Source organism: Xiphophorus hellerii, chromosome 15 (genome assembly GCF_003331165.1).
Source record: "Xiphophorus hellerii strain 12219 chromosome 15, Xiphophorus_hellerii-4.1, whole genome shotgun sequence".
Classification (NCBI taxonomy): domain Eukaryota; kingdom Metazoa; phylum Chordata; class Actinopteri; order Cyprinodontiformes; family Poeciliidae; genus Xiphophorus; species Xiphophorus hellerii.
This window is the reverse complement of record NC_045686.1, coordinates 16,117,764-16,188,624: the sequence shown is the minus strand read 5'-3', so window position 1 is coordinate 16,188,624 and position 70,861 is coordinate 16,117,764. Positions and strand designations below refer to the sequence as shown.

The window sequence follows — 70,861 nt, the reverse complement described above, 5'->3', positions numbered from 1 at the left end:
TGTGCATTTCTGGGTGACTATGGTGACTTTTAAATATAAATAAGTCACCCAATTACTTAGAGATGAATGTGTTGCTTAAACTTCCTGTCAATGATGTGATGAATTTCAAGTCTTCTGAAAAGTTCAGAGTCTTTGTCATGCTGAGCTGGACCTAACTCAGGGTCTACTATGATCGTCCATGAAGATTATCTTTGCGCTGTAACCTCTGGAATGTTTGACGTGTGAGACTGGTAGCTGAATTGCTTCGATTACAGTAGTACACGTATTAAATATGCTTTACATTTAAAAAGATGCTAAATATGCAGTAGCTTAAATTGGATTTATCCAGCGTACAAACATTTATGTCACAAATCAAATTGAAATATTTAGCTTTTGCAATCACAAGGTAGAAGTTAGGACTCATTGTGCTGGAGAACCCTGAACCCTCACACAATGTTGGATTGTCCACTATTGCTTAAGAGAAACACAATGCAAAAGTGAAGCTTTAATTTTTCCCATTATGAGGAACTGTCCAGGCTGTGGTGTGTGTGGATTTGCGGGGGCGTGTGTATGCGTGTGTGTATTTGGGAGGGAAGGAGGGGGGTTCTCTTGAACAGGATGTAGCTGTGCAAACGCCTAAAAGCTTCTTTTACTTGTGTTTGCACAACAGATGAAACAGTGAAAACCTGCATATCCTTTACTGTAAGCCTCAGGTCCGCAGTCCACCTGTGGCTGGGACTTTTACCCTGCCTGTCATCACACTGTTGACCTATCAATCGAACGAAATTAAAATAGACACACAAATCTCAGTTCAGGATCTACTTTCTCGTATCTCAGACTTTTAGAAAAAAAAAACAAAAAGCTAAATTGCAAAATATTTCACAAATGGTTATCCAGCTGAAAGGATAACTTTCCACCAGCACACTTGAATGCAAATTATATGCAAACATGCAAATATAATGCAAATAGTGAGTCGGTGATATGATGGTAAATTCCTGTTTGTCTCAGTCACCACTGTGAATAAGACGTGTAAAATCTCAAATCTTTTATTGAGCCATATCTTTTTCAGCAATTCATTGGAAATCAGATTTGTTTAATCGCCTTCCTGGAGTTGATTTACAAGCAGTGAGTACTGGCATTACATTTTTAAAACTATATATATATATACACATATAGTTCAAATATTTTCCACCATTTAGAACTAATTGTTAAGACAAAGACAAAAAAAAATCTATTAAAGAGGAAAATGAAAATTATAAGCGTTTCTAATTATTCCCTTTCGATACAAAACCGAAAGGGAATTCGGCACGTGTATTTGCACCAAATACACGTGCACCAAAAAGCCTTCAAAAGCCACTGAAGTAGTATTTCAGCAGAAATTACCAAATACTTTCAGCAGGATTTCTGCTTTTTGTATTTCCGCAGAAATTCTCAGGTAACAGGATCAAGTGACTAGTGAATCACTCCACAAATTATACCTTTATAATGAAAGCACATTAATCGTTAAAGCATTAATTGGCGAAGTTTTGATCCCACTTGGTTTTTCAGAAACTTAAACAACTTAACAGCGGTGTGGCCCACTCATATTTAGACAAGATACAGAATTAATAACTCTCTTCTATGAAAAAGTTTATACACGTGCATCCCCCCTTGACACACACTAAGATACAACAAGATAAAACATAATTGAGAAATATTCAGCTGCATAAAATGCTTCGGTCCATCCGTGGTGTTGAATATTGTACTTCAGCCGCTGAAACTAAGCACAAAAAAGGTCAATATGTGCAAAGCCGGCAGAGGTGCTACCCAAAGACTTGCAGCTGTTATTGGACTCAAAGGTGGTTTTCACAAATGTTCATAGAAGAGGGCTGAAAACAAATGCACACCACACTTTTAAGATTTCTTATTTGTAAAAGAATAAAATAAAATGTTGCATCTCCACATCTCCACCTGTCAGCAGATGACACCAGTTTGCTTCGTTTCTAAGACACATAGAGAAAACCGTGGTAACCCCGGGGTTAATACGCATCATGTGCACACAGTACTAATCGATTCACCTACTTATTAAGTGTTAGCTTAAGATCAAACAGTTGCGTCTGAGTTTATTTCAGCCGGACCGTCTAGCCAAACGGGCTCAGCAAGCAGCTGGTGAAGTGAACAGTAGCAAACAAATAACTGCTCCTTTGTGCATCTATTATTACTCAGGGAAACAATGGTGTAATTTATTATATTGTATGCAAAATTGATGTGAGAAATTAATTATCCATTTGTTTTTTCAGAAAATTCTCACCATCTTTCCTCACAAAGTGTTTTTTGAAAGATTTACAAAAATAAAAATCCCCAAACATAGTGCACTTGTAGTATAGACTTCTTTTTTTAGTTTCTTATTTATGTACTTACTTACTTATGCACAAACAGAGGCATTGGCAGTCATTCCTGCTTATTCTATTTGATCAATGGTAGATACATATTTTCAACCCCTGTTTCATATTGTTCTCTTATTCTCGTCTATTTTATTTGGTTTTGGATGAGGGTCGATGGGTATAACAAGAGAAGGTTTTAATGAATGTCTCATCTTCAGAACTATTTCCACATTATTTCTTTAATGGTAATATTTCTCAGTACTCGTGTCTATTCCCAGAGACCCATACAAAAAAAAAAAAAAACGATTCCTTTTAGCAGGAATTTAGTTATCAATACTAAACAGAGAGCATCTTTAAAAGGGTGTTTCATTGTTTTACTGTGCAGGCTTTAGCTAATCTATGACTTCACAAGGAGAATCTCTGAAAATGAGTCAGCGACGCCGATTCTTTTGAACATTTTCTAAACAATATCAAGTTCAGGCGAGGCTGTGTCTGAGTCTGTCCTGAGATGAACTTGTCATACAATAAAAACAATAGCAGAAAAGCCCATATTAAGGCGCAGACTGTCAGGTGACTGAATCTAACTTTAAGCCTTGGGTACTTAATTTACTGTACTAGGTAAAAGATAGAAGATGACAATGTAGTTAATTATGGGAGTAGTCATTTTTGATGTTTTATTCAGATACAGCCATAGGATTTGGAGTTTTTAAAAAATCTTAATATGCGTATTTGTGGACTGTAAGTAGTATGTAATTGAGTTTTATATATCTACCTTTGGCTGATAAAAATTACAAAGAGCATTTAGTCAAAACAGTATTAATAATACAAAAAATATTATCAACTAATATTTCAAGTAAAAATATCTCGAGAAAAAGAAAACAGCTGAATGTTTTCAGCTGCTTTTTAAATGAATTAAAGATTAAATGAATGAATATATTTTACTGATCCCAGGGGGAAATTCACAAATGAGTCCAGAATCTGAAGACAAGATAAAAACGAAGGTAATTCGTTCCACAGTTAAGGTGCAACAATCTCCAGAGAGCGATAGCCTTAGATTTTTTTTTTTACCTGGTTCAAGTAGAATTAGGTTTAAGAACCCAAAGGTTCGAGCTAGAGTGTGTGACTTTAAAACTTCAGTAACATGGGAAGGAGCTGGATTATGCATCATTTAACTTTATAAAAAGTTAAATTCAAGATTTTAAAATGGATCCTAAAATGAAAACAGGAGTGGTGTGAGCTTCTCTGTTGATTTCCAGTTATACTGTAGGTCCTTCTGCATCATTTTGGATCATCTGAAGGTGATCAAGGGTTTATTTGTTGACGCGTGTGAAAAGAGCATAAAAACTGTCTAGACGAGAGGAAATAAAAGCATAAATAATTACCTCAAGTTCCTGTTTTGACACCAACCTTCTTATTCTAGAAGGTTGGTGTCATTTTTCAAATGATAAAAAACAGCTTCAGACAAGGCTACCCTGAGTGATCTTTATCAGACAATGGTTGGTTGAAAACAATACCTGAATTACTAAGTATCGGCTTGATGGTCAAGTTCAAAAGTCCAATCTGTTGCCTGATCAGAGGAACCATGTTCTCCACACTTTGAGGAGTTTAGTTGGAGGGAGTTTTTTCTTTAGCCAGTTTGTAATTTCTTGAAGCCACTCAAGTCATTCAGGGAGTTTTAAAGCTGGTGTAAAAAGAAGTGGGGGCAAAACTGAGACTTTAGGTGGCTCACATGCTACAGTAGCAGAATGGTCCATGATTAAATTTAAAAGGGTCCATTTCAATCAACTATCTTTTTGAACAGAGTTAGTTTAGATATTAGAGATTGATTATTGGTAATTAATCAATTACCAATTGATTACCTCTAAGATTTAGAGCTACGAATTAGCTCTAAATCTTGTTATACTGTGTAGAAAACACTTGATTTTGAAGTGTGCAGCTGCAAAATTAAAAACAACACTGCTTTGGTTGTCCTGCAGGCAGGTCAAAGGCTAGATACAGTTTGGGACCTTGCTTGGGGGTGTGGGGGTGGAGGATCTCAAATGAGCAGGTGCTCTTCACCTTCACCTTGAAGTCTTTCTTTTTTCTTTTTCTCTTACCTGCCTTTCTGAAATGGTTCACACAATGAGCGCAGAGATTAAACCTGCAGCACATACGCCTTTACTTAGCTCGTAATTGTTCCACGTGTGTTCCTTAAAAGAGCAGGAAGAAATGGTGAATGAAAAGCAATCCCTTCACATCCAGCTGATAAAAGAGCAAGAACCGGTCTGACGACTATGACTAAATGATTTCGACACAGTCGTCGATGGATGGATGCAGGCGGTGGGAGAAAGAAAGGAAGAAAAGACGAGAAAGAAAGGGAGCAGCATCACAGGCGGTTCCAAGTACATGACATGACAGACGAGAAGTGCCACACCCCCTCCTTTCCAGTGCACAAACGTGTGTGTGTGTGTAAACAAGTGGAAAAGGATAAACAAGAACAAGAGGATCAGGCCAGATATGTTATCCTTTTTAGTCACTCTCACTTACATCCAAATAAAACCAATAGGTGTCGGTTGCTTGTCTCTAAGCTGAACATAACTCCCCAGACAGTTATGAAAACTTTGCGGTCCAGAGCTGGCCAGCTGATGCCTATCTAGTGGTTTTCTCATGAATTTCACATTTAATCCATGTGGGTGTCCGCCTGCAGATTTCTGAATGGTGTTTCAGACCCCCAGCCATTCCAACTAGGAAAAAAAAAACCCAAAAAAACCCTCAATTCTATTTTCCCCCCTGCAACTTCATGTAGTTTCTATCTATATATATTTCACCTTGCTAAGTTCTCTTCCCCCACCTTTTACCTGGACCGAAAAACGCCTGGGGTTTTTCTCGTGGGAAAGTCTGGGAGAGGTATGCTGCTCCGTGAGCAAGCAATGAGAGAGGAATCCCGTTTTTCCGGGTCCAGTCTCACTCCCCCGTTTCTTGTTCCTAACCGGGACTCGCCGTCACGACTGGTATCGTGTTCGGACTCGCAGCCTGAGTTGGGATACTCTCGCCTGTTCCTGCTCAGCCGGATCCAGTAGTTTTGGTTGTGTCTACAAAGCTGAGGCTTTATTTCACTTTGACTTTATTTTTCCTTCATTCATGTTTTTTGGGCCAACTTTGAATGATATACTATGTTTTGTTTCTTTTTCTTATAGTTATGCTCACATTAGGGAATTTTAGTCCAAACTGCACCAATAAAAACAAAATTTTATGATGAATGCAGATTAAATCACAAAATTTATATAAATCCTGGGTTTCTTTTTAGGCTCTGTCTTGTAGAAATAACACACATTCACGACGAAAAGATTCACTTCACACCTGTTGTTGGATCCGATGACAGTCCGCATTTGAAGAACTCCCCGTTCAGGTCTGGTGAATGACTTTTGAAGAAGTCACATGATTTTCAATAAGTGCCTTGTTGAGGAAGAAGGGATTGGTGGAGAGGTTAGTTTAAATTATTGTTTTTCCCAGCTCCAACATGAATATGGATGCTTTGAAACTAATTTATGTTGGTCATGATTGAAAAGGTTGATCATTTTTTGAAGGCTTTGGACAGACATTTTTGCATAATAGTTTTAAGTTGAAGGGTTTTCAAGCCTGCTTAAACTTACATCACACCATCTCATTTGGACCTATGTCCACACTTTGACTAGACGTGTTTCCGGTGTGTTTTGGAGCATTGTTCTGCTGCAAAATTCAAGTGTGTCTCAGCATAGGAACTATAAGTTTCATTTACAACAAGATCTTGTCCAGGACCTGAAGAAAAACAGCAGCACTGGGCGAACACAGTATCACTTACAAGTTTGACTGTCAGTGTGATGTTCCTTTTATGAAATTCTGTGTTAGTTTTACACCAAATGCAGCAATAGCTTCAGGCCTGCAGAGATTTAAATATCATTATGGGTCCTGGACGTCCTGGGTGACTTGCCAATAAACTCTGAATAATTTCTGCAGGTCGACCACCACTGCTCCATGTTCTATCCATTTGTACATAAAAGTTCTTACTGGAGTCGCAAAGTCTAAGGCCTGACCTGTATGGGGACATTTTTCAACATCAGAAAATTTTTGTGCCCTGCTTCCATATTTCTTAGGGGACCCTAAGCTTCCCCCCCCCCCCGATTCCAGGTTGAAAGTGTTTTTGAAAGCATCTCTTTTGTAAAAACGCTGATGTATTAGTAAGAATCTGGAACTATAACCCCAAGTGCATCAGAGCTATACATAATAACAACAACGGCGAATGACGTGTTCATCTTGTAGTTTATTAGCCTTAGAATCCAATAAGACACGAAGAAGAAGCTCAATTTTGTCATCACTCCACAGAAAAGACTGCACTCACACTTTGTTGTTCTCCATTCTCGTTTACTCCACATTTAGCGCCACTTACAGGTATGAGGAAGTAAAAATAGACAACCTGTTGTAGAAAAAAATGTTTTCATGTGGATGGGGCCATAAAAATTGCTTTTTTAAAAAAATTCTTTCCTGACTGATAGAGGCAATACCTTTTTCTTCACATATAGCACAATATCTTGCCATTTGTGATCTCTTAGCCTACTTTGTGTTGTCAAACAGGTTCTTGTATTCTTGATTCTACATGCCTGGTATTTGTCAGGCCTTTGTCAGGTGTAGCGAGTAAAATTGAACCAGAAGATTTTAGGTAATCACAGAAAATGTATTATTTGAGAAGAGAAGAGAATATATTTTCACACAGGGATTTTCCAGTGAAAATTATGTGATTATCTAAAACATTTAAGAGTGAACCTCAAAAAAAAAAAAAGGGTTGTAGAAAGAAATCCATTAGGGGGCTATAAAGTTTTACATACCACCGTACAGGGAATTGCATGTAGACCAAACAGCAACTAAGTAGTATTTCTAACCCTTTAGTATGGATTTATTTGCCTCCATTCTTTTCAGACAAGATGTTGCATCTTAAGTAATAATATTTGGTGCTTTGAATTATAATGATCGTTTTACATTTGTTTACACATGTATTAATGAGAAAAAAAATCAGTTTCTGAACAAAAGAAAGAGTTAGACATTACTTTTCTTGAATAAAAGTGTAAAATGTAACATATTTGAGATATATATATACTGTATATACTGTATATACAAGGACTTTCAATTGGACAGTTGTGATTCTCATTTCTAAGACAATGAAAATGAAACATAACACGCTTGGAAAACAGGAAGAATCCTTATCAAACACCCACGCATAATGTGTTCATTATGATCCACTTTCTATTACATTATCTGCACACCCTTTACCATGACAAATAAGTCCTACATGAGTCATATTATTTGATCCATATTTCCAGCATTAACAGGCTGTACTTGTAAAATTCGATAACTGGCAGCTGAAAATTAGCCGTAAGCAGAAGTAAGCAGGTTCTTCCAGATTGTCTGTTTTTCAGAGCGAAACATGCCTTCAGAGAGGTAGAAAAATATCACATCCTTATCTTGCTTCCTAAATTAAGTAGTACACCTTACATATTGTGTAGTCTAAAATCAACCATGCCGGCCGGCATGTGAAGAGAGAGCTAGAATGACAAGCGCGCGGAGAGGTGTGGTGTCCAAACTTCTGGGCATTTGAAGCAAGAGAATGAGTAAAGCAGACTGCAGAGCACTCACACTGAGCTGACAGAACAGCCACCGTCCTTCCTCGGTTGCACAGACAATCTCTGAACGGACACAAAAGAAGACAGCAGGAAGTGAGTTTTATTAGAGAGTAATATTAGTGAACTTACCAGCAAATCATCCATGCTAGCTGAATCAACGCGCATTCGAGGACTAAAGCAAATGACGATGCAAGTGACGCCCTTGTGATCTAACTCTATTTGTAAGTCATTTTTCTTATAGTTGTAATTTTGCACATTTTTAAAGGACTTGTCATGGCATCCACAGTGGAATATGTTATCTTATCACCGATTTAAGTAAGGAAGATCAGCAAAGGTCATGCTTGGACTTCAGGAAGTATAAAACAATCAAGTGATTTACTCTCACTGGGAAGCAGTTTCAATCTTTATTACACGCTTTAACAACATCCCGGAGAACTTCTCTTGAGGAAGTCTGATTCAGGAGGAACAACGGCAAACGTAAATATGAAGCCATGTTTATGTGCATCGTTTGTGTGTAGAGTGGCAGGTGTATCCCAGTGTGTGCAACACGCAGCCGTCCTCTGAAGAAGTGCACACAGAAACACCCACAACACATTCACAGAAGAAAAAAAAAAAAAAAAAAGAGGAAACTCTCCTTCAATGAGGTGAACAATACTCGGCATATCTTGTCATATTTTTACTACACGCTTCCTCTCGATGTGACAACTTCCCCACAGTTTTCACTACTATACTACGGGGCTGCATATGAATGAAGGGAGATGCACAACACCGAGACAAACACACACGCGGAAGCAGAGGCAACGACAAGAAGGGCTGTTTTGCAACTAGAAAGAGGAAGGTACATGTGTCACACATGCTCTTGTGATGCAATGTGAACACTCTCGCACACTTTCACACACAGTCTTATCCAATCTCACATGCAAAATATCACGCTTATCTGCAGCATAAATTTACAACACACACAAAAAAAAAGCTAATGTCAGACATGAGACAAGGAGGGATTTGATCCTGAAAGCATCTCCGTCCCCCTGTCTCTCCCCCACTGCGCTCGGTTTACCCCTAAAACACACACGCACATCCATGTTTGAACTGACCGACCCTCCTGTGTACACCGTGTCTCCCAACTCTTTGTGGGTCCTCCTCTCCAGCACAGTAGATTTGCATTGGATTTGCCTGTCAAATAAGATGCATGAGAAAACAGGAGCGGATCTTTGGAGAACAAACTCCTTCAGAATTCCCCTACCCTGGTAGACTCCCGAATCCCATCCAACAATAAAAAAAAAAAAGAAACAAAAAGCCAAGCAGGATAAGGGCTGATAAAATAGTTGGACATTAATCTCCTTTTATTCATACATCGGTTGTTCACACAAAGTCTTTAACTATGGTGGATGCGGTTAATGAAAGTAGCAGATTCAAATTGGCACAAAGGGAGATTCCTGGATTCCCCAAATGTTGTTTTTTTTTGTTACTGTCTTTTGGTCACCTTGGATTTTATTCTGTTAAATATTGAGTGCTGGCTGCCACAGATTATGCCATTCTCATAGACATTAAACTATCACCGACTGAGGTCACAGCATTATCATTCAACTCATTTATTTTGTACAGTTGTTTGCTACATTAATTACAATTATTTCACTGAGCTTTTTCCCCCTTTCTTCATTAAGCAGTTCAAAATCAGTCAGGTTATGGACAACAACAGAGACCATTATTTCTCAAGCCTTGCCACAGATTCTCAATTGAATGAGGGCCATGTTATTTTTCCTGCCACACTTCATTTTGCATTGTAAAAGGAAAGGGGGAAAAAAAAAGTTACTTTCCGTTCTCGTCTGACTAGAACACCTTCTTCCACATGCTTTATGTGCCTCCTACATGACTTGCAGCAAAATATTAATTGGGACTTTCTTCTTGCCACTCTCCTATTCGAGCCAATGTTGTGGAGAGCATGACTAGTAATTATCTTGTCGACATATTCTCCCACCTGATTTGTGGATCTTTGAATCTCCTCCAGAGCATAGCCCTCTTGGCTGCTTCTGTGTCTATCAAATAAAATCCTACTAAAACATGTAAATGACAAATGTACATTTACACAGCAAATTATAAAATAGTATATTAGTAGTATTAATGACATTGGAATGTACTATAATACACTTACTTAATTCTTGCAGGTTTGTGATGGGGTTTCCCATGTTCAGTGGTCAATGGGTGAAAGGTGGGGTATATACACTACAGACAGGTCACCACTCCATCATAGGGTAACACAAAGACACACAAGATAAACATCTATGCATGCACACATTTACATGTAAAGAAGGCAAGAGGCAAGTTACATAACGAAGCCAACAAATAAACATGCTTAGACTTGCTTAAATTAATCTTAGCATATTTTACTGCTGTTCTGGTATGCTGAATTTGAGTTCTTAAGCAGGAGTTTCAAATCTGAGAAGGGAATTCTTATAAATCCAACAGTGATAGCTTGGTAAATAAAAAGAGGGAGTCGCTAAACTTCTGCCAGTTTCTCCCTTAATATATTACTGACACAAACAAAACAAATTAGATGAAACAGTGGCATTTGCTAAAAGCTTTCTTTTATTTCTTTCTCTTTTTTTTGTCAGATTTTTTTAAATAGCAAACTGTCATTGGCAAGGTCATGGAATGGACCAAACGGATAAGGTCTTTAGAAGTAGCAGAACTTTTCGAAAATAAATTTGATAGCTTTTCAAAAAGCTATCAAATTAGCTATCTTTTAAAAATCTTGACACAAAATGTCAAGATAATACTCAAAAAACAGTGAAATTGAATGAGTCAACACGACACTTCAGGCATGTTTTTGATGAGGAAATAATATTATAAAATTATATAAAGCTGAAATTTTACATAATATTCTCCTTTAATGTATTTTACTTCAGTGCTACATTGCTAGCTAAGGCAGTGGCTAACTGCACTGAGTTTTTTTGTTAGTTGAGCAACTTTATTCTAGTTTTTGACAACATTTATGCTGCTATGTAACAAGTTGAGATAACTTTGTTACTTCAAACCAATCAATTTTTGTTACTACATTTAAAATTAAGCACAAAGGAGCTTTGTGTAGTCACTGTGCAGTCTTTTTTTAAATAAATCTTTTCTTCATGGTCTACTTGGAATTCAATACCATTAAAGGTAACCTTTTTGTGTGTCCTCTGTTAAGTTCCTGCTGTTGTGTTTATCTGGGGTTTCCTTTCAGATGAAAAGATAATCTATGATCTATTTCTAGCAGCACACAAAACATTTGTTGCTGGTTTTTTTATTTATATATATATATATTCATTACTTTTGTGCAAACAGCTCTCTGCTAAAACACATAGCATCTCTAGTGTGACCTGAAAAAAAGTGATTTTTTTTTTTAGTATTCAGGTGGTTAGAGGTTCACAAACCGCAAAAAAGAATCCCACCATAAAACCCTGGCATGCAAACCACAAACAAACATTACACATGCCCCCCAAATCTGGACAAAATAAACACAGTCACACATGGATAAGTCTACACCTAAAACGTGTGTTTACAGGAGCAACAATATGACTGTATCCGTGTAATGGTGATAGCAATATGATTTTGACTAGTGATGCTGAGCTGGAGGAACAGGCCAAGCAGGTTGAGCTGCACTTGATACAACAAGAAAGCACATGATTTACAGGAAGCTACTCGTGTTTCCTCAGTGAACCAGGGAGGGAATACTGAGTAGAAATGGAAAAACACTAAAGAGAAGTCCATAACAATGTTTGCAGAAATAAACTTTAAATAACAAAAGAACATACTATTTGAGCTCACTAGTAGGACCACTTTTCCAATTAGCTTTTTGAAGGTATTTACTTTTAATATTAAAAGAAATGAACAAGTGATTGCAAAAGGTGCACCAAAGGACTTCTTTGTGTAGTTGCAGGTTATACTGCAAAGGTCCAAAGTTCAAACCATGGGATAGATCTGATCAGAACACGTCAGAAATCGACAGGAAACCATAACATCCTACCTAAACCATTACGTTTTTGTAACACAAATCAGAAAGAAACTTTCACTGTGTACAGACTTCAGCAGCAGCTTCGGTGACAAAAAAACAAAAAACATGACCTCTGTTAGGTATTAATTTACCAAACAAAGGTTAATATGTGCCATCTATCTTGCTCTCATCTGCCCACAAACTCTTGCACATATTTTGGAAGATGCAAATTGTCAGAAGCAGTCAGCAAATCCGTCTGTAAGCATATGCTTGCACCAAATTAAAATGAAAATAACTGTAGTTGCATGAGACGTATACAGCACTCTACTGGCCATGATTCCCACACACTGAAGGTGAACAGATGAACTCTGGCAGGTGTGTCTCTACAGGGCAGATCTCTATGTTGTTTATCATCCCATAAGCAGCAACAAAAAACAAAACATCACATTAGGGCCACAAAATATTGTTTCCTCCCATCCCCCCCTTTTTTTTCCGGAATCACTTTATTAATAATGTACATATTTAGTAATGTACATAATGTGAACTTCTACACTTGATGTGTGGGTGTTGATGTTGAAGATCTTAATACTGCATGAGAAATTAACCCTTTCCTCCCCCTACGCGCACACTTTAATCATTTGATGATACGACCAATGTGCTGCATGGAAACCACCTTCTGCAAAGATGCTCAAAAAGAAGAGATGCTTTTTTAAGAAGTAATCAGGATTAGAGCATGCTTTAGTTACTGTGAGCATGAATCACATACACAGCCGCAAGATTAGCATTAGCATCTACCCTTTTGTGTTTTATGCGCTCTTCCCCTGTCAAACCAGATTTTTACATACACTGTCTAAAAAGATTTGGCCAGAAGAAATATGACTGTGTTTTTCCTGATTTGAGTCAGTCAGGATTAGCAGAATTATTTCCATCTCCTTAATGACAAAATAACAAGAGTGAATATTTTTACAGATTTGCTTTAATATGATGAAAGAAAAAGTAAGTTAAGAAGAAGTTTACAGAGATTTACAGAAACTTGTCAGAACTGGTGTAACCGAGTCAGGCTTGTAGGCCGCATTGTGCACACAGCCTTTTTAGTTGGTTTCATAAATTGAGCACCGATTTGTAATGGCCACAGAAAAACATTGACTTTGTTGTCCACAAGCTTTAATTTCCCAGCTTCGTCATTGAGCTGATGTTCCTTTTCCCTCACTCACTTAAATTGTAGTTTATTTGATCATTTGCATGCTAGTGGATTTACAAATTGAAACCTTTAACTCTAATGTTGTCAGTTAACAAGTCAGAATCTTAAAAAGCCATGTCGTTATCATCATCGCCGAGTTCCCAAATTGTTTAAAGGTACAGCAATCTTAGTGTATGTAAACTTCTGAATTTCATTAAAGCATTGAACAAATCCACAAAAGACTGTCTCAAATTCTACTTGACTATTTATGCATAAACTGACAAATATTTATAAAGGAAATCGAGGTAGGGAGCTGTGTGCCACCAATGGTCTTCCTGTTTGAAACACATACTGAGAAGAAAACAAAAGGTGTTTTCATAAAACCAATGCAGTGCAAAAATATATAAAACATTCTTTATTTAAATTAACAATTTAAATAAACATTTTTCTTTTTTTTTGCACCACTCTTCATGCTGTGTACTCAGTATGTAGGAAGGCCATTGGTGGTGCACTAACTTCTACTTATGTTTCCTGTGTAAATTTTCACACCATGCAAAGTATGTCATTAAAGGCTGTAAAGGCTCATAATACAGCTTTGCCTAAACTGCTATGACTTGTTTTCGGACAGTTACAAGTTCTTGGGTCTTGGCCTCTCTCTGACAAGCTTTTGAATTTAGAAATTAGATTAGTTTCTTCAGTGGCTTTTTGTCTTGAGAAATGGCTTGGGCACATTTTCATAGCAGAAATAAATGGTGGCTCTAATGCACAATAATTTGTCCAGAGCTGAAATATTTCTACAGTTTTGATGGCCTGTCAGGGATATTAAGGTAAACAGAAAGCTCGACAATGGCGCTCATAAGAGTTGCATGAAGTTGGTTTGGGGAAAACAGGCTCATTAATTTGGTCCACAAATTGATATGAAAACTTTATCCCATTCTGTAATTTCTTATTTCTGTTAAACTAAGAGCTACTGGCAGATGAGCAAACACTGTTCTAGCAGCTGTTGCCATGGTGTTGATAACTGAATTAAGATCCCACTAAATCTTAGTTATTCAAAGCAGGAGATTAAGTGCCAGACAATGGAAAGACAAAGGGCAAAACAAAAAATACAGAAAAGAGGATGCTGACTAACAAGAGGAGATTAACCCTTTCGGTGCACAGCACAGAAGCCAGACATGTGAACTGAGAAAGAAGCCGTACATCATTGCCACAAGTTTCATTTTTCACTTTCTGCACATAGCCCTCTTTATCTTTGAGCTGCAGGGCCAAGACAGATTACAGTTGACATTTCTTTCTTCTTTTTTTTTTTAGGTTTAAAAATGTACATCTATAAAGTCGGGTGTGAATCCCACGTCTCGCAGCTATAGATGAGGGGTTACATTCGGAGGTAGATGTTTATCTGTGCAGTGGTCTGATAGCGCGCGTGTTTTTACCAAGGGAGCGTTTAAATGAGTGTAATTTAAGGGGCTAAAGAGGGGGCTTTGTTTGCAGTGTCAATATTTATAGTGACACATGCTGGATGAATGCTGACTGACTCTACTTAAATTGTATGGGCGTGTGTTTGTGTGTGTGTGGTTGGGGGGTGAGTGGGAGTGGAACACGGAGCATGAATAGGCACCTGATGACATGCCCCAGTGAGACAACTAAGGTCATATCCATAACTGTGGTATCTTAAAATCAATAAAAAATGTAAGTTATATTGCCTAAAGTCCTTGCGGTTGCAAGTAACTGTTTGTCTCTTGTCATGAGTGATACATTTTCTTTGATACATTTTCCCAGAGAACAGAGAAAGTCTTGTTTTAGCATCTAATACAGGCTTCTGGTTGAAACTCTGAACAAGATAAAGTTTAGAAAAGTCAGCCACCACTGTGTAATGTGATTTATTAGCAGACCCCACATCTTACACAATCTACAAGCCTGATTTGCATTGCAAATCAATGGCATGCAAATGAGGGAAACACAGGCTAGCTGCAACACTTATCTGCAAAGAACACCACCCTACATTCTTTCGCTTGTGTATAAAAAAAAGTAGCTTCACTCTTGCTCTTTATTTAAGAGACACTTATGTTTATCAGAAGGTTTTACCAGAGAAGTTCAGTTTTTATTAGCGGTCAGAGAGTATCTTAATTTCTAGAGTCAACATTGTGACTCATTCATCCTCATCCTCTCTTTTGTTTGACCTGTAAACTACAACCGATCACAACTTTGCCTCCAAAGTTTCTTGTTGACACATAAACTTTACAGCCCCAAGCTACCGTTACATCAGAGAAATCATCACTTTGATTCATACGTGACCTAACTATTTATACTATAAACACGGCCCTGTGGAGAGCCCCCGCCTCTCCCCCTTTCCATACGGGATGGTGGGTCTCCCTTTTACATAGGCCTCTTACACACCAGAATTGCTTTGTTGCCATCTAGTGGTCATTTGAATGTAGCAACTTCCTCCTTTTAAAACTTTTGATGGTAAACACAAACAAGTCCATACAAATCTTAATTACCTCAAAAACAAAAAAACTTTATTGTTTTATTCACAGTGCCCAAAAGTATACAGAGACATCAGGTGAGCCACCCTGACATATTTTTACAGTCATTTTTGACACCAAGGGCTTCTATTGAAAGATTACACGCTGCACAAAATGTTAGTCCAGAAAGTAGACACTTGAAATCCTAAAAAATGAAACCGATCAATGTCCTTCTACTGCAGATATCCCAAGGTTTATAAAAACGTTTAAAACTTTGTATGTTTTTAACATGAAAACAGTCGAAAAAATGAAGAAAATCAAACTTTGAATTGCATTATTTAAAGAATTAGGTCAACGTCTTACAAATTAACAGTGTATAAAATGCACAGTGCCTTGCAACAGTATTCATACCCTTTGAATTTCTCATTTTGTCACATTGCAACCACAAATTTCAATATATTTTATTGGGATTCTATGTGACTGGTGAAGAGTAGTGAATAAAACTGAAGTGGAAGGGAGGGAAACTATGGTTTTTAACTATATATAAAAATGGTGTGCAATTGTAATCAGCCCCCTTAAATCTGATACCCTTAGAGATAATCCAGTGCAACCAACTGGCCTTCAGAGGACACCTACCTAATACTAAAGAGCGGGAAGCAGAAGGCCACTGTTGAAAGCACAATTTCCTGTTTGAAGTCTGCTCAACACCATGGGGGAGACAGCATAAATATGGAAGAAGGTGCTCTGGTTAGATAAGACCAAATTAGATTTTTAACTAAACATTGCAAATACCTCTGCACACACCATTCCTATGATGGTGGCAGCATGATTTTGTGGGAAAGCTTCAGCAGTCACAGGAAAACTAGTAGGGGTTGATGAGAAGCTGAATGGAGATAAATACACTGCAATCCTCGAATAAAGCTTGTGATTGGCATGTGATTATGATCCTATTTCACGAGGATAATCATCATAAACATACAACCAGAGCTACAATGGAATCATTTAAATCGAAACATTTCCAGGTGTTAAAATGACCCAGTCAAAGTTTTAAACCCCAAATCCAGTTAAGAACGTATGGAAAGACTTGGAAACAATGCTTGCAAAATCTGAACTTGAGCTATTTTGCAAATAATGAGCAAGCATTTCAGTCTCCAGTTGTGCACAGCTGGTACAGTTATCATAAGGGTAATAACTAGATACATTTCTGTTTATAAAAATATTGGCTGATGGGGCCAAATACACCACAATTTTCAAATCTGTATTTGTAAAAAACATTAAAGAAAACATCATTTCATCTTCACCTCACTCACAATCACTTTGAGGTTTGTGCTGATTTATAACAAAAAACCCCAATTAAGTATATTAAAGTTAGTAGTTGTAGCATTACACTATGTTTAAGTTTAGGACATATGGATACTTTTGCAAAGCCTTTTTGTTCTTTTGGAGAGAGTGAAATACAAGAACTTAACAGAAATAGATGTATCTGAATATCTCATGGTACCAAATTACAAATTGTTACAGCTTCACACTAAACTTGCACATTTTACTGGTATACATTAAGATGCTGATTTTAGTAAAGCTGATATTACTCCTGTATGCAAACATACAGTACATGTTAGTCCTGCTGAATATAACCAGTATGGCTCAGTTACCCTGTAACAGTGTTCATTCTGAGAGGTATTCAAAAACAAGGCAGCCTGAAGCTTGTTGCCTGGACCAGGTCTGCACTGACAGTAAATATATGACTCATAGCGAATAATCTGGAGCACTTGCTAGGTAGCATATTCAGAAACTGATGTGTCACTTTGTTCCCGGTTCATAGCTGCTTTCAGGTTTGGAAGCTGTAAAAATCAAAACAGGACTGAAACAGTGTTTCGGGTCACCTTCTGCTGCTCAAAGAGGCAACTGCGCTCTTTGATCAACTTAACCCCGCCAAGTGTTTACAGAGGCCTTTTTGTCTGTGCTTCCCCGTTGCACCAGTGCTGCTCGAACAAAGTGGAAATCTTAGCACAGCAAGCAGAGTGCCATTGTAAAGACATATATAGTTATATAACCGACATAAGTATACAAGCCAGAACTATACACAGGAGTTTAACGTTATTGCACTGCACCTCTTAACTGGGGCAGATATTGCAGCTTGTATAACTTTAACCAAACATTTCTCGTCAAGCTCATAATTTTATACCATATTCTGCTGGCAACAAATCTTAAATTCAACAACCTCTGGTATACAATATTTAAAGCAGGGAGGCAAACATACATATATTCTATACTTGTATTTACAAATACTGGATGACCTGCTATCAAAAGCCTTATCTTCACATGGCTCAGTGCATCCATGGACGTTAGATATATATTACCCATAAATATCTTTTTAGCCAATGTTTATAGTAACAGGTAGCATATACTTTAACATTAAGTGAAGCAAATAAATACAGTTGCACATAGGAATTGGCTAGTGGCCAGATCTAGATGATATTTAGCTTGAACAGTGATAGACTTCTGGAAACTCAACAGTCTGATAGCTTCCCAGTCAGTGAACAGACCAAAGCTATTGCTGTCTGATTTATCCCATAGGTTTGAAATAAGATGACAAAATAATGTCTAACTATACTTGAATATTTTAGCTGCATGTCTGAAAACCAGTGGGATTTGCAATTTTTTTTGCAGAGCCAATTACTAGAAGCAATACTTTCCAATAACAACACATTTATATTTTTATGCTTTCAGACATTAAAGGTAACAAGTTTACAAATAGAGGTTACACATCTCTATGTATATCACTAATATACAGCTTATATTAGCGATATGAGTGATGGTAGATACCAACCATCAGAAATACTAAAAATAGTGTGTCCCAACAACTTCAACTGTTTTTTTTATGCAAAAGAGCTTTATTTGAATTTTTAGCTCGATAACTTTAAAGAAATCTCTGATTTTCCAAGTTGGAATTCAAACTTCAGGTGGTGTTATTGTTGTATTTCCAATCAGGACCGTGGAAAATATGACTTTGGAGTATAAACAGAATAATAACACAGCACAAACACTATTGTGTTTGGATTCACAATTTGGTGTGGAATATGTTACTTATTAAAAAAAGAGTGATAGTTAGCTATGTACAGTAACACTGAGATGTACCAAACAATATCAGAGAAAGCACAAAAGGCATAGGAAGCATTAAAACATGACTTTTTGTTTTCTGTAGGGAGAAGTCTGCAAACAGGGATTGTTTGGGCAGAAGGGAAGAAGATATTACAGAAAAGTTGAACATGCTTAAATGTTGGCAGCCCTTTGTAAATATCAGAGTGCAAATAATGGGCTACATTGTTCTCTAGAGCAATGGTTCTCAAACTGGAGCTAAAGTACCTCTGGTGATCATGTTCCCTTTTCCTCTGGAGTCAAGATGTAAATCTGAGAATGACATTAAACCCAACAGACATGTTCCAGTTCCAAGTAGGGATCACCTATTATCATTTAATTTATTGTTAGTGGGGGAAAAATATTGCAGTATGAAATGTGATTTATGAACTGGTGCTGTCTGCAAACACTCCCAACCCAATCCCAACATGATAGGGATTGCTATTCTTAAACTATTAGGGAATCAGTGAATATCAGTATTTTAAAATATGAATTATTATGATTCTTGCACGCTGTTTAGTGGTCCTGCTTAATGTAGATGGTGTAGCTAGTGAAAGGCCTTTAACGTTGTTGCAATAAATATGACAAAATATGGTGATGCAATTAAGCCCATATTGCTTAAAATAATAATATGTCAATCTAATCACATATTGCAATGGACAATTAGACCATATTGCCCATACTGGTTTTCAAAACTTCACCACTTTGAGTTTTGAAAACCAATGGGATTTTCTAAGTACTATGATATAAATATCAAGTAGTCAAGGTATTATTACTAATAGAAACTAATAACCACATTTTGGAGGTGAAAATAAACAGTTTTTACAGCATCTAAGAACATGATGTATGTGCAAGACAACCATAGTGGATTCTGAAGTCAAGGTATGTGAGAAACTCCAAACTTCAATGGTCATTTTTGTTAATTTTCTCCAAGCATAAAGCTTGGAAATTTCACCTGTTTTGCATTGTATTATTTGCCAGAGGGAGGTTATTAATCCTTTTTTGTTTAACACAACAAACTTAAAAAGTCCAACTACATCTCGATAAAGATGGAGGTACTTGGAAAACGTAACATTTACTGAGGAGTTAAAGTTTGAGAAGCACTGCTCTAGGTCTTTCACAGCTATGAATGCTAACTATTCTAGCTGCTAATATAGGGTACTAAAAACAGCTTAATATTTGAACTCCATATAATTTCTTTTTGCCCTAAAATAAAGGTAAACCCTGTTTAATAATAACTCATGCTTTTTACACAAGGATAAAAGGCTAAAAAAAATATTTAGAATACTTTTAGATTCTAATTAAATGAAAAACGGAAACTAGCTAAAAGCAGAATGGTGTACAGCACCAGCTATGTCAGAGCTGTACAAAAACAAAAATTGGAATTTGGACACAAAACCTAATTCAGTACATCCCTCGCTAATGTATATTTTAAGTAAAGACATCAGTGTTTCTTCATCAACCTAAGAAATACAGCACACAGGACCTGCTCAAAGTGTAGTAAGATGGAAGCATTTTTCAAACAAAAGCCTTACATAGCAGAGCTAATGTGTTATAAAAGTACACCAACACCTTGACAATACTTCACAGTTCTGAGATGCCAAATCTGACCCTGATACTGAGTGAAAAACCAACCAGGAACAAGATGCTACAGTACAGAGCCGGTGTTTCAGTGCTGATATGGCTGAAGAACAAGAGGCATAAACTTTAATATGAAACATATTGATCAGAAAACCCTTTTTTTTTACTGACAGACCAAGCGGCTGTTAAGGCTTTGTTGTGTATGAGCTTGTAAAGTGAGGCTGTGATTAAATCCAGTTGGCTTTTAGAGAAAAGTGAGAAGAGTTACATTTTCAAGTGACTTACAGAGTACAGAGATAAAAAGGTTTTGGCATGTGAAGTGTTCAGGTTATCCATCACAGTATATACAGTTTATACAACTTATAATATGAAGATAAACCTTTTTTTTTTTATTTGGCTCTTCAAGTTGGTGATTCAGCTCAACAATGAAACATCAAGCCGGCAACACTGACCTAAGCCACTTTTAGTGTGAGTCATTATTTAAATTGATGATCTGAGTCAGTCTTACGCCGAGAACATGCTGGATGTTAAAGTGTACAGTACCTCGACATAACGACTCAAAGCTAAGAGTTAAAAACGCACTTCAGTGAAAGGTAGACAAGTGAGATAAAGACATGAAAAAACATTGTACAAGAGTGCAAGCATTTTTAAATTTTAAAAACAATAAAGGATGTGAGGAGATTGTTATTCTGTCATATTTTTTCAGCAAAGTCCAGCTGGCTTTTATATACGTCTCATTTTTATTGTTCTTATCACTATTATGCCAACTAAACCCATGTTAAAATTCACATCTGAACCCTCAGTTAACACATGTTAACTAGTTAACCTTTTAGATCTATTTGAGCGCAAAGTTACAAACAAAAGCATGTCCACATTTGTTTTTCTTACTAAGATCGTTCTGCTCCTCAGTAAATCCACTTCCATTTCTGTTTCTCCTGCAATGCTACATTCAACCACAGCTCCACCAGGGGGAGCTATACTTCTTGTTTCCTGGCCACACTGCCTTCCAGTGCTCTCACTGTAAGGGCAACCAGCTGTGGAAACAAACGTGCTGGAGAATAAACATGGATTTGGATTAAAACGTCTCCCCTCCATGTATGCTGGAGATTAAAAACCATCAGAGCAACAAGAGAGACATTATGGGATGTCCTCTGCCTCCTCTTGTCCTCCTTCAGGCTCAGGCTCTTCGACATGGAGGTGAGTTTTTGTTTCTGCAAGTGTGTGTACGTATCTGAGTCGGCTCCAGCAAGCCTTGTTCTTGTGCAGGTGCCCCATCATTATTTGGCTGAGCATGCTGGGCTCAGTGAAGCGCTGCCACTCCTCAAACAGAGGCTCCACGATGTAGGAGATAAAACCTGAAAGATGTGAAACTCCTTAATAAGGGCTATTTAATGAGACTGTCTTGATAATTAAACAGGATTTACCAATCTGGATGGCTGACACAGAGTCTGTCTGTTGGTCACACAAAGGACTGATCTCCAAGTCAAATTTCCTTTCCAGGTCACCTTCCAGGTCAACAAAGACAAAATTGATAAAAACAGTTGCAACAAGAACAAACAGTGAAATAAAGTGCATAGAGTTGGCATTTTAAAATGCACATCTTCTTCAGCACACCATAATACTAACTCTAGTTTGAAATCTGATATGTGAAAGTTTACTCACCTTGCCTATAAAATTCCTCACACACCCTCTCACTCCATTGCCTGCTCAGCTCCCACTCCCGACATGGGTTGCACACATCAGCACATTTCAGGGCAATCTAGAAGAAAATAAGAGAAATTAATACAAACATGTCACAACAATATGGAGGTCTACTACTAAAGCTGTGTGAGAAAATTATCATTTGGATACCATACAGTTGAATCTACATGCTTACACAAACTGTATAAAATTACACACAACCTTTTTCTTCACTGTGACACAAAGAAAAAAATCAGACTAAATGTTTCCCATTTATATGAGCATGGAAATTATTTCAACTCGTTAAATATTGGCATATCAAGAGAATTTTATTTTTAATTTCTCTAAGTTTAGAACTTTACATATATTTCCTTAGTATTTAACAGAACTACATTTAAAGCTTCATGACTTGGGTTGAAGGTTTTAGGTATCCTTATCATTACTCTGTAGATGATAACACTCCCATGGAAACACATTCATCTCAGGTACACAGAACCAAACTCTCTTTCCTGAACAGCATACTGGGCGGACATTTCCATGATGGTTATGCTTGCTTATAATTACTTCAGGCATCTTAGAGTGTCTCATGTGTCTTTTTATCTGCAAATATCTAGTTTCAAACAGTACATTTGAAGAGGAAAAGGCAGTGTACCTGAAGTATGAAATGCCTGTGTGTGGCCAGCTGAAGGTCCATATCCTGGTTGTCCAGATGCTCTCGGAGAGTTATCAGGAATTCGTTTTGTCTGTTGATGTCTGTAGCCAAGATGAGAGAACCCAGCTGCTGCTCTATGTCCTGCCTGTACAGTTAAGGAAGACAAACCAATGAGCTCTACTTCACCTGCTACAAGTTTCATACACCATGCCTTCCCTTTAACAGCCAAATTATCTTATTTTTCCTGGTCAAAGACATTCATGTGAAGACTAAAAGTAAAGCCACATGAAAACCTTTTATTACTTTATCCAGTGAAAATTGCTATTGAGTTCTAATTTCATGCTAAACTTATTTATATGAAAAGAAAACCTACAGCTACAACGAAAATAATAAGAAAAATCCAACCTTTAAATTTAGTGTTATTTCAGTGAGAGAGAATAAATACTTATCAGATAGTAAGAGGAAAAGCACTCCCTCACACTAAAACTTCCCAAAAGGGTTCACCTTGACTTCATGGGTGTCCAAGGTTTTTAGTGTACTGTGTTCGTTGAAATTAGATTTGCAATGTGCAAAACAGTAACATATTCCAAACATTAATGCGTAAACTTTAAGTAATTGCAGTGCTTTTAGGACATACAATCTAGTAAAACGGTGGTGGGAGATATGCATGGTTTTTGTAGATAACAAGATATCCTTCTAAATAAGGTAGAAAACTTGCCCAAAAGATCAGATTCTAAAAGTATATAAAAACAGTAAACCTAAAAAGAAGATTTCTAAAACCAAATCATAAAATATTCTGATTAAAAATCAGATGAAGTAAGGTGAGTGTTCTTACGACATGTCAGCCGGCAGGTGGCTCAGCAGACCAGACTCTCGGAGCATGCCCACGGTGGATCTCCAGTGGTGGCTCTCCAGCACCGAGGTGTTCTGTACAGCAGGAATATCATTCAGTCTCTGCTCCCCTGACACTAAACACACCACAGCTAAACCCAGATGCTGACACCCATCCACCTGCTTGTGTTTACCTGGTAGAGGGATGCCAGGTGGTGTCTGGTTTTAATGAGAAAAGGCTGGTTGACTCCAGGGTGATCCACGTCATGAGCTGCTGCTGCCATCAGACCCAGGAACACATCCAGAGGAGTCAGCTGCTCCGCCAGCTGCAAAACACAAATGATCTGAGAATCTCCAAGCGAGATCCTTGTGAAAAATCTAATTGAGAAATCATTGCTAATCTTAATTTTTAGTGTCTATTTTGTCAAACGTTCAATTTATGGTTAATGTAAAGTTTATTTAAGTTGTCAAATAACCCAAAGTATGTGAGCAAAACCTTTAAATAAAACATGTCAAATTTGAAAGATACTAAAAACAAGATTTTTTTGACAATTAGGAAGCAAGATTAGATTGGGTCCTTGTCCCACCTTGTTTGCCACAGTTACAGTAACAATAAGACTTTCATAACTGCTCTGACTCTACATTTGGGTAAGTTTAGGTAAGAAGCAAGGGTAACACTTTATTTGATGGGTTGTGAAAAAGGCTGTCATGACACTGACATAAACATGACGTAACACCTGTCACGAACATGAGTAAGTCTTCATGAATACTTATGACTGTTGTCATAAAGTGTCACTCAGTAAATTATTCAAAATGTCTTTGTTATGACAACTTGTCATTAACCAAGAAATCATGATCTGACATAAATTTGTTATAAAAGTATTACTGATTAAACTTTAAAAATTATGTAGTTTTATATTATTAACGCTAAAGTTTAATCAGTAATACTTTTATAACAAATTTATGTCAGATCATGATTTCTTGGTTAATGTCAAGCTGTCATAACGAAGACATTTTGAATAATCTCAACTTTGTATTAAAAGTGTCATGATTTACCGAATGACACTTTATGACAACAGTCATAAATATTCATGAAGACTTACTCATGTTCATGACAGGTGTTATGTCATGTTTATGACGGTGTCATGACAGCCTTTTTCACAACCCGGCAAATAAAATGTTACCGAAGCAAGTATGTTTCTTGACAAGTGAAAATCAACTAACACCTGCCAATAGTTCAATGTCCAATTTTCTTGAATTTCCCATTTTGAGGAATGGCTAAGAGAAATGGGATCGTTAGTCATGTCTTATCTAAATTTGGTTTACTTCCAAATTTATCTCAAAAAAACAAAGCTGACGTCATTACAGGTGGCCAAAGATCCAGCCTCATTATGCATCATAGCATGAAGTATTGATTAGTGAAAATGCAGACTTGCTTTTTCTCAGAGAGTGTTTGTTATCTTCAACATACAGGTTAGCGTGCCGTATTGAATTTCATTTAGTGCTTTTAACAAAATAGATTAATCACAAAGTGCCTCTTGGAGCAACAAAAGCAATTACTGAATAAGGGGAAAGATGCAGAGACGCTTAATCTGGTCAGAGGGCTTCAGAAAAATCTCTGAGCTCTAGATGGATGTGTCACTGAGTACAAGTGAGCGGGAGACGTCCCTTTGGGAGCACAGCTAATAGATTATGTCAAGGAGAAGCTCAGGCCAGCTGAAGCTTTGCAGTATGGGCATGACAGGAAAAGAGTGTGTTTACCTTGGTCTCTTTTATGTAGCAGTACATGGCTTGAGTAACATCAGCAGCATGAACAGCATTATGATACGGATTGTGGGAATGGTAATCTTCCTGCACCATTCCTGCAAAACATTGTAAATTATCAATAAGCACTGATTGTAATACAACGAATCTACAAGGTCTCTGTTTATTCCGGTTAGTTGAAACACATGATAATGCAGGCATTATTCTCATAGAATTATATTGGGAAATACGTTAAGTATTTGGTATAAAAAAAAATACCCACACTAAAAACACCAAAAATATAGCAACTCTTTCAGAGAATTTTAAAAGGGTCACATTATTACCAAAACGGTTCAGTAAAAAAAAAAGCAAGAATTTGGTCATAAGTCCTTTTTATGTTAGATATTTACAGCTCCACTTCTGGTTTATTTATCACAATTATTTTTTATTAATTCTAATTGTTATTTATATGCTTATGTTTTATTGGTTGTTATAATCAATATTTCACTGAATAAATTTTGGTTGATTTTATATTTAGTGAAGCACTTCGGCCAGCTATTTAAATGTGCTATAAATACAGTCTCACTGTGAATGAGTCTAATAGACTCTATATAAACAGTTTTAAAGCTGTCAACTAGCAGTCATGTCAATTTAAACGTCAACTAATGTAAACTAGGAAGAAGAAAAGATAAAGACATTATTTTAGCTGTCATTGCTAGAAGAGCAAACAAACATAGCAGCAAAAGTCTTCTGCTAGCTTACCAAGAAACCTGTGTAGTTTAACCATGTCCAGCTGGAAGTGGTGAATCAATCCACAAACATTGAAGAGATGGCACATCAGAGTCACAAGACTGTTACCTACACAGATAAATTGTAAACAATAATTGTATCTTTCAATCCATCGGACTATACAAACATAATTATCCCCAAACATAAAAAAGGCATATAGACTTGGATCATGGTAAAATACATAATAGAACATAGATTTAGCTGGTGAAGGACATTGTTAAACTGATGGACGAGCAGTCATGTCAGATTAAAATAATCTCACCATTTGTAAGACGATCGAAGAGGAAAATGTCAAAGTTCCATGTGTCTACTTTTAAGAGCATGTGCTGTGAAGACAGACATTTATAAGAGTTGATTTGTTATTCGCAAAAGATCTTAGAAATTATATGTGTATCTTTGTTTGCGTGGTAATGCGTTTTTGTGCCCTCACAGCTGCCTGTCCCAAGTAGTCATCATCCAGCAAGTGCAGGGACCCGGGAGTGTGAGGCATTAATCCCCTCAACAACCTGGAGGCATGGCAGTATCTCTGGAAGCTTAACAGACGCTTCAGCTTTCTCCTTGTGCCGGACTCGACCTCCCCTGGCCGTGAATTTGCTAAATTTAAAAAAATTAATAAATAAAAATTGCATTTAAAAAATTGTAAAAGTCAAACCATCTTCATTGATGCATCACAATGTCCTTCATCTATCTATACATCTATCTATAAAATAATAAATATTTAAATAGTAAACAGTTTAAACCATGGTCTCATGCACGTGAACATAAAATATATGAGTCAATTAGGAATCGTACTTTTCAGGATCCGCAGATCGATCGGCGGGTAAGAACCTCGTCTCTCAGCCAGCAACACACCAGCATGACCGGCGTTCAGCCTGCCATCAGCTATCAGAAAGAAAGAGAAGAGCCAGATTAAAAAAAAACAGCAAGAATAAATAAAAAGATAAAATGGTAACACAATAAGTGAAGTGTCAGTGGTGTTTTAAAAGGATAATATTGCTGCATGTATATATATAAAATATGATTTCATAAATCTTCATGCAGCAATCAATATTTTCTAAGCAAGAAGTCTAATTAGTCAAAAAGGTATGCAAGTACCTGACAGTCGTTTTTTGATAAAACAACACAATGCGTACATAGATGTGACCCTAAATTATATCATGTTTAAATAGTGTTAGAAATTATTGATTTTTTTAATTATTCAAAAATATCTCCAGGCCTTTACTTGCTGGGGAAGCTCTAGATTTTGGAACAAACAACAACAAATAACAGAGAATCCTGAAGAAAATATGAGCAATTCACACACCCAGAGGCCAGCGACAAACAAGATAAGACAGAATGATGTCTCAAATCATGGTACACACACACACACACACACACACAAAATCTTCACTTGAACAGTCTGAAAACTATGGGGATAATGAATAATTTATAGATCAGCAGTTAGGAACTGGAGCGTAGTTTATCCCTAAGGTTGCCAGTTCACATCACCTCAGTGACTGCCGTTAAAAGCAGCTGGCAATGGCTTTGCTGTCACTGTGGCAACTGCCGGGACGTGCCAGATCCCGCCTTCAAAGTGCAGCCTCAGAAATCATTCAGCATGGAAGAAGTAAGGCATCACTTTTGTCAACTTTGGAGAAAACTGGTACAACTTCCTACTTTGGCATGCACAGCAGCATGAACAAATACACAGAAAAGTGACTCATCGTTGTCAAATGGCCTACTTTGGGCAACAAAAGAAGCAAACGGGGAAGAACAGTTTTTTGTTTAATCCAGAGCGTTGGCAGAGAAGACGAGGACAAAATACATCTTCTGGTAAACAGGCCAGAAACACATCACACCTCCAGATTACAGACAACCACATTCATTCACACAATCAGCCTCCTCCAGCTCTCTGTAGCACTTGATTCTTCTCCTTTCTCTGCTCCATTTTCCCCCAATTCTTCTTTTAGTTCTGGTTCCTGTGTTTACATCCTCCTCCTTCCATCTGATCCAATGCTTCCGTCTCGCCAGCCGCCTCTCTCCTCTGTCCCTTTCTCTTCCCTTAGCTTGGCAGTAACTAGGTCATTGTTTTCATGCGGCACAGAACTGGGTCATTTACGATACAAATGCGAGTCAATCAGAAAGTGTGCTTAAGGAAGCGCCAACATGCTCAAACATTAACACTCATTTGGTATGTGTACACACACTTACAAATGAGGTTAAATCCCAGTTTGAGAAGCAAAAACATGAGTGTACATTTGGCACACATACTGACACATGGAGCTGATCGAAATATGCAGGCTTCCCTGTGTCTGTGGGTGTTAGTGGCACAAACTGTGGTTTGGTGTTGTTTTTACTTTTTTAAATGATGCCATACTGAGCGATGCTAAAACTCAAATCTACCTGCTGTGAATACACAGAGGCAGATGATCTTTCCTTCTGCCTGCAGCTGTTGCTCCTTTATTTACATGCATGTTATGCATCTATACAGCTATATGTTAATAATAAACTATAAAAACTATTGTGTAAACTATAGCTGAGTCTGAGATTAATACACAATCAATAAGAAGACGCAGAACTTCTCATTTTCTTACTTTGACATTAAATCAGATATAAACGTTCTTAAATCTTCTAAAGGTCAGTGAAGGTGGACAAATTATTTTCCTGGAATATTAAGTTGTTTCTCCACCATTAGCACATTGAGCAACATTGACTGGCAGCACTAAGATCCTTCTCCTGGCTCTGATTGGTTGTGTTCGTTATGGTCACATTTGAAGTGATCGTTTTTAAAAACTTTGGTCTATTTTTCAGTCCATGGCTATCGTACTATGATATAGCTTGTGCATATCATCCTACAAATCTGGATTTTCCCAAATAATTAGTGTTTACCTTCTACAATTACTGTTTTGGCTGCTGCAGCCTCCAGTCCATATTTGAATCGTGAGTTCAGCTGAAACACTATCATTAAATCACAGGTGATTTGAAGGAAATCGCTAGGCATGAAGCAGAACAACTTTTGCTTCACGTTTTGTCCAAACACAACCAACTGCAACAAAACATGTTGAGAAAATAATTTGTCAATGCTTCATATCAAAACAGACAGTAAACATGCCAGTGTTAGCCTAGCAGATCACCAAACTGCTTCACATGAAAATATCGTCAACTGATCAAAATGTGAGTTCATAGAAGATTCCAGCTTTATGTGTAAAATCAGATATTAAAAAAATTGTAGAGTATCCATCTGAAACTTGCTGTTGCTGTCAAGAAAACAACTGCAGACTCACAGAATGCTAATGACGACCAGGTGATCCTGATAAAATGTAGTCTAAAAGATGGATAATAAAATTGTCTGGGTTAATTTTTTTGATGACTTGTTTAAAGAAAAATCACTCCAAATTTAAATCTAAGAAGTTACATGAATAAGTTTTCTTACATGTAAAAAAGAGACAAAAAATAATTTTTCTGTTGATTTTTTTTCTCCAAAACCTGAACTTTGAGTCTTCTTAGTCATTTATTATCCTGACAACATTAAATGTCTCAGTGACCATCACTGCATATCTGATTAAATCTCACAGTACCTAGAAACAATAGGCCTACAATATCAAAAGCCTTTCACCCCTTTAAAAGACATGATCACATGAGGTTATTACAGTTCAAGGGAAAAGTCTGTAGAAAATTCTCCATCCTCCACCTTATGAGTCACTGCAGGGAATGTCCCACAGAATTAATCATAATTTCAGCATAAAATTTCCTGTGATTGACAGATTACTTACAATACTGCCAGCAGAGCCTGTAAGTGTCAAGTCTAATGTGTCTAAGTTTACCATTTTCCTTTTTAAAACCTATATTCTTGACTGAATCTACGTCAGTGTCATGGGGACAACTGCAGCTTAGCAGATGGTACCACAGCTTCATTTATTGGAAACTCCGGCTCTAACCGCCCCAAATCCCTCGTTTCTCTGTCTCATCTACTCAGCTGTCTTAACGCCTCCAAGCGTCCACCTACGTCATTCATAAACATACGGCCAGAGGCATGCTTGTCAGAGTTAATCTGTCACACACGCACCTATGGACTTGTCAAATCTGCAAATATGAACACAATCAGGACAAAAGAGGGAGATCTAATTTTAAGTTCTGCGAGAAGCCAAACAAAAAACTGGAGATTAAATTGTGAATCTTAAAAATGAGCTGCACAAATGTCCTTAAATTGCTTTTTAAGACCAAAACCGTCACACTGTTAAGAATTTTAATAGGTCACAAATCTTAAGTTATTATTGTCTTGTCTGAGGCAGCATGAACTGCTGCTTGATTAAACTTAATCAGACACATTATGAATTTATCAGATGTGTCTTCCACAAGCTTAACTCTGTTATGAATTGTTATGGATTCTTTACCTTCCACATGTGTATTGCTGTTTTCTGTGACCTGCTTGATCTCTTTGAACTCCTCCTGTTCTTCTTCCACCCAACTCCTGCCTTCACTTCTCTCCGGCCCCCGAGGGTCTCCTCTGCGAGTTCTCCAGGCTGCCCTGAGCTGACGGATCAGAGTGGGAAGTTCCAGGGCCAGCGACAGGCCAGCACAAGTAACAGGAGGAGTCCACACTCGTGAGCCAGGAGGCTCGTCGGGACAGACCCCGACACCGAGACCAGAGTCCTGCATCCTGAGATCTGGACCCCAGAGCCTCTCCAGTACTGGCATTGTAATACCACAAAGAAATTAATGGTGCAGAGACGAGAAGATGACGGTGACAAGGAAACATTGAAGAAGGAACAGCCCACCATCAGTTTAGAATGACAGATAATACGGGGGGCTAACTAAGACTGAAAAAACTCTGGAATCAGCATATCAAAGACCCCCTGGAGAGATGGGATCAATAGCATGGGGACAGATTTAAAGGAAGTAAAGCAATCCAAAACAAAAGAGTAGAGGAGGAAAGTCCAAAAAGCAAGAGAATAATCCGTCGGTATCCTTTTCTCTCTCTCTCAGAGTCCAGAACTGATATTCTGCTCCCTCTTTCTGACGCATACTTACTCATCTCCATGGTCCCTCTCAGTCTGCGCTGTTGAGTCTAAAAGCCCCTCCTTTCTCAGCTCAGAGCTCATTTCACATTCTCACTCAACCAATACACTGCTACCCAAACATGCTGCCAGCCCGACTAGTACCATGCAAACAAATTAATGCTTTCCCCACACATTTGCCTTTCTAGCAATAATTTATATAACATCAATCAGACAATTAAAATTGAACAAGAGATTAAGTCCACCTTTTTACAAAAATATTTGATCTAAAATATAGAAATGCAAACACCAGGATGTGCATTAAAATGTAAATATCACCCCCTCCCCAAACCGGTTTTGCTAAACTCAAATTGAAAAAAATATATATATTCAGTTCATTGTTTAAAATAAAAGGACATACTGTTACTTCAGATAGACTTAAATATATAATTCAATTTAAAGTTGCCATTTGATTTTACTAAAAATTGTGCACTGACAGCAAGAACACATTGGGCATTGAAGAGTGAATTTCAATTGCAGGGTTCCACTAAATATAAGGGAATTAAACTGCACAGAAGTACAAAGCTGACCCTGTTTCAAATGTATTTGGGTTGATGACATCACAAAAGGCACATAAGTTGAGGGGATCAGCAGAAGTAAGCACACACTGTTGACTTCTGAAAGGTTATAGAAGAGATTCTGAAGGATTTGAGTTATAAGGGGTTCAACCCGACTGGTTAAGGCAGGCTTACTTCAAACATTTCTCTCCTTCTGTGTGTTTTATAGCTAGCCACATTTTTCTGAAGTACAGATATGGCTTATACATATTGCCTCAGAAAGAGAGATGTGTTCAAAGAAAGGAAAATGAGAATACAGATTAAAAGTAACAACATATGAACCTGCTCAAAAGAACTCTAATCAGTTGTTTTATGCTTTATGTGATGAGGGTATGTTTCATCTTGATTAAATTACAAATGACATCAAAATCAAAATAACTAGAAAAAACTGACAATTACATGATGTTCAACTGTAAACAATATTTAAAGTTAGTAAGTTAAACACTCAGCAGATGATTAAATGGAATAAATGGAGTGAAATTCATGAATGAAAAAAAATCCAACCATAATCTTCAGCAAGATTGTTAAAATTGCATGAAAATAGATCAGCAGACCTGCTCCACAGTATGGACCACAGTGCAAATGACGGTCAAGTGCAGACAAATGTACTGGCACACTCACTGACGTACACACTCAGCCATCCACATGGCCTTGAACATCACATATCAGATGCAAAAAGTTAGCAACAAGAAATTATTCTAGTAAAAGCTGTAAGACTAAGAAACAGCCTGGGAAAAATGGAAAAGGGAGCAGGGAGATCATATAAAACACAACTATATGACAACATATAGTTGTTTGTAATTGATTGCTCACAACTCTTAAGAGTAAAATATGGAATTTGTTGCTTTCTGTGCAGTTTATGGGAATAGTCAAACAACTAATGAAGTAATCTAGTTAAACAAGATTCTCCATATCACCCCTGTAACTTGATGTTTTTGTCCACGCACATATTTTAACTCAGTGTTTAAATAATAATGTTCAAGATGATTAAAGACAGACACATAAAAATATACAATAGATTTCACATCTATTTGGCAAAGTAAAGAACATATATTGTCCATTAGCAGCATAAATTCAATGTAGTTGAAAAATGCTAACTCCAAAGAAAGAAAGCAGATAACGAGGTCGGTGGAAGTCTTGTTTAATAAACTCAGGCGGGGAGAGGACTGCTGGCTCCAAAGCTATTTTTGCAAATCCTTCCTTCAAAGACTAAACATGACTGTAATAGTTGCTAAAGACAGAGAAGCTTACACAAATGGGACAGTGTGTTGATTCATTTGTTTTTGGTCCACGTTTAAACCTGAATTGGTCACACTTTTTGACAGGTCAGGGCAACAAATTCAGCCTTTAAAAACTATGTTAATGTGCTCTTGCAAGAATGTGCACATTTTAAAACTCAGGTCATATACAGGTTTTATGTTGCAGTATTTAGGGCTTTACATCAATAACATTCTTAACCCACACTTTAGATATTGGTTAAAAACTTAAAAACTCATGTCTGTTAATGCAGATTACATATTTAGGAGTTTGCTGAATGAATTAAGCCTTCAGGAACCAAACTCTACATTTCAAATGGAAAACTGTCCTCATCACTTTCTGTCCTCCAGAATGGTTCGGACAGTTCTGGGCCTTGAGGGGCCAGTGTCCTGCATGTTTTAGATGTTGCTCAGCTAAACCCTCATAATTTAAATAAACGTCTACAGCAGGCCCTTGCTGAACTTGGTGACATGCCAAAGAGATAATTCAACTGTCTGATTCTGGTGTGGTGGAGCAGAAACACAGCCAAACTAAAGCTGTGAGATACTGAAAGAGCTTTTGCTGGAGCTTTTTTGTCATGAGTTTTTACTGGATTCATTTGATCTTTATTTTTCAACTCTCCTCCTTTAAAATACTTTGTAAGCCACTAATACAGGAGTTTTTCTGCTTCATAAATGTTCCCTTCTGTCAGTGTAACACCACAGGAAGATATGTGAAGATATATATTTGTCATGTGCACGATCTCTATTGGTAGAGGATATATCAGTGAGTGATGTCACCCAATTTGGCTATTTAATGGATTGAATGAACTTTAAAATAATTAGTTACAATTTGCGACAAAAGCTATATAAATTTTCAAAACAAAATTGCTTATTTTTAAAAATATCTGCAATAGCAACTTTCCTCAGATTATGGAATAAGAGAAAAACAATCTCATTTGGTTTAAGGTTTTAAAATAAAGAAAATCAAAACTTTTACATAGTTTTGTTTGCACAAATCATACAGTTTGTGTTTGTAATGCAAAAAATCTGGAAAAGGCCTTCAAAGTCTGATCTCTCTTGCCCATTAATTTAAAGATTTATTAAAAATTTTGCTCACTAAGATCCATGTCTGTGGTTTGGAGTCACAGCTACCGTATTAGTCTACTGACCTAAGTTCTGACACATTGCAAAATGTACTGAAAGACAAAGTACATGCAAAACAAGTACAATTAGGTCAATTAGGTCAAAGCTCATATGGGCATTATATGAGCATATACAGTGATTGCAAGTGTATGTTTCTATGTTTCACTTAGATATTATGCTGGATCAAAGGTAAGTGAATCCACACCAAACTACAGTGTGTTGCACGCAGTGTGTCTCTCACTTTTGCACAGACCTGTTCCAGAGCATCAAAAGTTCTTACCCAGCATGCGAACCTGTATGACATTCTGCTCCAACCATTTAAATGCGATACCTCCACACCTCTGTGGCAAAGAGAAAGATGGAAGAAGACAGAAAAAAAAAAGAGGCCTATGTTAGTATTGCTTTTGATAAATGCCTTCAGAGACCAACAGTGACCCTATGAACAAATAAACGGTGTGTTAAAAGTCACGAGAGAGCCTTCTTGACCTCATTTGATGCCTGGAAAGCAGGGACAACTTAACCCACAAGCTGTTATATTTATTCTGCTATTAATTTAAACCAAATTATTAATGTGTAAAACATAAATAATTTTAGTTGTTTAACCAACTTTTACTTATGACTTTCTTCAATTAGGTCAAAATTTACATTTTTACTGCAGTAAGATCCAATTCTGAGTGTACACAATCAAATGTAATATTTTAAATTACTAATCTAATTAACTTAATTTAAAATATCCATATCATTCGTCATGACCACAGGAATTACTAAAAACTGAGTGATGAGCTGCACTTAGTGACCCTGGCATCTACGGCTTCTGTATCAACACGCCTGTGTTTGGACCAATGACACTGGAAAAAGTGGGTCAAGCGGCACAGTGCCACACACTGCCAATGATCTGCACATTAATCACATGCTTCCACATGACTCAGCCTCTTGGACAGTGGGCTTATTTTAGTGATTCAAAGGTGTGTTTGTAATCAATTCAGGTCACAAGATAATTATGGTTTTATACTTCCTGTAGCAAATTCTAATAACAGAATACAGAAAACAGGACACAGGTTACAACATCCTTATTCAGTTCACTACAAGACAATATACTGTATGAATATCTGAAATGATCAACACTATTATAGAAAAAGACTGTGAATCAAAGTGACGTTTTCTCCAAAATATGTTTTGAATTCAAGCTTTGAATTCAAGCTTACGTTTGGCCAGTCTTATAACAAAGTCTATTGAATTGCGACCTTGATTTTATAAACCTTCAACAGCTGAAACTAGAACTTCATGATGCTGCTCTTTGACAGAAAATGTGCAAAGTCTTGTAGAATAGAGAAATGCTTATTTCTTGTGAACAATGGTTTGTTTGTCTTTGAGTTATGATGTTGCTCACTGTATGATGATTAAGATCAGGCTATTATGGATCAAGTTCTGTCTTGCACTACAAGGAGACTTGGCTTATAAAAGTAGCCATTCTCCTTCAACTTTTCCATTTTATGTCCCTCTGCAATCTCAAAATAAAATCTTCTTATTCACAAACAAACTTTAAATAATGTGTGTTTTTTCACTTATTATACCCTTTACACTAAAACCCTAAAAGAGAATCGAGTTCAATCAATAGGCTTCAAAAGTCACCTTGTTAGTTAATACAGGAGAGCATTCATCTGAAAAGCAGCCAAGAGGCCCATGGTAACTCTGGGGATACTGCAGAAAGCCACAGTTCAAGTGGGTGAATCTGCTGGATGGAAAATTATTATGATAGTTGTTGCTTCCACATAACTAGATGTTATGGGAGAGTGGTGAGAAGAAACCGTTAACACTAGAAACCAAAAAGAAATCCAATTTGCATTTTGACACAATCTATATAGGAGACATAGCTAGTATGTGGCAAAATGTGTTCTGGTTAGATGACACTAAATTGGTAATTTCATATGCAAAGCACTATGTAAGGCTGCAAACAAACACTGCACATGACCCTGAGCACAATACCCCCACCATGCAATGTGGTGGTGGCAGTAGCATGTACTGGAAAGCTGCAGAGATGATGAGAAAATTGGTGGCGCTAAATACAGGGCAGTCATCTTCCAGAAACACAATAAATAATGCAGCCAATTGAGGATCAGTGACTTGAAAACTGATGTTCACAGATGCTCCCCATCTAAAACTGACTGAGCTAAAGCTGCCTTGCAAAGTAGGATTTCAGTTTGTCGATGAGTGAAGCTAGTAGATGCCCCTCAATAAGTTGGTTCTAAACACTGTCTTGGGGGACCAGAACACAAATGCATGCCATAGTTTATGGACTTTTTATTGTAAAATGTTTTTACACACCATCAGAGGCATTCCCCCCACTCTAAGAGCTCATCAATAACACCCTTAATATTATATTGTAATGCATCTGGCGGTGTGCAACAGGGGAAGCTATTGTGAGGACCAGTGAAAAATTTCAATTCATCATAGGTCATGTATAATAATGGCTGCCATAACTAAAACATTTTGTGTATGTGAATAGTGGATGAAGGTGAAAGAGGACTAAGTGCACTGAGCTGTGGTATTTTAGCCACATGAGGGCAGACATGCGCACATTGGTATTTTGACTGTAGTCTGATAAACTCACTGGGCCAATGAACATCCAACAAATCATCCGTTATCCGCTAGTGTTCAGTCTCAGCCCTCCAGAGGAAGACCCGTGTACCTTGAGCAAGAGGATTTACATGTGAGCTAGCACACACTGTTTACTGGCAGGCAGGAAGTGGGTGGATGGAGGAAACCCAGACGCAGTGACTGATCACTCATCCTCCCCACGTGGTTATGGCATGTTTACAGGACAGCAGCCTGGGTTTTTTCCTCTCTATTCGGATGCAATGTTATTCATATCAACCTACCACCAGAACTCTCTACCCCCTCTTTTGTGTGCTTATGTTATACAGAGTCATTCAAACTAAAGCTATGTTCACAAAAATGTTCATGAGACATGTTCTCATGCAAAATATGAAGCTCTACACAATCACTTTACCTTCATAAGTCTAAATTATCCTACTAATATTGCACCTTTATACTTTTAGATTAATATAAGAAGAACAGATTATTTCATAAGTGAACGTTTTTGACATAACTCTGATTCCTTTAATGTCTCACTAGCTGTTAAGGCATAGTAAAATCTGTTACTTCTGCACCTTTGGTCAGCCGGCTAATAAAAAAAAGCTACAACTTTTGCTTTTGCTTTTCACGCACTTCAAATTAAGAAATTTGGTTGTTTGAAATATTCATCAGAGTTTTAAACTACAGTTTGCAAGCTACAAGCTGCCTGGTGAGCTTTTCAAATAAAACTACACATATTTATGTTAGATCTTTGTGATTATAGTGGAATCATAATAGTTTCATGCAAGAATATTATGACAATCTGATAGACAGTTGTTTAATGAAAAATTATATAAAATGATGATGACATGTTTAAAAGTCATCATGAGGAAATGCATGTCTTCTAAAAGTGTGAAAAATTGGCAGCTAATATTTAACAATTAATAATTTATCAAGACTGTATGTATTTAAGAAGAAATTTGAAAGAATTTCTGAAAAAGAGGTAGTTTTTCTAGAAATGCCATACATACCCTAAATTACAGAATCACATATACAATCCTTATATATCCTTTCTTATACATAAAAATGTCTATTTAGACATTAGTTGATGTTTGTACCAAGAACTGACACATAAGTAAACACAAAGAGCAAATCTGTCTTGTTTTATATAAAGTGCCTGCCCTCTGTTTGCATGTTTTCTGCAGCATCTACGCTGCAGGTAGACTGCTGTAAATCTGTCAATACACTGACGTGACCCATTGCAATAATAATAAACAAGGCCTGCTGTACCCTGTTAGAAAATTAAGCAAATTAAATAAAAATATTAACCTGCCATATATAACCTTAGCAAAAAGGTCATAATGGATGTGAAGCATGCTGTAATATACGATAATATCATAACGCTTTATAATATAAGGGCAAAGATGTAACTTGCTGAGAGCATTATAGATTTAAGTTACCTCGCATCATTGTACAGACTTCACAGGTCATTAAAGTGTAACAGTTATTATCTATGGGTCTCAGCAGCACCTTCACAATAACACAACACTGTTACTTGTTTCCGGGCACAGCTGTAAATTGGCAGTTTCACATACCTCGACCATTAAACAGGACATTTAACCATCCCGACTCCTCGCAGAGAACAAGTGAAGGCGACGGAATCTGGCGGCGTGTTTTCATGTCAGGAGAAACGCAGGAGAGCTCCGCATTCAGCAGGAGGAGAATTGACGGAGCCCTAGCTGACACCTGTTTATTATAAAGCCAGTTGTTTCATTCTCCCCTCGTTAGTGACCTTGTTCACCCTGTGTGGGAGCAACAGGAGGCTGTTTAAAGAAAAACCTAGCGGTGTTTTCTCCCGCAGCGCCTGTCCGCGTGCTCTACGTGTGTATTTGATCATGAGCTGAACCGCAGAGAGCGGAGAGGGGAGGGGCTGGTTGTAGCACCAGGGGGGCGGGACTTAAGACAGAGTGGACCAATCAGAGATCGGCAATGTCACAGCTTTCATTAAGATTGGTTGGTTAGAAATGTAGGTAAACAACATGGTTTGTATTATGATTACTACACTGATAAGATTTACTCAAGGTTTGTTACCTTAATTAATTACAATTGAAAAGTAAAAGAAGTAAAAAACAAAACATTGAAAGAATAGTAGAACAATTTAGCCATCACGTAAAAACAAAGATTGAAGACAAGTTAAAAATGATCTGATAAATGAATGTTTTACCTTTAAGGTGAAGAATTGTAAAGGTTTCAGGAAGTTGACTATAGAGCTGTGAAAGAGAAATTAAATGATGGCTCAGTATACAGATTTCTGATGCCCAAAGCGGTCTTCGTGGTTCATTCTTTGACTTATGAACCATGTAACCATAAACTTTATATTCAAATCCAAGACAGCCTACTGCCTCACACCTATGATTACCAAATGTCTCATTTTAAACCATCTATTTCCTGTTGTTTTTCAGGAAATAGATAGGAGCATTTTGGATGAGCAGCAACTGCCTGATTGACTTAATGTCATTTAGGACAGAGTCCATGACGATGCCTCTCTTACTTGTTCTTGCATGCTTTTTAGCCTTGTTGTGTCTAGTTATATAAAACTGCAATAAGTTCACTAAGACCAACCCAAATTGCTAAAACTTTAATTTTTTCTCTGAAACTTAATTTTTCAAAAAAAAATGGATAGATCTTTAATTTTAAAAAATGTTTTTGAGCAGTTAATCATCCTTTACCTTCCAAATAAGTGGATAAAGAGATGGAATTACACATGGGTTAGGTGTAATAAAGAGCAATAACACAACAAATAAGCATTGAATATGCTTATTAATAAGTTTGAGATTACAGTTTAGACAAATTAGTACAGGAAAGTTAGTTCTTCCATGGTTTCTATGTGATTCTCTTTGTGAACAAGTCACGAATGCTCAGATTTTAATCTGGCATATTTGGAGGCCAGGTCAACGTCTCAGGCTGTTTGTGTCTCGAGGATTTGAAGTACTAAAATAGAGGACAGACACACTTCTCTGAGGTTTTTAAAAGTCTCCATAATAAATATTTCACAGTTTTCAGTGAATACTCAGACTTTTAATAAAGATCTTATTGTTTAGAATTCTATTCTCTGAGGCACAACAACATCACATGGATATCACTAACTAAACCATATCCAGAAGCAAATGTACACCCAGTTTTGAACAGATTGGTCTTTATTTAAGGTGTGAATTATGAAACTGATTATATCAAGGCTTCATGCCATTATAAAGGTTATTCTTCAGTGTCATGGGTGTATATTTATGTTGTGCTACTAATGTTTATATTTTTTAAAAATCTGACTTTTTTCATTGCCTAAACAAGGGTTTTATAACCTTTACAATCCAAGGACCAATATTTGCTCTCATACCAGCTAAATAAAACTCATTTAGAGACGCAAATGCAGCATGACCTTTTGAAAGAAGAAAACTTAACAACTCTTATCTGCTATAGTACAGGAGATAAAAGAAATGTTTTAAAGAACAACCACTTTGTCTCTTTTTTGATTCCAAACTGAAAAAAACAGAATGGATACATTTTCTTTCATAGGACATTGATATTTATGAAAAAATATGTCAATATTTAATGACAAAAAAAGTCTAAAACAATATTACGTAAAAAAAAAAGAAAGAAAAAAGTTAAGGCCTGCATTTGTTTATGTTTTAATTGTATATCTTTAATTATATCCAAAAACAGTGGGCTCCTTATCATTTTTAATCAAAGTTATTAAGACCCACTATTTTATCTGAAGCAAGTTTTTAATTTTTTGTCTGTTTAAATATTTTTGCACTTTACTTTCTATACCATGTGGCATAGGTAAATGACAGACAATTCCCTGCACAGTTTAGGACCCAGTCAGCCCGTTCGTCTGCCAGAGGAGGTCACTGTGGTCAGACAGTGTTACGACCTTGACGGGCAATGCCTGGTCTGCAACAGTATTTGCAACACATACCGTGCTTTGTAACATTGTGTGCCTAAGGCAATACTTGGAATTCCCTTCACATGCCTTCAAAGCTATGTCAACCAAAAGACTGTGGGATGTTATTCTCTTCACTTACAGAATGTCTGCCTTCTCACGGTCCTAAGGGTCTGGTCTGAACTGGGGAAAAAGTCTTTTCAGTAGGTGGCCTTCTTCTGCCTGGAACCAGTTGCTGAATCTCTCAGATGTCCAGGAGCTGATGTCTCTGAACACTTAGAAGTTTATAAATCACCTGGAAATATTGCTCCAGATACTTTTGAAATGCATACTCACTTTTATTGTATGAATTAATGTTTCAAAATAGTGTTTAAAACTACATGTGTTGCTGTGTTGGCAAAGATTCTTGTGCAAAGATATTTTTAATCTCAAGTGTTTCCTGATTAATCAAATCTGAAAGGAAATCAGGATGGTACTTATGAAAATAACACAAACAGAAATACAGTTTTCTAATGCCCAAAAGCATTGTGGTCATCAGTGTTACTATGTTACGTAAATTGTCTCCAAACACAGCATACTGACTATTCTTTGGACAAACAGGTTGTAAAACAATTAAGAGGACATTTGTAGATAATGGCAACATTTTATATGCATTATGATCTGTAAAACAAAATTGTTGGGTTGATTAGTGCAAAAAAAAAAAGAAACCCAAATTTGCTTAGTGCTTATTGGATGATAATGTGGCCAAATAGGGTTGGATAGGGCGGACTGAGGATTGATGTTTGTGCATTTATTGCTGCCACCTGGTGGAAAAAAAAGAGTGTTACTTTCTTTTCGTTTAACAAGACGCCCTTAGTCTAATCAGTTAGGGTTTTTTTTTCCCCTGAGCACTTTTTAGTTACATGTACCCTTTATCATTAATAAATAGCATGTTGTGTTTGCCTCGGCATAAAAGGGGGTTTGCTTCTCTTTCTAAAAAGTACAGAGGTAAAACATGGCATGAACAATAGTGGTTTGGGAAACCTTTACTGTCTCCATTTATATATTAAAAACTCTTCAAATAAAAAGCAAAAAGGTAAATGCAAAGTGGAAGTATTTTTTAATTCTTAATGGCCCTGAGAAATTTCAGAAATGTCATTGCAGAACGATCTCTGACAAAGAAGCATGATGAACAGAAAAGAAGGGAACAGAAAATTGCCTCTTATGCCATGTTGTAAGATTTTGTCTTTTCCAAAAGGGATGACAGAGGACAACAACACAGCAAAAATAATGATATTGTATATACAATGCTTTTGCAGAAAAAAAGAAGGTTTTTATTAAAGACAATAGATCAATGTTTCTCTGGGACAACCTGCTGCTATGTACAAAATTTACAGATTTTAACTGTATTTAGGGAAAAACAAGCAACGGGAAACATTTAACGTAAAACAGTGCAAATGTACTTAAACAAAAACAACTTTAAAAATTGCATAGAACAGACTTCTGGATATTAATCTCCATGATTTTCCTCAAAGATTTCTATAAGTATGAAGGTAGGTAGACAAAAGTCTGCCTGCTTCAGTATTTGATCACATTATTTAATTTTTTTTTTACAAACAATAAAATATCCATGTACAAAAATAGAAGCATTATCTGAACCTCTGTTTAAAGTAACAGTTTTGAAAAGGTTCTCAATCCCAACACATACCAACAACAACAAAAAAAAAGACATATTGAGACAAAGTCATTGAGAACTCCCTCTCAAAAAAGAAAAGTTAAAAAGACGTACTCAGTAGTTTCTGCAGAAATCTGTTAAGAAGCTTGTTCATCCTTAGTGATGGTCACATGTGACGTGGCATGAGCTTAACCAGTTAATAAATGGCGACGACCCTGACTGCGTCTAGCGTGATGGGAAACCTGCAACAGAAGAACGGGGTTAATATTTCTGAGACAGACGGTGAGGGAAAGGGAATTTGGGTTGTAACTGTGAAAACATACAGGAGGCGTATCTGGGCTGCCAAATGGAGAGCGCTCCAGTGAATTTTCCTTGTCTGAGGAAGTGTTGTGACGGTGCTGAGCAAACTTTTTCTTTAGTGCCCGAGCAATCAGAGCGGCGGGGTCATTCAGCAAAGCAGTATCACACTTAATGCTTCTCCTCCTGACTGGAGTGCCTCCTGGTGACCTGTAGAGAAAACAGACTCTAATGTTTACCACAAAGCAAATTTTCTGCAACAGTTAATCAAGAAATGTATTGCATGAAAATACTTCAGATTGGAACTTTCAAATTCAAGAACTGCTTTTCTCAAGGTCCTTTTAAAATACCTTTGGTGGAACATCAACTCAACTTTTCTCTGGTATCTAAAGAAGGTGTTGTGGAAAAATAATGCAATTTATTGCATTTTTATAATTAATTTATTACTTGGTTATCGCAAGTTCTGATTGGCTGAACAGGTCCCCATAACGACTCCTGCCCCAGAAGTTCTAGCTGCTGCGTGAGACAGCTTCTGTTACTCAGCAAAAAGAGAGACGGAACCAACCAAGAAAACTTCTTTGAAAAGGTCAGAAGATTTCTGGTGACGTATCAGAGGTGGTTCTGAACCTCGGTTCCACTTCCCTCTTTAGTTTTTCCTCACAGATTAAACAAAATTAAGAATTTGTTCAATAATCCCTTTCTTTGGTTTATTTGAAACTTTCAGAAAGATTAGATCTTCAATCGATTGATTTATTATTTGGCACATTCATTCGCTTAGTTTAAAATTACCCAATTCAATTAGGTGTGTAGAGCAGAATTATTTAATCTGTTTTTTTCCACCTATTTTTTGGGGGTCAGCGGAGGTATTTAATCTCTAATCTAATCATTAGTGATTAGATCTTTGTATAATGAAAATAAAATTGAATTCCTTAAATCAATTACTATTGTTTTTTTTCTCAAAATCTAATTTTAAGTGCAAATATTTTTCATTCACAAGTCAACAGATCTTAATTCTGAAAATTTTACACAAAAATTGCCTTTATTCTTTTTAGACACTGCCAAATTTAAAGGTGAAAAATTCATCCATCACTCTGCTTCTGAAATACGACACCAAATGATATATTGTAATAAAGTTTTACTTAACTCAATCATGCCACAAGAGAAACGTAGAAAACAAAAGTTATTGAATTGCAATAAACATCAAAAGCTCTCCTTGAGAACTGACCAAACTCTTACCTCTGAACTGAGCGCAGTTTGACTTGATTTAAATCCCTCAGAACGTCCAGCATTGAAGGAATCAGTTTGTTTTCCATGTTTTTGTTGAGCCCTGAGTGCTGGGCCTGAAGCTGACCCTTATTAGAGTTGTTGTTCCTGCGCTGTTTGATCAAATCCATCGCAGATGATTTCTCGCTGAAGGAGCTTTGGCAAGGAGGAGGCAATGGAGGAGGAGGTGGAGGAGGGGGAGGTGCATGACGAGGTGTGGAGGTGAGAGCCGGGAGTGGAGCAGGGGACATCAGAGGTGAAAATGGAGCATTCTGGGTCTCAGTCAGAGCTAAAAAGTAAGGAAAGGTTCATTAAGATCATTATTTTTAGAGTGTTTGGTTTGCAGAAAAATCTCAAATGTACCTGAGGATGGAGCTGCAGTAACAATCATAGCGATCTGAGCCCGAAGCTTGAGCAGTTCACTCTCCAGTTGGGTGATCTTCTGCAGGGCTTCAGGATCAGCCCTCTGTCGCACACACTCTCCTCCTCCTCTTCTCTCAGCTTGATTCTGAGCCAGCCTGGGAAATCTCATCAAGTCTTGACTAAAAATGCCATCTTTCTTTGGAGGTAAATGGTTCCTTAAAAATCACACACAATAATATTAGCAGTGTATTACTTTCCTTTTAATCCTGCTATTAAAATACATTTTAATGTGCGTGTATACATTGTGTAAACATGTGGCCACTCTTCATAAAGCTTTAATTATAATTCAGAACTATTAAACTTAATAAGCAGAGCACTGTTAGTCTTTCCTTTGTCAAATATTTAACAAACCTTGTTGTATGATTATAGCAGATAACTGAAACATAATTCCTAGAAACAAATTAGCCCTAAAATTGATGATTATCTACCTTTTATCATAAATAATTAAAAATATTAATGAGAGCTTTCAAAGTTAGATTTATAACCAACTGCAGTCATAGAAATTATTGAACTCTGCAGCTCATAAAATTAAGCACATATTGCTTTTTTTTTTAGTTTATCTTTTTTTTTTTTTTACCGGCTACCACTAAATAAGTTTCTAGTTTAATTTGTGTTTTCCTAATATATAAAAAAGGAAAAAAAAAAACAATTATAGATTTTTAAAAAAGCATTTGATCTTCTGATGCATCGTTATTCAATTTCGTCATAAATAGACATCTTGTGATGTCTATTTATTTCTCATTTTGTACTATTTATTTCTTTATCTTTGTATATTATGTATATACACATAACCTGCATCTTAACTCGAGTCGAGTAAATCTCAATCTCGTTGTAATCTGTTGATGACAATGACAATAAATCTTATCTTATTCATTGTGTACCTGGTTCTGGCAAAGCTCTCCCCCTCGTAGTCAAACACCCACATGACATCTGCAAACGTTGGTATGGCGGGTGCTTCAGCTTCTACCTCAATGTATCCATGGGGCTTATAAGTAATCAACGGGATCTGAGATGAAAAAAAAAAAGTCACATAGCTAAGATTCTGAGAAGAAATAATTATTGTATTATGTTTTTATCCAACTCTAAATATTTTAAGTGTGATTTTTTTGTCAGCAAATGTCAGAAAATGGTAGGAATCTACATAACTTGACTACATAAGGGTACAGAAAACATTTCTTGTGACCAAAAGGATTCTTAATTAATTAAAACAGAAACCCATTAATGTGCAATAGGAAATATATGAACAAATACCTCAGCTCTACAGTGCTCAGTGTGAAAAGTAATTACTGGATCAATTAAGAAAAGCTATTATGAAAAACAAAGATTGTGTCATTATCTCGAGATAAACACAACTTTATGTTCTAATTACCTGAAAATGGGCACGTGGAGTGGGCTTCAGTGGGAGATTCGTGCCGATCATTCGTACAATGCTGCGATACTGGCCGCACAGCTGAGTGTCCCACACAGGAACAAGCTGCAGTCAGGATGAAAGTAAGAAACAAACTTAACAGAAGTTAAATGTGACGCAGCGGTGAGAAGAGAGATAACAAATATTACAGTTGTTGAGCTGCAACAGGGCTGCAGCGTCAGCAGGCTTACCATTTCTGGAGGTACACCAAAATAGTCCAGGACCATGCGCAGCACATAAAGAATATCCTCTACTAAAGACATGGCAAGGACTTTTTCCTGCTGCAGCTGATGACTGCAAATCTTCTGTTTCTGCTGACGGATTAAGTGTGAGGCCACCACAAAGAGAAGTCACATAACTTACACCTGAAATGACCATATAATACACCCAACTAAGATTTGATGACATAAAATTCCAGAACGCAAAGACAGACATTTTAATGCAGAATAAGCTCGCGTTTTTACAAAACAGATCAATCCAAAACATTCATCCAACAAATTCAGTCAATGCATGCCATGGTCTATTTAAAAGGTTAAAAACTTGTATATCATATATTAGCACACATATATAGGGGCATGAAAATAATAATAATAATCCAACACAAAATGTCCATAAAATCTTTTGGAGAGGTTAAAAAAACATCAATAATAATGTGAATGGGCAACTGCATACATTCAGAAAGAATGTCAGGCTTCAATGTTTTTATGCTGATTGATATGTGTGTGTGTGTGTATAATCAGTACTATGCAAGAAGGACAGGACTCTCTTCAATTATGAGATAATATTAAAACAGAACTACATGAGAGACAACGAAGCAGATTTAAAACTCGACAGAAGGCAAATATTTCACCTGCAGCGCTGGTAATGTAAACCCCTTTAAGCTGATGCCATTTTAATCCAAAACATGGTCACAACCAACCTCATTTATTGTTAATGGACAATTTTCATCTGAATGCATCATAAACTGATGGTCAGGAAATCTTTCAGATCTTTAATCATCCTCTTTTAAATTAGTTCAGCTGCAAACCCTGATATTTTCAGATATCAGAGCTAGCAGATAACTTTAAGGGAAACGAAGTATTGTCCTGACTGAGCACTGCAGTCCCGCAGTGCATGGGGGAAAGCTGCAGAGGTCATCAAAAGTAAGTACCTGAGAACGCCGCAGCGAAGATCAGGTTTCAAAAGTATAAAACATAAGAACTTACCGTCAACTCTTCTTATAGTCAGAGAAGCCACATGTTAATAGTCAGGCATCTCCTCAATCCTTTACCGAAATTGAAATTAAGCCAGTTTAGACAAGGCACTTTGTTTCCTCACGCGTTTAAAGCAGAACATCCGTAAAGTCAAATAATGCCGCAGTAACAAAACCCTTCCTGATTGGCTGAAAATTGAGGGGTGGGACAAATATCCAATAGGAGAGAGCGACTTACAAACGCTTGGCACCGTGTGACAACCAATAGCACGTCGCGAGAGGAAACCCACCAAATTTGTATTTTTCTGCACGAGCTACTTCTTCTCTTTGGTAAGGAAACGTATTTAAGCTCCATTTAATAACGTCTGTTACATTTTGGGGACCTTTGTTGAATATAATTAGCGAAGGTTCATTGTTTAAAGTCTGAATAATCAATGAAACGTATTTTAAGTCGCATAGTTTCCTAACAGTGTCATAAGATAGTAGATAGCGTCGTTAGCTTGCCATAATGGAACGCAGAGGATCGGATCGTTTATGTATATTTTACAAATAACCCTTTTTCCAACGATAAATGTTAAACGTTACTATCTGATTATATTTATTTCTTGTTTCTTTTAAAACAAGCCGCATACTTGAGATTTAGGCGCTTCAAGACAACTCTTACCACTTGGTTTTTGACGTCAAAAATGGCCGGATTATCATTGAATGTATCATCCAGTTTCAGGTTTGGACAGATTTTCAGACATGATGGATGCACTGTCGGTGGTGTGTCAGCTGCGGGACCTGGCGTCTGAACCACAGAACCGAGCTGTGATTGTCCAGGACCAAGGTTGTCTTCCAGGACTGGTTCTCTTCCTGGACCACCAGAATCCAGAAGTGTTGTTTGCAACCCTGCAGGTACAGAAATGTTGCAAAAGTATTGATATCCACTTAAAATATTTTTAGATAATCAAAATGTGTATATCATTTGATTTTTTTTGTTGCTATGTGTATTGTAAAGTAGGAGGAAAGTAATAAATGTTCTCAATATGTTTGATCTCAATAATTAAGTGATCATATATTCTGTCCTTCTGAGATATGAACCACAATCATTTATATTTGTTTTGACTCTTAAAATGGAAACCAGTCAGTCATATTCAACAACCCAGTCTTTATTGCCTAAGAAATAAAAAAAATGTACAATGCATAATCTTTTTTTTAATTATTTTTATTTATTTGTACTCAGACTCTTCGTTATCTGGCTGAATTGCCTATCAATGTACCCATTATGAAGATTGAGCTGGGTATGATGGTAAGCTTGGAAAATCTTATCAGGAGGTAAGAAAATCTGACAATATTAAAAAGACAATATTAATATATTTTCATAAAGGTGATACATTTATGCTGGAAAATATGGCATCACCCATTGTAGATTATCAATACAGTATATATAAGTGATGTTTTTTCACACAGGGAGGGCTTGTCTCTTGATATCACAGCTCTGGCTAAAGAGGTTTATAGCATTCTCAGAGCACCTGCTAATCCAGCACCACGCACACCAGAGAGGGAGAAAAGAAGGAAGCCCCAGTTCTTTATCAATTCTACCAACAACAAGGCTAAGTCTGTCACATTACACATCCAGGGGTTGGACAGCACTGTAAGTTTACTAACTTATTTACAATCTGATTTATACGTCATCTCGTTTACTCTTGCATTTTCTTGCTGCGTTCAAGCAACAAAGAGGCTTATGTGAAGAGGCTCTTCTGAAAGTCAAAGGAGTGATCAGCTTCACTTTTCAAATGGCCTCAAAGAGGTGTACAGTCCGCATCCGTTCAGACCTCCCCACCGAGGTAAAGAGAAGGCATTCAATATTATTTTGTTCTGGTTTGTGCCTGATAAAGTCTGTCAGATCCAACCAGGGGGAAAAAGTGGTGCATTTTGTCTGAACTTGTGCATTTTCTGTCAGAGTCTGGCCACAGCTATCGCTTCCACTAAGGTGTTGTCGGCTGAGCAAGTGGTGAAAAACGAGGCCGGAGAGGAGGTGAATATCATTCAGATAGAATTTCTGCGAATCCCAACGGAGTTTTTAAAATATTTCATATCTCTGCCTTCAGGTTTATGTCCCTCTGAACTCTTGTGGCGCTCAGGTGCCACAAAACGCAGACATCCCAGACTACCTCCCAGAGGAAGAGGAGAGCCCAGAGAGGGAGGTTGACAAAGCAATTTCCCGCACTGCAGCTAAAGAAGATTCCAATGGGAGCTGGCTGAATGCTGCTGCTAGTTTCCTCACAAAAACCTTCTATTGGTGAAGCTCTGATTTTGTCCTAAAAATGTCCAGATAGACTCCCTCTTCTCACTGCTGAGATGGAGTCCTCATATAAGCTACGATGATCGCTGATATGAGGGTTTTTGTTGAGTCTACCATTCAACAAGCAACTACAAAATCATTGCTATGTGCATGTACAGATTTTCTGTCTAAAAATCTTTCAAGCTAAATGAAAGTAAACTTGTGTATGTCTCTTTCTTTTTTATGTTCCATTTATGTGGACTTTTCAATTTCTGTTTTTGCCTTTTCTAGGCATCGTTTACCTCCCAACATGTCATTCATGTTAATCTTACTGTCCTGCTGTTTGTAACTACCGTACTTGAACTGGTTTATGCTGAAATAAATGTACAAAAGATTGCCTGTATTGTTTGTGTGCATTGCCTCTTTTGCTCTAAGAAGTAAAAGAAAGTCTGTCCAGGATAACCAGAGTGAATATTTAATCAGTTCCAAAATGTTTAATTTTCCAACAAATCGAGATGTAATAATTTTACACTTCAGCAATACAATGGTTCAAAAAACTCTTCCCATCCACTGTCCTTAAAGGATTTGTTTGCTTTCAAATCTTTATGGTCTTTCAGAAAATTTCTACTTGGTAATATATACAAACATAGGTAGTCAACATGATGTTAACAGTTCAGCTGGTAGAAACCTCCTGCTCACAACTAGTACGTATTGATACTAGTTGTATCAACACATCCACCCAGGAAAGCGTAGCATCAAAAGCTGAGTGAAAAATGTATGAGAAGCTGCTTACAGTGGGGACAGAGCATTTAATCTGGCTTCAGATGTTTGCATCAAAAGGAAGACATGGGAGAGTTTGGCTGCAAATGCCAAAACTCAGGAATGCAGATTCACCTTCAACTCAGTGTAGAAACAATGTCGCCCTACACAACCGCAACGCAGCAAGGCAACACAACTTCACAATTAGCAGCATCAATTCATGAAAATTATTAATTTGTTTGATTCAGTATCAGATGTAAATTATTTCAAGTCATTTTGAGCCGTCTTAGGCCTAACAAAATTCAGCTTCCAACACAGCCCAGCTAAAGAAAAAGTAAAACTCTTCCAGTACTCTGGGCCAAGTTGTAGGATACAACTTTGACTGAGTTTTATCTATAAAAAGGGTAAACATAATGGCTTCAACCCAAAGCAAATTTCTGAAGAAAAAAAAGGACACAGGCAACTAGAAGAATCACATTTTATCTGTACAGCAATTAAATAAAGTTAAACAGAAATCAGAAGTTTATGCCCTATTTCTCTGTTGCCTAAAAAAACCAAAATATTGTTTTAATAATTACTGAAACTAAAGTTTGTAATACTCAATCATCCTGGCCTCAATCTTACAACCTCTAGTTTTAAACACTGTAGACAGAATACATTGCATTAAGTGACATTTCCAGGTAGTCTCTATATAACGTAGTGCCATTATACCATCACTTTTGTACTGATTCAACCAAAAATGCTGAAGCTACACAAAAAATGCATCAGTCTCTTTTTTTCTTTCACATTGCAGATGCTGAAAATTAGGTTAAAGAACATCTACAACGAAAACGCTTCAAGTATCATGGTTGGAGACTGAAAAGGTAATCTCAGTTTACAAGATTAATAAATTTTTCTTCACTCAATCTCAGGAGTTGAAGTTGTATTGTGATTTTGGAGCATTGGAGAACTGGGCGGGAACAAGAAGATATGACCAACTGTCACCGAGAAAATGAGCTCTTTGCCTGAGTTTCCTAAAGAAAAAGACACTTCTTTTGGAAAGGATGTCTTTCTTTTTGGAGTTCTTTGGAGACACCGGTTTTGGGACATGGCAATGGCGTTTTTGTCCACAGGAGAAAGAGAATATAAATATGGTGCTGCTAATCTCTCCTTTGGTTCAGTCTTCACAGCTCCATGATTCTCTGCCTCCTTCCGAGCGCTTCTCCTGTCTCCGTGGCTGTGGAGTCGTCACGTTCCAAAGTGGCATCAGGCTACATCTGAATTTCAAAAAAGAAAAGGCAAAGGAATAAGAGCAAATAAATAAATGCAATATAACTCACTGACCTAAAAATATGAAGGAATAAAGTATTTTTTTTTCCTGAAAGAACAAGTGTTTCCTGTACACACACATCTACAATTGAACAGTCCTGTGCAATACATTTACAGTCCAATTTTGTCATCTGTTTCTTGCATAAGTTATCTTGAATATTAATAGTTTTATGCACTTTGTACCAGACAACACGATCTAATACCACCTACAGTTATATTGGATGAGTGCAACATTTGTGTAGGAAAACAGTGTAAAATCTGGTGTAATTTTTGTCGAACTTGTCTGCTAGGAATTATCCACAAGCACCAACATTCACATATTTTTATTGTGAGGCTGAGTGTACACATAACATGACACATATCCAACTGAAGGTAGTATAATAAGACAATAGATATGCGATATAAGTCTTATTGACCTGGTCCCTGCTGGGCTGATATATCTTCAACTGCACTCAGAGACTTTAGAAGACCGTTCTCCATGAAGGCTACGACAGAAACTTTACTCTCCTCTTCCTCCGTCTCCTGCTGCTCCTCTCCTTCAGGAGGAGACAACCTGGAATGTGAAGGCAGCGAGATCACCTCTTCGAACTCCCCATTCTCCCTGTCAAAAACAGAGTGGAAGTAAAAAATTATTTTAAAAATGTTGCCATCAGCGCTGTAATAAACAGGATAGAAGCGAAGCGGTGTGATTTGTTTGTGCTGTACACCACCTCTGGTCAGGGCGGCTCAGAGGAGTGGTGCTGGGTTGTGGGCTGAGGTCAGGTTGGTGACTGTTGCTGTTTGTCTGAGGCACGTTGGCTGCAGGTGGTGCAGGAGAACCAGAGCTCACTGATGGAACAAGTACAGTAGCTATCAGTAGCATCCTTCACTTTAACAACAGAGGAGAGGTATTTTTGGGAGAAGAGAGGTGTATCGTGTTACCTGCGCTGTCTCCGGTCCTGACTTTCTGGAGATGAGGGAAATGAGAATAAACATTTTGAAAGGTGTCTTAGGTGCGTTTTCGGTTTTTAACCAATATGTGCTTTTACCTTATCTGATGTGTCTGAGCGTCTGGTTCTCTTCATGATCTCCTCAAGACGCTGCAGGAGGTAAAGAAAGGAGAGAATTTAATTCAAAAACATGGATGATTGTTGGATGGATTATTTATTAGTGTTTGAAGACGTCACCTTTTTTCTCTCCAATCGTTCTGCTTCTTCTTTCTGAAAGTGCTTCTCCCTCTCCTGCCTCAGTCGCTCTGCCTCCTCCCTCAATCGAGACTCCTCCTCCTCTTTCTAATCCAAACACGGAGACAAGCATTGAGACAGAGCTCAGCTAAATTTAGCACCAACAGGTAAATCTCACTGAATCAGAACAATAACAGAAAATCACGCAATGAAAACATTAATGGAAAATACTCAGATGATGATATTATTGAAGATTAAAGCTATTCTCTCCTCACTTGTGTCTTTTTTATTTTTGCTTGCAATTGTGACATTTAATGTTTTGGGAAAAATTTCGGTTTCCCAATTACTATGTAGGTCATGACATGACATTTCTGTGTAAAATATATTCTTAATTGATCATAAATAATATATATATATTTTTGATAAACTAAATGCTGTGTTTTCATACATATAAAGGTACTTATAATCATGGAACCAAAAAAAAAAAAAGGTTGCTGTGTCCTTTGACCTGTTTCTGGAGTCTCCCTGCCTCTTCTCTCTCCCTCTGAAGCCTCTCCTCCTCAGCCTTTCTCTCCTCCTCCTCCTGCCTTCTCCTCTCCTCTGCCAGACGCTGGGCCTCCTCTTCTCTCTTCGCTCGCTCTTCCGCTTTACGGCGGGCCATCTCCTCCTTTGCTAATCTGAGCGGAGAGAAACAAATGACGTTGATGCAAGTCAACCTACATCATTGGTGGCACCACCAGATGTCCTCAAAGGGCCTTCGTACCTCGCCTGCTCCTCTTGTTGCCTCCGCTCCTCCTCCTCTCTCTCCCTCTGCTCCCGGGCCAGCCGCCGGTTTTCGGCCAGGATCCGACTGGCCTCCTCTGGATCTGTGGTACCAGCTGAAGGTTTCTGAGTTGGAGGACTGCTTGTAGACTCTAGAAAACATCATAAAATAATTGTTGGAAAAAATACATCCTTCCAGCATGATTTACTTCTGTGTCTTTATGACTGACCATTGACTTCAGCTGGTGCCTCACTCGGGGGATTGTTCTCACCCAGTGGCTGAGGTCTGGGTTGAGGAGGACTGAAAATCTTCCCTTTTTCCTCTTCTTCTTCTTCTTCCTTCGGAGCTGCTGTTGGTGTTGAGGGTTGAGAGTGCTCAGGTGTGATTCTGACAGGACGAAGGTTTCCGGGATCATCTGAAACTGGAGATTTAAGCAGCTTGGGAGTTGGGGGACGTCCCAGTGTTTTCTGTGGAGGTCTGTGAGCAAACGAGAATAAAAATGTTATATTAGAAGATAAAGTCAAAACAAGAACTTTATTCAAGCTTTATTGAAATAAAGTTATATTATTCAATAAATTTTATTATTTAGCTTCATATTTGTTTTGGAGAGAACAATAGATTCATCTACCTGCCAGCAGAGGGTGGTGTGGCTTTGTTGGACTTTTTGCCTAAAGAAATGGTGGACTTATTGGGAGGTAACGTCAGAACAGGAGCCAGTGGAAGGGACAGGTTGCTCCAAGACTTCCTGACGCTGTCACGGTCCTTATGCTTATACAGATTTTTAAAGATGCAATGATAAAAAATATTAACATACATTTCTTTGTTGCTTTTTGTTCCATCAGTATCTAAGCAAATTGGTACAATCCCATGCTAAAGTAATTATGTCTTACTCAGCATAAAATAAAAAGTTTGGGGTAGTTACACACCAAATGAAAACATTGTGACAAAAACAAAGAAGACCATCAATGTGAGGCAGAAGGAAATGACGCATGGTTTTCAAGTTTTCCACAAATATAAAATTGAAGTCTGTGACAGATATTTATCCAACCTCTTTAACTCTCATCTATCCATCTAAAAGGACAGGTGAGAAAAGGAAGGATTAAAGAAGCATCCAAGAGCTTCAACACATCCCTGTGATGAAGCAAGATGGTGGCAGCATTATCCTGGCAAGATGCTCTTTTCAGAAACCCAAAAGCAATTATCAATTTATATCAAAACATTCCCATGTGTTATGCCAGACCAGTCAAAACCCAGCCCTGATTCCAACTGAGAATCTGTGACCATTTGAAAAACATTTGTGCTAGGAAATATTCCTTCCATACTTGCATAGTTCCTGTGGTCCTTCTACGAGCGGTGGAGGAGGCCGGCAAAGCTTTATCTCTGCTCAGGTTCCTGTCCTGGCTGCGGCAGTGAGGGAGCACTTGGGCCTGCAGGGTCTTGAATGACACGGCGCTCATGGGGTGGCAGGAAACTGAGCGAGGACACACAGGCATGGCTACAGTGATGATGCACAAGGTGGGAGGGAGCAGGTATGATTTGGAACAGTGTGGGAATTTGTGGGACACCAGGAAAGATTTGGCAAAAATGCACATAAAAATAAAGTTCAGAATTAAAGGTGGAAGTATAAAGGAAGTTAGGTGAATGGTATGAATAAAGCCATGCATTTAGGGAGGTCAAACATGGGGTAAAAGGAATGAAAAGGTGATGTTTGGTAGTAAGAAAGCAGAAGAGAAAGAAGCTGTTAGTGCTACAGATTAGTAGAAGCGCAACATATATACAGACATTACCTAACACAAGAAACACCCCGAAGAGGGAAACATATTTAGTTTATTATTCAATCAGGACAAGCTAGTCAGTATTACACATTAGACACAACACCAAACATAGAACATATGCACAAACTACAACATGAACAAAAAAGCTAAAGTGCACATTTACACATTGTGTCTAATGTCAGGACAAAGAGCAATGTGAAAAATAGACAGAATGAACTTTGTTTAAGTCTGCAGGTGAACATAGGTGAAGACTTTAGCCCATTACTTCCCAACATATTTTCCTTAGTACCTCCTTTCTTACGAAAACAAGGAACTTTACCACATGCATATGGAGAACCCATAGTAGTTATATGTAGATCAATATCTTTCTAATTGATCTCACTATTGGATATGTTTATTTCCTCTTAAAATTGGTACAATGAACATACATAAATTTGTAAGAAAAAAAATACATAATTGGCTATGTCAGATGTTCCTCACAAAAAAAAAAATCTATCTTGTTTTCTGGTAAACAACCCACATGGTGACTGCTTGGTGGCCAATGCACAATCCTTTGTGAGCTTGCTCTGTTCTGAAATGCAGGGCTTTTGAGAAAACTGCCCACACATGACGTCCAGTAGCCTGTTATGCCTGGGCATAGACTGAATGGATTAACACTATATCAAGCTCTTTGGTGAACCCAGGTTTAGAATCACTGTCTTTAACCTTTTATGGAGCTTCATTTTATTTCATAATTATTTATGAAATTTGTAGTTTTCAACATGAAAAAAAAAAAAACACGTATTAAAAATAATATACGATTATTGTAAATGTAAAGTTCTACAAAGTTCACACAGTAGCCTTGCCAGCGTTTTGCTATGGAGACAGGAGGAGCAGCCAGCGCTGTCAATGGGTAAATGCTTCCTAAACAGCTTAGACACCAGGATCTTGTGGTCTGCTTCATTGCGTGTGTTTGTTTACGTGTGTGTGTGTGTGGTGACCAACAGTGAGCTTCGGGTGCCTGATACAGGCTGGTAAAGGCAGTTTGGGACAGTGTAATGCTTTAAGTCCACTCAAATCTTATTAGCATTGAAAACCCTCGAGGTCAAGAGACTCTGTTGAAATATTATTACTTATTTCTACTGGACAGGTGAAGATTTGTGAGTGATTGTAAAAAGTCTTTCATCAAATTTAGGATAAACAAACACCCCAGAATGAAAGAACCATGGACTGGACTGTGTATTACCTGACTGTTCTCCAGACAAGCTCATGGCGCTACGGCTCCGGGCCAGGTATGAGTGTGTTGGCTGCTGTAGTCGGTTCACCATGCTGCTCTCCCATGGCGTCAGCGGAAGGCGGCGGAGTCCTGAACACAGACGCATGTAACACCTGAGCTTTGATAACAGCTAAAACTATTACCTACCCACTTATCAGCCCAAGCAGTCAAAGCAGATTGTAAACCATTCGCAGGCCCAGCACAGCTTCCCTTTATTTATCCAAAAGTGAAAGGTGAACAGAAGTCAAGTTTAAAAAATGGATATCCCATTGCATGCATTAACTTGCATTAAACTGGTAATTATCAGACGAAGCAAACACCTTGAAGTGAACTGCACACAAAAGGTAAGATGAGAGTAGGGGAGCAATAACAGAAGGCTGCAGCATAAAAATATCATAATGCAACATCACATGACAAAACCAGACTTTCCAGGATTTTATACAAGCAGATTAAATATCTGACCATAACTCCCCGACTGCTCACTGGGAACACACATATAAATAATGTTCATGATAATCCATTTACCCACTTTAACACAACATCAGGCAAAACATGCAGTGCGGCAGGGCTGGCTTGGACCTTATTCAATGCTCTGAAAAAGTACTTTCACCCCAGAGTACTTTTGGTTTTCATTGTCTTGGCACACTTCAATAGATCAAGCACATTTCAACGTCAGACAAAGATAACCTGAGTAAAGGCAAAATTCAGTTTTTAGAACATGATTTCATTTATTAAGGAAAAAATAAGACAAATTTCAATTTGTACTCAGAGTGAACACCTGAAGAGAACTCAAATTTTAGGAAAAAAAGTCTATACAAACCAACCTGCCCCTATGTGAAAAAGAAATTGACCGCTTTAATGGTTCTGCCCACCTTGGAGGCAAAAGCTGTCATTGAGTGTTGGTAATACATGGAGGAATTTTGAGCCACTGTTTGCAGAATTGTAAGAACTTGTTTAACATCTCGACACAGCATCTCAATAGGATTAAATCTGAAGCCACTTCAAAATCTTAACAGTGGACTTGCTGATGCGCTCCCGATCACGATCTTATTCCATCAGTCCATGGACTATTTTTCCAAAACGTTCTTCAGGAAGTTAATTACTATGAGTTATTTGGCCATAGTTGGTTTTTACCTTCTCTGAAGGTTCTATTTTTGCCTAATTTCTTTCTTCTTGGCAAGTCATGGTCACTTTCTCAAACTGAAGCAAGATGGGCTTGCAGATGTTTTAATTTCTTTTATGACCTCCAAGATAAGTCAACGATGTGCTCTTGGAACAATTTTGGTAGTCCGGCCACCTGTTGACTATTACTATTATTCCCTTTTTAGACTGATAGATATAAAGGTATATGAATCTTTAAATTTATTTAAATTTGGGCATAACATGTCACTTAGATCTTATTAACCTGTGGTATATTTAAGTAATTTCTTGACTCTATATGTCAGGCAGGTTGGTTTTGATACCTTTTGTCCTTAATAAATGAATTACCACATAAAAAAATATTATATTATATTTGCTCAGTTTATCTTTGATTGATATAAAATTTTCTTAGCTATATAAAATATGAAGTACATTATAAGTAATGTAATGGGGAAAATACTTTTCATAAGTATGCAAGTAAAAGATAACAATAAGCTGAAAACTGAAGGAATGAATACTCAATGCACGGTTAAAAAAATTATAGTACATATATAATTTTTAATTATGCCTAGTTATTGTTTTCTTTCTTTTTGGTATAGCAATTGAGGTATTGAAGAAGATTTTAAATGGAATTAACAGGTAAAAAAGCTTGATAATATAGAACATGCCATGTTTTTAGCCATGATGTATATATAGCATTTCCATAAAAAAACAGGATTATCCTACAGAGGATTATAGAAAAGGGTTACGTTGGAGCCCAATCCTAGTGATTAAATACTCCAGTGTAAGCATGTACTCATTCATAATATAGTGAACTGTTGTGAGTCGTAATTTAGGCATAATCTGCAATCAGAATGCAGACGCCCATTGTTTAAATTCAAAGGAACTATCTCTTTTTACTTTCATTCGCAGGTTTCAGCCCATGATCTTTTCTGCTCTGTGCATCATAACATAAGAAGTCAAAAGTGCCCTTAATGAAACCTGTGTTTTTGTGCTGGGTGGTCTTCCCCTGATGTAGGCGGGGTTTGGAATGAGCTTTGCTTATTACAGGCGTGGAAGCTGTTCTCATCTGTAAGCCTGTCAGCAACATATAAACATCAAAGGATACATGATGTTTCAAACTTTGCACAAGAAAAGATAGTAAAAAAACAAACAGTTTAAGAAACACCACCAAGAGTTAGACAACACGATCAATATTCCCCAACCTGTCCAAAAAGTATGATGCTACTGTAAACAACTATCTGAGGCATGTATATCTGGGAAAACAAATACATTTGTACATGTTTTGGTCTTTCATCCACACGAAACTCTGCCTAATACCACTAAAAGAGATTATTTATGAAAGTGCCAACCAAAGAGAAAGCTCTGTGCTTGTGTGTTTACATAGAAAAATGGAAATTTATGGTCTCACGCATTACAATCTGCGACAAATAATGCACAAAATATTTCTACAAACTAGCTTCAACACAATTCCCAATTGACATCGTCTTATGTTTTAACTTACATTCCAATGAACTGTTACTGATCCCATGTGTGCAATATTATTTTTGAAAACAATGTGGAAGAGATACAGTATTTGTTTTTATAAAGATCCAGCTGTGTGTGTACATGGCCTGAGATAAATGAATATATATATATAAAAAAAACAACAACTTTGTGCTGAATGAATCTATGCTAACTTTGACAAGGTAACACTCAATAAATTCCAATTCCCATCATAATTTCTGTACACTAACAGCAAGCCAAATATTCTTATTAGCCTTCACAAAAAAGATTTAGCACAATCCAACCCTCAGCTAAAAGTCTTATGGAACATCCCAACAACAAGTGTGAAAGGAATTAAAATAATAAATAATAAATAAAAAGGAGACAAAGATATAAGGAGGTGACATGTGCATGTCGTTATTTCCATTACCTCTGTCTGGCGAGTGCAGCAGTGTGGCAGACGAGGAGGAGAGGCGCTTGGTAATGATGGATTCCGTGTGTTTGGATAAATTCACGGTGGACACCGACCTTCTGTCAGCATCTAGAATCAAAATGAGAAAAATATATTAATGATAGGAAACAAAAGGAAGTGAGACCTGACCCTATACATTCATTAATTTAGGTTAGAACTGGAAAACTACCAACTCCTAAAAAATAAATGAATTAGTGCTAAATGGAAATATTGTATCTTTGCGATACGACTTTGGGTAACGTGGTGGGCTGCTAACCAAATAGTAACGATGTCGCCCACATCAGTCTACATGTGTGCTAGTACTAGTGCTCTAAAACTAGCCAGCTAACTGACACAGAGCTATAATATTCACAGTGGGACGTCAATCCGTATCTGCGGTAGAAACTGAAAGCACTTTGCATGTGCTCCAGTCCAGCAAGGTCGAGTGGACAGAGGAAAGCAGACTCCACAAAACCTGAACCAAGAAAGAGCAAAGATGAGATAGAGGATGGGAATGAGCCAGAGAGAAGTTGAACATGAGAATGAAAGAGAGAAAGACAGGGAAGGCGGAGAAGGGTGTGAGTATGCAGTAACAACAGAAGGCAGTGAACCTGAAAAGTGCAAAAATAAACATGGCAGAACAATTCTGACAAGCTGAGGCGGCTGGAAAAATTTGTGATTTCTGTGGCAGACTTGATGTGTTTGTACAGGGCCTTTGCGGGTATGAATGTGCTTCAGTACCAGCTGGTATGCTTGGAGTGTTGGTGTGCAGCGCTCCTCCCCAGGACCAGCGGTTTTGCTTCGGCCTGGTTTTCTGGCTCCGCTCCAGCGTGCGGCGTATCACTGCCTCATGACGCACCTTCAGTCAGAACAACAAAGAGAAAATCCTCAATGTGGCAACTTCTTAGGCTTTGAACAAGCTCAATATAATCTCTTCAGTCTCTCTGATAGTGAAGAAAGCATTTTTGTAGGGGTGAGTGTGAGTAATAAAAGCCCCTGTGAAAAGTGTTACAATTTAAATTTCAGATTCAGCATGTATGTGGAGCATTGCTGAAATCTAAAAAAAACTTGAAGCCCAGTCTGTACAGTTGAAATCAGAAGATTAAATACACCAAATAAAAAGATACAAACATATTCTTTCTCATACTTGTCTTGTTGTAGGTAAGTTAGAATAACCAAAATTATTTATATTTGCTAAATGCCAGAAAACTTGGCCAGGACAATTTTCAGAGATTTTTTTCTAGCCCTATCTGCATTCCCCACTATAATCCGACAAGGTCAAGCAAGTATACACAATTAATGGATGAAAGTACGTATATCATTTGTTGAACTTAATTTATCCAAACAGATTGGATCTGATGTCAAAAAATATTCATAACATTGCAGTTTTTTATAACTTATGAGCCCTCCATAATGGTTGTTATCTTTTATTACTCTCAGATGAGGCTTGTCAAGCATACAAAACAAAACAGATGTATACCCGGTCCTCCTCTTGTTTTTGCCTTCGCTTCTCCTCCACAGCGGCCCTTCTTTTCTCCTCTTTTATCCGCTGCTCTTCCAGTTTTTTCTTCCTCTCCTCCAACTGTTTCTCATAGTGCTGCCTCGCTCTCTCCTCGCGCGCCTGCCACTGGGCCTCCTTGGCAACTGCATGCACGTACGCACAAACAAGTTGGAATTTGACTTGCATAATTAAATTCACACACATACTCATGCATGCACATATCAACAAGGAGAAGGGTCAACTGCTCTTCCTGTGAGAATGCTGTAACTTCCAGCACAAAGTAAATCCTTATATGAAGTCAGATCTTTGACCTATGTAAAACATGATCAGCATGTGTAACAAACTGCTTTTGACTTTTCAGCTTTCCTAAGACCTGCCTGATGGACTGCTGTGTTATGTAAGGTAGAATCCATGGCAACTGGATGCCTGGGTTCACCCTGGATTTTTATGTAACATCCAGGGAAACCGGCACTTCGCAGCTGCCAACCAAGTTCAGCCACAAAATGTCAGGACAGAATAAAGAAGAACAGCCACAGATTCACTTTAAGTTGCCTTAAAACATAAATTTTCCTCTGAATGCCTTTCAAACACATGAAGATAAAGAGTGCTCACCATTCTGTTTTTCTTGCTCCTCCCTGCGCTCACGGGCCAGCCTCTGTCTCTCATCAATCTTGTTAAAGAGCAACGAGTCTGCAGCACAGTTTACTAGTACTATTAGCAAGTCTTCCCTTCAAAGGGGTAAAAAAAAAACAACAAAAAACAGCAAAAACTGGCAGTTGTTTTTCAGTAAAAGGCATTTATTCTAAATGAGTTACCTGCTTTGGTAGCAGCATAACTACTTGTGTTTTTGCTGGTGGTCCGATTAGGAATGGGAGGGGGTATAGGTGTCCCAGTGGGGGAGTAGGTCTGCCCAGAGGCTGAAGACCCTCGACAATCCTCAGACCTATACTGGGAGTAAGATGCTGAGAAGAAAAACAGATTGGCATCAAACACTGAGCAAAAAGACTGAGATAGGGAAAAAAACAACCTAGGATACATCAGGGCCATGAAAACAAAAAGTCACAAGTGGAGATTAATTGGTCCAACATGGAAAAATGAAAAATCTCCCCCAGGCATAAAAGTTTTACCTCCAAATTACAGTCAGCATTATTCCCCACAGGATGATGTTTTTCATCAGACTCTAAATTTGAGATTTATTACAACAGTAATTGCATCCCTGCAGTGTAGGTACTGAAGTGATTTAAGAAGATTTCAATAGTGTTTTTACATTTGAAAGGACCAGAATGACAGGATTTTCTGGTTCATTACACTATTGATACAGTAATGAGTGTTTCCTGTGTAATGGTTCTCACTAAGCATCTATCATGGTAGTAGACTTGTCCAAATGGAATTTGCTTAACTATAGGAATTATTGATAATCTTCAGTCAGATTTCATGAGTTGTGAATTATCATAGTACAATGGTAGAGACATGCATGCCATAATCCTGAATACCAAGGTCAAAAATCTCGATAAAATATCTCTCTTAAATAGAGATGTACTTTGCTTTTCTTGGACAATTTTTAATTTTCACTTAGGTCTAATCTATCAATTCTAATTGTTTAGTATATCACAGAAAGCAAAAAAACAACTTCATGTTCATTGTGAGATATGCATACTTTTGAAACCAAAATAAAAGGAAAGAAAAGTCCTGCATTCAAATTCCCACTTGGGGTCTTTCTGCATGGAGTTTACATGAGAGCATGCTGTTTTCTAATACACCTAAGCCATACTTTAGCTGCATTATAGTGCAAAGGTCCAAACAAAAGAGAGGTGTGTGGAACATGCTTGCGGCAATAAATCTAAGATTTGTTAAAACAAGCACATCTTATGAACTGTCTGAATAAAAGCAGACTAAGAGTGTGCCTGCGGTTTCTGTTACATAGTTGCGGTCTCCTGGTAGAAAAAAACCCCCATTAATATTCATATTTTTTTGTTATCACCAGTGTTCACTTTTTATAGAGCTGAGCTATTGATTATTGGTTCTATTGGCTTCACGGGGACTTAGCTCTTAATTTTAGCCATTTGGAAACAAAGCTTTATTTAAAATGTGCTAAAACGCATTTTAAATCAAAGCACTAAAACAACCCTTTGAGTTGTAATATTAGTGCCATTAGTAAATTAAGAAGGCAAAAACAGGGCTATGTACAAATATAACTTGAATAATTAAACAGAAATTTGTGTGGAAGAGGCAAATGTCACAATTCTTTCAAGCCCAACTAAAATAATACACTTCAACACTCATGTGGGCTTCCTATCTTTTCAGCAACATCACAGCTTGTTTAGCAATTACCCACAAAGCAAAAGAGGAGCAAAGTACATATTTCATATCTGACTCCACCGGTGTCTAAGGTTAGACAAAATGTCTATTTAAAACTCCCGATTCTCAATTTCTTGTGTACTTTCATGCATCTGACGTCACTGACTCCACCCACAGCAGGCTTAAGAGTTTTACACAAACTTAAAAAAAAAAGAGTCGAGAAAAGACATCAGGTCATAGTTGACTGAGTATTGTATGTCACCGTGTATGGGGCAGCTGCAGAGGTGTGTACACAAGCATTCACAGGTCTGCATTGCCTCAGGTAGATGTGGTCATAATGACTATTGTTACAACAAGAAAGGCAGCACCAGGACTTTGTTCGCACCTGAAAATCAGTTGCCTCAAATAAAAGATCGGTTCAAAAAGGAAAGGATCATTTCCCGCAGCTCAATATTTAACTTGATATTTGTCTAGAAGCTCCTCATTATGAGCTTGGCATGACATTAAAAAAAATGTGCAAGAGAATATATATTTGCGTTTCTGAGGTCAACATCACGTAGGGGGAGCAGCACTCCATCACAACTGGCAACTTGTTTTGATTCCCAAAGCTTTGAATAAACCTTGTTCAATGTCCCATTCAAATATGCTCCCTCATAGCTAACTTTCCCCAGCTCTTTATTCCCGTAACTCATCCAGGAAAAGTCAGAATCAGATAAGATAAAACCTATTCATCTCATTTTAGAGTCTGTCCTAAAAGACCTTCTCCTAGTGAGAAATTTATAAAATGTATATCTAGAGAGTTGAAGAGGAATCCTTAAAAGATGTCCAAAAACCTGTCTGTTATATAGAGTAACTTAAGAGAGGGCAAAACATTAGTCTTGTCTGAACTAACTGATTGGGTCCTTTCTTATTGACAATGTCTAGTTTCCTTTGAGGTTTGAGCTACCTATTCTGATGCTAAAACATCAAATGGAAAAATATGCTACCGGTTCATTGGTAGAGTTTTGAATCTAGCACAAATTAAGGCATTGCATTATCTCAAACGATCCATCAAAGCATATATTGCCAAAATGTAGGAGCTGATTTTTATTGTTTGCCTCTGACCGCCTGATTGGTGCATCCTTACTTTGACCTTCTCCTGAATAGATGTCAGGAATAAGCCACCTTATTCTTGGCCAGCAGAATTCAGATATAAGTCAACACAATAGACTGTAGTATGAAAGAGCTGAATGTTGTCAATGTTAAAGTCCACAATTACTTATTATAATAGTTAGGCTACTTCAGTAGGTCCTTTAGCTTTGCAATAAACCAAGACAAAAAGCTTCCTCTGCTTTCATGCATCATACGCTGTGCTAATTTCCATTCATTTGTGCCAACAGAGACCACACATTCTTTGTTTGGCCCCTAAACCTAGAAGAGTGGCGGTGTTTACAAGACTAAAAGAAGTAGCATGTTTTTCAGACTGAATTTTTAATACAGCGTTACATATTAAGGTTCTAAATTAAAGCTCTGGAATTATATTTGCCAACGGCCAGCTTTGAAGACAAAAAGCAAGTTGAGAGTATCTCAAAGCGATTGGAAAACACCAACACCAAATATAGTGGAGTTTGTGTGAATGGATCCACCAAGAAGTGAAAGCTTAAATAAACTGTATTTTGAGTGCAGCATGCAGAACAGGATGGTCAGTAGTGCTCAGTAGGCTTTATTCCCCACTCTGCTGCTGTTAAAACAAATGCACAAAGCTAAGTTCGGAAGCAGTGTGCATCGCCCAAAAGAAAGCTACACAGAGGCTATCAAATATATATGTGAACAAGCACAAGCTCAAAACATGAGACTATGTTGAGGTAAATACATATTTAATGAGTTACAAAAGTGTCTTCTTCAGGATTTGGATGTGACATCCTAGTTCCATTAATTCAGCTATTATGCACCAACAGAACATACTTTAGCCAGTTGAAATAATTCACTGCTCTAAATGTTCAAACCTGATTTTGTCACCAACTGGTTAAAGTTTATAGACTGATTATTGAACAGAAAGAAAAAAAGAGGAGATACATAAATAATCATACAGTGTGTCCCCACAATGTATTCCTGAGAAAATGTCATACTTTTACATACTTCAGTTCTTAATACAATTTTTATGTGAAAATACAAAATAAATTACATGAATTTACTGCAAAGTTTGGCTTTAAACACAAAGTCTGAAAGAAAAAAGATCAGACGATGGATGAATGAATGGACATTTCAGACAGAGACAGACCCTAGGGTGTAGAAATACAATTTTTTCTGTGCTCTATTTTATTTTCCCATATGTTTTATATACTGCAGTGATTTGATATTGTCATTGCAATATTGGGCAATATCATTTTCCAATTTATCCCCATAATATGAAGCAATATTGTCCATTAAAATGAAAGATTTAAACATCAATCCAAACACTGCCTTACATTTCTGCTTCAAACTTGAACGTTCACTTGGAGTTTATGAAACCCATGTAGTGAAAAACCAACAACCAAAAGTGCTGGAGTATTTCATGGCAGAGTAGCTGGGAAGAGAGAGAGTATTTATCTCAGAAACCAGATCTTGGAAAACCAAAAAACAAGTGATGGGTACTTCATATCAAACAAGTGATAATAATAATAATAATAATAATAATAATAATAATAATAATAATAATAATAATAAAATCAAACTGTTGGTACAAATAGCATATTTTAAAAACAATCCGTCGCAATAACCTCTCCACTGATCTGCTATACTTTCAGCGTAGCCGTGTCCTTTCTGTGCATCTCACAAGCATCCTTCTGTTGCAAAGGTCACTGAATCAACGAACCTCAGGTAGCTCAAAGTGTATTTGCTTGTGCACACTCGCCTGCTGTTTAACACCATTCGCAAACACATTAAACCTGCTATGCAGTGTAATTGAACCTGCTCACAATAGAGGCGTCCTGTAACCAGGTCCACCTGTCATGCTGCTCTTAAGCTTCCAACATTTTTTTTTTAAACATTCAACTATGTGGGTTAAGTAATGAACTACATTACAAAGCATAAAAAGGGAGGGCTTCTCAGAAACTGGAAGATGGTGGTTTGTGTTTGAAGATGTTTAAACTGACAACTTAAGTGGCGAAAAGGACATTTTTGCTGTGCATCTCCAATTTTACTTTTGTTTTCTCGTGATAATCAACTGTATTTATCACCCTTCATATCTGTCTGTGGTTTCAGTGATAAAAAACAGCTGAAAATAACTAAAATAGCACATGACTTTAGCCAGACAGCATTCATGTACATATAGAAGATGTGTTCATTTCATGAAGAGTTAAATTTTTGGAGATAAAAGTTTTTTCCCCTGCCAAAATATAATATTGTACAGAATATAAGTACAAAAATCTCCAGATGGTAATGAGATTTTGGTGAACTAAAAGCATAACGCACAGTAAAAGATACAGTCAAAGTACCTTCTTTGACTTCTGACCATAATAAAGCCCAATCTTATGCCCTTTGACTCCTCTTTTCCACAGTTCTTATCTTCATCTATTGATTGATCAAAATACAATACAATTTTATTTAATACAGTTCCTCCAGTTGGTCAAGGCACAAGGTTTTACCTGAGTTGTTCATAATGTCAGATGTATTAATCCAAACGTGGGACCTCTGACCCTGCCTGGTCTGTCCACTTCAACTAGATTAATCACAGGGTCGGCAGCAGGGTTCCTACTTCCTGAAAACATTCTTCCCGGCAGAATCTGAGCTCAAATACAAAGTCCACAGTCCAGGTAGAAGCCAAAAGAAAAACTCCTCCATCCCACTTTTCCTAAATTAGATTTAGAAAATGAGCGAGGTCAGTCGGTGTCACCGCTGTTGACTCGCCAGTCCCCATCCTTTTGTCTGCGTGTGCATGTGTGTGTGTTTATGCGCTTTGCATGAATATGTGCTACACAAAGTGAGATATAAGCGAGAGTGTGACTGTTTAATCTGGCCCTCCCTCCTCCTCCGCTCGTTGTCTGTCGGTCTGCACACCCTCCCCCCCAGTCTATCTGCATTCATCGCCAGTCAGATTAAATGGTCAGAGTTGGCGATTAATGCTCTGCCGTCCAGGCCAGTGGGTAACAGTCAGGCACAGTGTGCAGCTCCTTCCTTCTCTGCAGCCTGAGAGGATTAGCTGCTGCTAATGCTAAGCCAAACTGTAACCTCCAAACACCGGAGCGGCAAAGGGGGCAGGGTTGAGAATATTCCTTTATAGCTCTGGAATGGGCATTCAGGTCTGGACGAAAGGTGCAACAACAGAGGTTTTTATAATTTTGTGCTCCAAGCTGCATTGGACGTAAAAATGTCTGCTAGGTCCTCACAAACAGCAATATTTACGCAAAAACAAAAATCAGACTGAAAGTGTGCCATCTTACTTTTGTCAAGAGATTTCTCAGAGGCTACCTTATTATACTTTTGAATTGTCCACAAAGTTTGTGACTCGAGTTAAAGGCAATATTACTTCATCTGATAATTTTCAGGGAAAATATTTGCAAAGCAAGTTAAACAGTCAAAATACAATGAATCAAAACTTTCAGCTGTTCCTTCCAGTTAAAACACATAGTACGTATTAAAAAAATGTAACTTTGTGGTTTTACACATTTTTGTCATGTTTCACCCTCAAACTAGTGTATTTTATTGGGAAAGCAAAATTGTTCATAGTTGTAACATGGAAAGACCATTTTAGTTGAAAAATAGATCAGCTCAGTCAAAGGACGGAGTCAGTGAAAAACAAGCAAAAGGTTTTGCTGTACATTCTTAACCAAATGTAGGTCTGCGCATTTAGTTCAGTTCATCTTCTTATAAGCAGTGCTATTTAAAAAAAAGCCTCCCTACAGAATAATTCTGCAACCACCATGTTTGACAGTGGTAATATCATGTTCAGGGTGATGCGTTAGTTCTAGGCCACTATACTATTGTCAGTTACGGTATCTTGTGACCAGAAACAAGTAAAAGCTGTAATTCCAACCTCTTCCTAAAAATATTACCAGAAATACTTAACTTTTGAAGACCTGCCAATTTTAAGAGAAAGTCCCAGCACTGTACATTTCTTACTGCTGTGACTGCAGTCGTATGCTGGGGTGTTGACAGACCTCTTTGCTTACAAACGCATTACCATCGCATACACGTGTGAAGCACACTGCACCTCCGCTCTCATCTCTGCTGTCCTTGTCTTGACCCAATCTTGCAGGCTCAGCTAATTTTCTTTCTTGCACAAACAAAAGTGTCCATCATCACAGACCCTGTGCACCAATGGTGTCTGCAAAGCGCAGGCTAATCCAAACCCCATAAAGCAAAGTGCAGCAAGATATTTTACTGTCAAGTATAAATATGTAATGAGCCATACAGTAAAAAGAAAAAAAGAAGTCCGCTAATCTTTGGTGCGTCACATTTTCAGAGCATCTGCAGCGCCGACTCTCTGGAGAATGCTCAAAGTTTCCTCAATTCAATTATAAACTCTTTGTCCCAGATAATGCCCTTAATTTAGATACATTAATGCACACTCAAACTTGCACGGTCACATTGACACCCGTCAGTCTACTTTCCTTCATACCTCGTTTCTTTTTCCTGCCAGCCTCCCTCCGTCTCTGTACCTCCTCTTCCTCAGTGATGGTAAAGAGCGGTTGAATCGTCAGCCGGCTGCCTCTCTTCCTTAGCTTCCACTTGTCTCTGGGTGATCCACTTCCTCCACCTCCTCCTGCTTTCCCATCCGGCATCGCCTGCCCTGTTGCAACCGCTCGAGCCCCCAGGCTAACTCACCTGAGCTCTGCCCATCCCACCCCACCCAAAGGAGATAGGGAATTGTTCCAGAGGACTTTGGAGGTCAGGGTCACCCCTAACAGCGCTCTTCTTCAGGAAGATGTAGGTCTCTTACAGATAAATACCCGCAACCATGTTAAACAAGCTATTTTAAATCTAAAAAGATTTTCAGATGATACAAAAATAAAGTAATTTTGAGGACAGCCAAAGAAAGGCAAAAAATGATGAGTCAAGAATAAACCCAGTGCAATGCAGAGGAAGGAAGGGGAAGCAGACAAACAGAGCAGCTCAGAGGACCAGCGAGCAGAGAGAGTGAGGATGAGGATGAGCTCTGGTGGTGTGGCATAGAAAAGACTTAATCCACAAGAGTGGCTCCGCAGAGGTCTGTAAGAACTGCACAAGTGACTCCTGCACTCCTCAGGAGGATGCTGCATCTGCTGTCTTCACATACACCCCCACCTCCCGTCTTTATAGTCCCCCCACTAGTTCTTATCTGCAAATCTGCCAGGAGAATTACATCACATAGCAATTCCTTGTACTGTACGAAGATGTGCACATACAGGGACGAGGAGGATAAAAAGAGGTCAGGAGAGTCGATAAAATATTCAGTGCAGCTCCAGTAGTGGAAGGTGAGCCGGCACAACGTAATGGGTTTCCCTGACAACAGCAGCACATGGACCAGTGACACAGTGCAAAAGTAGGAGTTTGACAGGTGGACGTCAGAGCAAAGAAGCACAATTGCCGATGCTCCCACTCGAAGTCAAATAATGCAGTACTGGAGCCATTGCTTTGGAAGGAGTCCAGCGAGCACATGGTTTATGGCTCCACCCACCGTCTCCACTTAAAGAGAAATCATATTATTTTTATATGGGCTGGTTTCTGGTAGCAAGTTATGCTCAATTGATGTGTGTATATTCAACCTGTTCTTTGATGTTCCCTTAAAACTCAGAGTGCCAACCGCTTCTGATATATTCTCCCACACCCAAAAAAACAAACAAACAAACAAATAAGCGAGCAAACTTAATAAATAAAAAATTGTTTGTTGTTGTTGTTGTCAATGCTACTGAAAAAAAATCAAAAGATGGTTTTAAGAAGTATTAACTCTGGGTTCCCCAGTCTACATGTATTTTTTTATTTCAGATTTTTATTCATTATTTTTTTTAAAAACAACCCAAAAAACATTGCTTTTCTTTCGACTTCACAATTATGCACCAGTTTGCTGCTACTCACATATAAACTTAATATATAAAACTAACATTTATAGCACTAACAAGGCAAAATGTGAAATGTTTTAATGACTGTGAACACTTTATACATTTGTGAAGTCAAAATGCTTAATGAATAGTTTGTCATTGGGGCTATTCATTTAATATCTCTTTTAAAGGAACTTTTTCCAGTAATAACAATATAAAGGAATTCAGGCCAATAGTTGCAGCCTCATCTCCTCAGAGAGCATGTGCTGCACAAACACAATCATGGACGAGCGATCTGATCTTTGTCCCCACAGGACACAGCAGTGCTGTAAGCCTACACCTGACTTTAACGTGATAGGCTCTGCAACACGCCCTTCTCACTCATATTCAGTGTGGCAATAAAGCACCAGTACGAATAGGATTTTTACATGAAAAAGGTAAATGAAGTTCATTATTGAGAGTGGTGTATTGATACTGGGATATTACAGTTAACAAAAATGTATATCTAATATTCCTACAGTGAATACGTTATAAGTCGGCAACTAGAAACTGAAAGACAGGAAGGACTAAATGAAAGAAAGAGGAAAGCACACAAGGAAGAAAAGAGGGTTAACACAATGAAATAAGGGGACAGAAAAGGACAGAAGGAAGAAGTGTGTTAGGACTCAAGGAAGGAAAGAAAGAAGGAAGGGCTTGAATGAGTAAAATGAGGAGAAGGGAACAGAAAATCTTAGGCAAAGAGGAAAGGCAGTAAAGGAAGAAAAGAAAGAAGGTAGAGCACAAGTAAGTTGGAATATGACAAATGAAGGATGAAGGGAAGGATAGATACAAAACAGGTGTAGGGCAAAGGTAAGGTCAACAAAAGAAACAAGATGAAAAGAAGAATATATTGAAGAAAGGAAAAGGTGTTGGGGCACAAGGCAGGTAGGCAAGGCACCAGGAAGGAAGGAAATAAGGAGGGGCAAAGGGAAGTATGTTTTTAAGGAAGAAAGGA

The 70,861-nt window shown here is 37.7% G+C and overlaps 4 protein-coding genes across 16 annotated transcripts; 1 reads left to right on the top strand and 3 right to left on the bottom strand.

Annotated features, from left to right (window-relative positions):
- Nucleotides 1-9,554: 9,554 nt before the first annotated feature.
- Nucleotides 9,555-38,447, bottom strand: LOC116734035 (cAMP-specific 3',5'-cyclic phosphodiesterase 7B). Of its 5 annotated transcripts, XM_032585156.1 has the most exons (15): nt 38,148-38,447; nt 34,259-34,319; nt 30,378-30,516; nt 26,797-26,886; nt 26,435-26,598; nt 26,267-26,330; nt 25,978-26,073; nt 25,234-25,334; nt 23,667-23,798; nt 23,477-23,568; nt 22,642-22,786; nt 21,972-22,068; nt 21,734-21,814; nt 10,128-21,664; nt 9,555-10,029 (listed from the first exon to the last, which is right to left on the bottom strand). In XM_032585156.1, exons 2-14 carry the CDS (start codon nt 34,280-34,282, stop codon nt 21,447-21,449), a joined length of 1,443 nt encoding a protein of 480 aa, XP_032441047.1. In that variant the 5' UTR covers nt 34,283-34,319; nt 38,148-38,447; the 3' UTR covers nt 9,555-10,029; nt 10,128-21,446. The 5 variants fall into 5 exon arrangements, with proteins under 5 accessions (XP_032441047.1, XP_032441049.1, XP_032441048.1 ...); XM_032585158.1 differs by lacking the exon at nt 30,378-30,516 and having other exon boundaries at nt 38,148-38,201; XM_032585157.1 differs by lacking the exons at nt 30,378-30,516; nt 34,259-34,319.
- A 3,118-nt stretch (nt 38,448-41,565) lies between these two features.
- mtfr2 (mitochondrial fission regulator 2) lies at nt 41,566-46,889 on the bottom strand. 3 transcript variants are annotated; one of them, XM_032585383.1, is made up of 8 exons: nt 46,740-46,889; nt 45,726-45,899; nt 45,496-45,600; nt 45,008-45,132; nt 44,067-44,281; nt 43,677-43,992; nt 42,467-42,650; nt 41,566-42,385 (listed from the first exon to the last, which is right to left on the bottom strand). In XM_032585383.1, exons 2-8 carry the CDS (start codon nt 45,795-45,797, stop codon nt 42,332-42,334), a joined length of 1,071 nt encoding a protein of 356 aa, XP_032441274.1. In that variant the 5' UTR covers nt 45,798-45,899; nt 46,740-46,889; the 3' UTR covers nt 41,566-42,331. The 3 variants fall into 3 exon arrangements, with proteins under 3 accessions (XP_032441274.1, XP_032441275.1, XP_032441276.1); XM_032585384.1 differs by having other exon boundaries at nt 45,726-45,848; XM_032585385.1 differs by having other exon boundaries at nt 45,726-45,845.
- Nucleotides 46,890-46,963: 74 nt separating this feature from the next.
- armc1l (armadillo repeat containing 1, like) lies at nt 46,964-49,388 on the top strand. The gene is made up of 7 exons (XM_032585386.1): nt 46,964-47,056; nt 47,445-47,623; nt 47,952-48,043; nt 48,179-48,362; nt 48,439-48,555; nt 48,672-48,746; nt 48,820-49,388. Exons 2-7 carry the CDS (start codon nt 47,471-47,473, stop codon nt 49,012-49,014), a joined length of 816 nt encoding a protein of 271 aa, XP_032441277.1. The 5' UTR covers nt 46,964-47,056; nt 47,445-47,470; the 3' UTR covers nt 49,015-49,388.
- A 72-nt stretch (nt 49,389-49,460) lies between these two features.
- map7b (microtubule-associated protein 7b) lies at nt 49,461-69,476 on the bottom strand. Of its 7 annotated transcripts, none has more exons than XM_032585376.1 (19): nt 68,469-68,704; nt 61,408-61,554; nt 61,205-61,282; nt 60,572-60,735; nt 59,833-59,950; nt 59,071-59,181; nt 58,137-58,232; nt 55,986-56,105; nt 54,308-54,480; nt 53,614-53,753; nt 53,215-53,462; nt 52,986-53,136; nt 52,731-52,899; nt 52,226-52,330; nt 52,088-52,138; nt 51,981-52,005; nt 51,770-51,887; nt 51,476-51,660; nt 49,461-51,007 (listed from the first exon to the last, which is right to left on the bottom strand). In XM_032585376.1, exons 1-19 carry the CDS (start codon nt 68,629-68,631, stop codon nt 50,997-50,999), a joined length of 2,373 nt encoding a protein of 790 aa, XP_032441267.1. In that variant the 5' UTR covers nt 68,632-68,704; the 3' UTR covers nt 49,461-50,996. The 7 variants fall into 7 exon arrangements, 6 of the variants coding, with proteins under 6 accessions (XP_032441267.1, XP_032441269.1, XP_032441270.1 ...); XM_032585378.1 differs by having other exon boundaries at nt 54,308-54,456; nt 68,469-68,700; XM_032585379.1 differs by lacking the exon at nt 58,137-58,232 and having other exon boundaries at nt 68,469-68,698.
- Between the last annotated feature and the right edge of the window lie 1,385 nt (nt 69,477-70,861).

What these genes read in the sequence shown, in the direction of transcription:
- LOC116734035 (XM_032585154.1), bottom strand. Translation starts at nt 30,681, where the DNA reads ATGCCAGTACTGGAGAGGCTCTGGGGTCCAGATCTCAGGATGCAGGAC. An exon ending in ACTACTTGGGACAGGCAGCT is followed by an intron (nt 26,331 to 26,434) that starts GTGAGGGCACAA and finishes CTGTCTTCACAG; the next exon opens with CACATGCTCTTAAAAGTAGA. An exon ending in CACCTGCCGGCTGACATGTC is followed by an intron (nt 22,787 to 23,476) that starts GTAAGAACACTC and finishes TTAACTGTACAG; the next exon opens with GCAGGACATAGAGCAGCAGC.
- mtfr2 (XM_032585383.1), bottom strand. Translation starts at nt 45,797, where the DNA reads ATGTCTTTAGTAGAGGATATTCTTTATGTGCTGCGCATGGTCCTGGAC. An exon ending in GAGAGCTTTGCCAGAACCAG is followed by an intron (nt 44,282 to 45,007) that starts GTACACAATGAA and finishes GTGATTTTTAAG; the next exon opens with GAACCATTTACCTCCAAAGA. An exon ending in AAACTGCGCTCAGTTCAGAG is followed by an intron (nt 42,651 to 43,676) that starts GTAAGAGTTTGG and finishes TTTTCTCTACAG; the next exon opens with GTCACCAGGAGGCACTCCAG.
- armc1l (XM_032585386.1), top strand. Translation starts at nt 47,471, where the DNA reads ATGATGGATGCACTGTCGGTGGTGTGTCAGCTGCGGGACCTGGCGTCT. An exon ending in TCCAGGGGTTGGACAGCACT is followed by an intron (nt 48,363 to 48,438) that starts GTAAGTTTACTA and finishes GCTGCGTTCAAG; the next exon opens with CAACAAAGAGGCTTATGTGA. An exon ending in AAAACGAGGCCGGAGAGGAG is followed by an intron (nt 48,747 to 48,819) that starts GTGAATATCATT and finishes CTCTGCCTTCAG; the next exon opens with GTTTATGTCCCTCTGAACTC.
- map7b (XM_032585376.1), bottom strand. Translation starts at nt 68,631, where the DNA reads ATGCCGGATGGGAAAGCAGGAGGAGGTGGAGGAAGTGGATCACCCAGA. An exon ending in TTATGCTGCTACCAAAGCAG is followed by an intron (nt 61,283 to 61,407) that starts GTAACTCATTTA and finishes ACTGTGCTGCAG; the next exon opens with ACTCGTTGCTCTTTAACAAG. An exon ending in AAAAACAAGAGGAGGACCGG is followed by an intron (nt 59,951 to 60,571) that starts GTATACATCTGT and finishes TTCTGACTGAAG; the next exon opens with GTGCGTCATGAGGCAGTGAT.